The sequence below is a fragment of the Eschscholzia californica genome, unplaced genomic scaffold, assembly GCF_041429995.1.
Source record: "Eschscholzia californica isolate CP2 unplaced genomic scaffold, dmEscCali1.0.p SCAF_6, whole genome shotgun sequence".
Lineage (NCBI taxonomy): Eukaryota > Viridiplantae > Streptophyta > Magnoliopsida > Ranunculales > Papaveraceae > Eschscholzia > Eschscholzia californica.
Window position 1 is genome coordinate 22,619,965 of NW_028238483.1, and position 69,886 is coordinate 22,689,850.

Sequence of the window (69,886 nt, forward strand, 5' to 3'; positions counted from 1 at the left end):
GTCGAAAAATATATTTTTGAAATGTTAGTATAAATATATTATTTCATGTAATTAAAAAATAATAATAAATATCTACCAAATGTCCATCAATGTCCACAAATATTCACAGATGTTTACGAAAGTCGAAAAATATATTTTTGAAATGTTAGTATAAATATATTATTTCATGTGATTAAATAATAATAATAATATTAAAATAATAAATGTCTACCAAATGTCCATCAATGTCCACAAATATTCACAGATGTCTACAAAAGTCGAAAAATATATTTTTGATTAGCACAAATATAATATGCATTACACATTTTGTCAATGGACTCAAGATCTTAAAATGTCCCCAGGACATTTTGTCTATGGATCAAATGTCTTGAAATGTCTATAAAGACATTTTGTCTACAAACTCTCAATGTCTTGAAAATGTCTATGAACACATGTTGTCTATAATAACTCATCTGAAATGTCTTGAAATGTCTACGGGACATTTTGTCTATGAAAGTCTGTGAAAGTCTCGCTCCACTACCCCCCACTAAGTAGCAGTGATACTTGAAGATGATACCTGATGATGTATAAAATGTCCAGACGTTGACTAACGTCTGGAGAGTCAAGATCAGACCTAGAGTCCAACGGGTCAACCTGGCTTAAGGCAGTAGGATAACAGAATCCTTGACGATCCACTACACACTCCCCTAATTGGGAGGTCGGCTAGAGGAAACCAACCTTGCTACGCCCCCGGCATGAACAAATCAGCTCTGGTGTCTCTAAAGGATTGAGAGGCAAAAGCGCACCGCCCTACCAACTTAATCCCGAAATAACTTTAGAGATCTTAGTCGGTTACAGATCTGGAAGTGTTTAGCAAGCTTGGGCTTCAAGAGTCCTAATGGAGGAAATATCTCCTTGAAGATCTATCACCTCGGCAGGATATCTACGAAATATCCTTGAACTTAGGATATTTCTATTTATCCTAGATACAAGATAACTACGAAGGAAAACCCTAATTTGGCCTATACAAAAGCCTCATATTACATTCTTCAAGGTAAACTAAACAAGCCGAACAGACTCCACACCCGGAAGGATCGATCAATACTCATTATTTTACTGTAAAGAACAATCTGACTAGCTTGAGCGTCGGAGCAGTTTTCTTTCTTTTTGCAGGTCCCCCCAGGTTTCTAAGAGAAGGAGCGAGAATTGAAGGAATATCGATCATCTAGACGGAATATTCGATCATAACGGAGGTTGTCATGCATCAACTCCCGTTTCATGCTGATATAACGGAAGCCAATTTTTTGACATCATCAATACCCAAATAATGAGAGATGATGAGTGAGAGAATTTTTAGAGAGAAAGTGAGTTGACGTGTTTAGTTTATACGCTTTTAAATCAGTGAGAGGACGATCATCTCTTCCCCTAAATTTATGATCTACACGGAAACCACAGAGAGAGAAGAGAGTGAAAGAAAACACGGAGAAGACGAAGAAAGAAAATAGAAGACGAGTTTAATTTAGAGAGAGCAACAAGTAAGAGATCGCCGCTCTCTTCATCAACAACTTCATCTTTCATGTCCCTCTCTCTCTCTCTCTAAAACCAACTTTCTGAAGGTCATTGAAATTACTGGTCAAAAAGTTAAAAATATTAATATACTATATTTTGAGAAGAATTTGATAATTAGTGGTCAAAAAGTTAAAAATATTAATATACTAATATTTTTTAGAGACAGAAAATAAAGAATTTTGAGAAGAGTTTGATAATTAGGTTTTTCTCTATTCGATAATGAAGAAGGCAATGCCTTATATAGTACATATAGGAGATTTCAGATTACTAAGAATCTGAACCATAACAGATTAGATAAGAACAATCTAACAGAGTAGTTATCAAATCTGTTTATTTTATCTGATTACGACCAAGTACGTATAGGTACACATTGCACTCTAAAACACCATTGACTGTAGCAACATTTATCTTCAATATACCCCCCCTCAAAGTGATGTCGAGCTCAAGGCATCAATTTGCTCCGTAATGTGAGAAAGGCAGGGGCACCGAGTCCTTTAGTGAAAATATCAGCAAGTTGACACTGAGAAGGACAAAGGCGAGCTGTAAAGTTCCTTTGGCAACAAGTTCCCTGATGAAGTGATGATCAATCTCAATGTGTTTGGATCTACTGTGAAAGACTGGATTTCGAGCTAAACATTGTGCACTAATGTTGTCCGAGAAGAGGCGAAATGGCTGCACTTGAAGACCCAATTCTTGAAGTAGATAGGACAACCAAAGTAATTCAGATACAGCTGTGGACATGGATCGATATTATGCTTCTGAAGATGACTTAGAAACAGTAGGTTGTTTGCGAGAACTCCAGGAGATCAAATTGGAACCAATAAATGTGCAATACCCTGTAGTAGATCGTCGAGAGTCAGGGCAACCAGCCCAATCCGCATCACAATAAGCAACCACAGAGGTAAGAGAAGACAAAGAACTTGCTCGAAGATTGACACCTTGACCAAGAGAACCCCTAAGATAACGCAAGATTCGTTTAACTGCCTTCCAATGAAGAAGAAAAGGAGTTTGCATAAATTGGCATACATAATTTACAGCAAATGTGATATCAGGTCTTGTGAGTGTCAAGTACTGAAGAGAGCCAACCGTGCTTCTATAAATAGTGACATCGTCAAAGGGATCACCATCTTGCACTGAAAGCCTAGAACCAGAGGCTACAGGAGTGTCAATCGGTTTACAATCGAGCATATTAGTCTTCTGTAACAAATCATAAGTGTATTTATTTTGAGTGAGCACGAGAGAACACTTAGTGGCCGAAAAGACAGCTTCAATACCAAGAAAGTAATGGAGAGGACCCAAGTCTTTCATTGCAAAAACAGTTTGTAAGGCTTCAAGTAAAGAATGAAGTAAGGATTGAGATGAACCTGTCAATATGATGTCATCGACATACAAAAGAAGAATCATGGTACCCTGAGAAGAAGACCAAGTGAACATAGAATTGTCTGCCATACTCCTTTTAAAGCCATATTGCATAAGAAACCCACTAAACTTAGCAAACCATGCTCTAAGGGCCTGTTTCAGCCCATAAAGAGCTTTTTGGAGTAGACACACATGAGAAGGTTTAGACTTGTCAATGAAGCCAGGTGGTTGACACATGAAAACCTGTTCTTGAAGTTCACCATGGAGGAAAGCATTAGAGACGTCCAACTGCCTTATAGGCCATTTATTAGAAAGAGCAAGAGACAATACAGTCCTCACTGTTGCAATCTTCACAACTGGACTAAAAGTCTCAGTATAGTCAATCCCATCTTGTTGTTGAAATCCCTTCGCCACCAACCTAGCTTTATACCTCTCCACAGACCCATCAGCCCTATGTTTTAGCTTAAATACCCGTTTGCAGCCTAAAATATTCATGGAAGGATGAGCAGGCACCAATGTCCAAGTGTTATTCTTTTGTAAGGCCATAAACTCATCTTTCATGGCAGACCACCATTCAGGATGAGACATGGCTTGTTTCACAGTTTTAGGTTCATTTGAATAAGAGGCAAAGTGACAAACAAATTCAGGAAATAGTTTAGGACGAGTGGAGCCAGTTTTGTTCCATGTGGTCATGGAATGAGTAGGACGAGGTTGGGGGGCAGGGACTAAGGTAGGTGGAGAAGTTAACGGTTCAGCCTGACTAGTTAATGAAGGAATCGAGAGATGGGGAGGGGAGGAGGGACAAGAGGAAGAAGCAGACGGTGAAGGATTGGGTGAAGGTGGAGAGGTGGCAATAGGTAAAAGAAGAGTTTTGGATGGATGGGAAGGTGTGGAGGAAGAAGATGATTTTAAAGAAGCAAAAGGAAAGACAGTTTCATTGAAAATCACATGCCTATTGACATAAATGGTGTGGGTAATTGGTTCATAACATTTGTAACCATGATGGAGATTACTGTATCCTAAGAAAACGCATGAAACTGACTTTGGAGCCAACTTGTGAGGTCTGTAAGGGCCGAGATAAGGAAACATTGGCAACCAAAAACCTTGAGAGAGGAATAGTCAGGAGGTCTATTGAATAGAACCTGAAATGGGGAAACTGAAGACAGTACAGGGGTAGGCAACCTATTAATAAGAAAGGAGGCAGTAGAGAAGGCTTCTACCCAGAATTCTAAGGGGACAGAGGCATGATATAAGAGAGAAATACCAACTTCTGTAATATGTCTGTGTTTCCTTTCAGCAAGCCCATTTTGCTGAGGGGTATGAGGGCAAGAAATTCTAAGAGAAATGCCATTATCATCTAAAAATGTTTTAAAATTTCCCATCACCAATTCTCTAGCACCATCACACTGAAAGGACTTAATTGAACAAGAAAGAAGATTTTCATTAAGAGACTTAAAATGTTTGAAACAAGACACACTCTCAGACTTACATCTCATGGAATAAAACCAATGATATCTTGAAAAATCATCAACAAAGATTATATAATATCTATAACCAGCTGAAGATGTGATGGGAGATGGCCCCCAAACATCACAATGAACCAATTGAAGAGGTTGAGAAGTAACTCTGGAGCTCCTAGTGAATGGCAATCTATGACTCCTTCCGAGCTGACAAGAGGTGCAAACTTGAGGTTGCAAGGAAGAAAGAGTAATCTGCCTTGAAGAGTGAAGTTCTGAAGTAGTACGTGTTGATGGATGACCTAAAGGAAGTGCCAAATATCAGGTGGATGGCTGGAGAAGAAGGTGCAGGAGAAGGCTGAAGGATTGATGTGAATGGAGGTGGAAATAGGGTAGAGATTGTCTCTAACCTTTCCCTCAAGCAGAACCTGTCCTGTTAGAAGGGACTTCACATGATATCCCCAAGGAAGAAAAGTAAAAGAACAATTATTTTCTTTGGTGAACTGAGCAATAGACAAGAGATTCTTTTTAATTCGAGGAACACACAAAACATGGGTTAATTTAAAAGTATGATGAGAAGTTTGAATTTGGATGTTACCTTGATGACTAATAGGGACATGGGTTCCTTCTCCTACCATGACTGATCCACGGTGTTGCTGAACCTGTTGGAGAGCACTTGGATCAGAAACCATGTGATTGGAGGCTCCTGAATCTCCAATCCATTCAATTGGTCGCTGCGGAGGCATAGCTATACTGGTGAAGGCTTCTCCTGTTGGATAGTCAGTAGGAGCAGTGTAACCAGGTGTAATGTATCCAGTTGAAATGTAACCAGGTTGAATGTGTCCAGGTGGATAGTATTGGTGAGCATAAGCTGCATAAGGTGTGATAGGAGATTGGGTAGGATTAAACGATGTAAGATAAGCTTGTTGGTGTTGGGGTTGCTGGTGGTAGCCTCTATTATTAGGCCGATTTTGGTGAAAGTTGGTTGACTTTTTATACCTAAATCGACATCTATCACCAGTATGCCCAAACCTTTTGCAAATCTGACATTGTACATCTCCAATTTGGCCTGGTTCTTGTGAATTATGTGTTGGTGCTTGTCTCTGATCATATAAAGCACCTTGTTTCCCGGTGTTATATGGTACTGCTTCTTTGAACCTAGGAGAAAACTTAGCATTACTGCTACGTTTCCCACCTTGGATAAATAAAACAGCAGTAGCATTGTCCTCAACTTCTTCCTGTGCAAGCTCTTGTTCATATTGTAACAACTTTGATTTTACTTCAGAATAAGAGATATCCGTTGTTTTGTTCTTTATTAATACTGAGAGATACTTGTACTCCTTACCTACACCATTCAAGGTGTCCATAATGAGATCTTCGTCGGAAATTTTGCAGTTGATTGCAGATAAAGCATCAACTAAGACTTTGATTCGTTGAAGATACATTGAGATTGAATCATTGCCCCTCTTGATAGTCTGGATCTGTGATTTGAGGAGTGATTTCTTCGCGTGGGATTCTTGGAAGAATAAGGTCTCCAATGTTTCCCATATTGCAGCAGCAGTAGAAAGTCCTAAGACCTCTTGTCCAGCAGTCTGAGAAAGAGTTGCCTTGATGCAGCTCATGACAAAATGATCAACCTTTCTCCAACTAGCATATTCAAGGTTGATGCAAACTTCATCATCAATTTCAATAGTTTTCTGAGGTGCAGGGAGTGAACCATCAACATGATCATAAAGATCAGTAGAAATGAGGATAGATTCGAATTGATCTTTCCAAAGAAGATAGTTGGTGTTGTCAAGACGATGAGAAACATAATTGGTAATATTCGAAATTGGCGGAGATGAAAATTTTTTGTTCAGAGTTCTTGACTCTACCTCTGAGTTGGTGTTGGTTGATTCAGCCATTTGATCAACCTTGATTCTGTTGGTTAAAGAGAGTGATTTTCTTCAAAGGTTTTGTTTCTTCTATTTGCCTATGGCTCTGTTTTTGAGTTGAGAGGACTTATACTTTATATTCTTGTTTGCTAGTTACCCATTCTCCCATGTGGGACTATTCTCACAGAAAATGTTGGGAAAGAGAGAATAACAAATGATGAGAGAGATTTTAGAGAGAGAGAGAGTTTTTAGTTGGTGTAAAATAATTATAAGAAGGTTATTTCAGGAAAATCTTTAAGAGGAGGTGTAAACTAAAATTTTTGAAAAAACAAAACTTTAGTTCTAATATCGATAAAGTTGACATAAACTCTTAAAATCCTGGAGGTCCTAGGTTCGATTTCCATTTCCCAGAGGAGGTGGATTCCATTATTTATTAAACTTGGGTTACTATTTATTGAAGTATTAATAATGTAATAAGTTTATCTTGCTTTAAGTCATGTTTAGTTAGGTTTTAGGCCTCTTTCATTATCGGTTTAACTTAGGTAGTTATCGTGCTTATCGCATCTTCATGATGTATCAATACATTGTAATGACTAACATATATCGTAGTCGATTTTAAAAAAAAAATTGTTTTGATTCACATGTGTAATTCAAATAACTGATATTTAACAAGAAGTTAAACGCCCAAATGTAAAACAGAAAGTTTTGAAAATATGGACATGAAAGAGGGAGTCAAGGTAGATATTATTATGGAACCGCGTAGTCACGGCTTTCACTTGTCTTTTACGTAAAGATGTACCAAGACGTCATATTTTTCAACCTTAAGGAATCAAATTGAAAGTATACACTCTTGATCAACCGTTGAATTTTGTGATAGTCAATAGTCCAAGATCAAATTTCACATCCAACGGCTAATCCCCAAGGTTAGCTTTTAGCCGATCGGAAAGCGGTAATCGACAAGCGAAAAAAAACTTGTAGTTTCTTACTGCATCTCATTTCATCAACCAGATTTCTCTCTCGCTCTCGATCTTGTGTTGCGGAAACCCTAAAAAGGGTAAAATCATCTTTTATTGGTAAACACTAAATCCAAGAATCAGATCTATTTTGAGAAGAATTCAGAATATATGCTCTTTGTTTACTAGATCTAATAATGGAGATTGATTAAGAACTTAGTGTTAGTAGTTAAAAAGACGAAGAAATATTTGTCGGTGGTGTGGAAAAAATAAGATGGAGATGATTCCAATTCGTCTTCCATACCAGAATCTTAAAGAAGCTGAACTCGAATTGGTTGATGTAAATCATCATATTGATCTAAGTTCACCTGTATCAAATTCGGGTTCTTCCGATGTTGTTGGATCTCCTCTTTCTTCATCGAATAGAAGCAGTTTACACTCTTTGATTCTCAGTTGTATGGTTGCTGCTGGGGTTCAATTTGGATGGGCATTGCAACTTTCTCTCTTGACCCCTTACATTCAGGTTTCATTCCCCTCTCTCTAGATTTCTTTCTCTCTCTAAATTCTATTAGCAAATTAGTAGATTTATAATGGGGAACTTATAGATCAGAACAATTGGAACTTAAGGGAATCTCATATTGAATCAGATATGAAAAAAAATCGATTTTTTCAATACTTCATCCACTTAATTGAGAACTTAGTAGTGGTGAAAATTTAGGACTGAAACTAAATGGAGTTAGTTGGGTTTTAAAATTTTGATAATTAAATGTATTACTTATCTACAAATTGTTGATTTGATCCAATTTTATTGTGATTTTGGAAAATGGGTTTTTTATATTACTAAATGGAGTTAACTTGTAGTTTTGTGCTCTACTATTTCTGTGAGACTGTGAAACATTTGGAGTGCTATCTTGTTTTTTATAATACTGATATTTTTTTTTCTTTTTTTACTTCTTGCTGCAGACCCTTGGAGTAGGGCATGCTTTTTCTTCCTTCATTTGGCTTTGTGGCCCTATTACAGGCCTTGTGGTAGGTGATTTACTAACGTTTGAAAACGGAAAGAAAAACTCCCTTTTGTGTTTCAATTTGCTTTTGAAACTATTATCCTATAAATAAATATGTGCATGGGTTTTGAATTATTGCATTGACATGTATTAGCATATAAATTTCTAAAGTATGACATCTATTGTTCTATTGGTGTTAAGGTTCAACCATGCGTTGGTATATGGAGTGATAAATGCTATTCAAAATACGGAAGAAGACGACCATTTATTTTGATCGGTTCTCTCATGATCTCCATTGCTGTGAGTTTGTATATATATAATTTAGTTGATTCACTAGCTGTCATATGGTTATTTCGTTTTGACTTTATTGAGTGTTTTTATTTAGGTGAGTGTAATCGGGTTTTCTGCAGACATTGGGTATTATCTGGGAGACACGAAAGAGCATTGCAGGTGAATTTTGCTCAGACTATGGTCCTTGTGAATCTCTAAATATGCAGTGGGCTGTTTGAGTTTGACTGCTTTTTATTATATAAGTGCAGTACTTATAAAGGTACTCGAACAAGGGCAGCTATTGTCTTTATCGTTGGTTTCTGGATGCTTGATCTCGCAAATAATACAGTGCAAGTAAGTTAATTTCTGGATTAATTTCATTACACTATGTTTATTTTGAAACCAACCTAACTTTTCAATTGTTTCCAGGGCCCAGCTCGTGCTCTTCTTGCCGATCTAGCAGGTCAGATGTTTTTTGAATCCTGTAAAATCATCAAAGTGGAGTGAGGCATTATAATATATTGGTTCTTTAACTACATTACCAGTTCATGCGTCATTGCTAAAATGTGTTGTCCGTTACTGCAGGTCCTGATCAGCGCAATTCAGCTAATGCAATATTCTGCTCCTGGATGGCTGTCGGCAATATCCTAGGATTTTCTTCTGGTGCCAGTGGGCATTGGCACAAGTGAGCCACAAGTTATTAAATCAATATATGACCCTATTTTGTGTTTCTCCTGTTCTGCAGTTTTCGATCTTTCTTCTTACCTTAGGAACCATAAACAGATCATTTTTATTTAGTTTTCTAAAGATAGGAACAGGATCGCCTGACTACTCATGTTTTCTGTAGTTGGTTCCCGTTTCTGATAACCAAAGCTTGCTGTGAAGCTTGTGCAAATTTAAAAGCAGCCTTCTTAGTTGCAGTGGTAAGGTTCTTGTTAGTCTTTCTATCATATAATGCCTTTTTATTTCTTACTTTTGAATTCCTTCTTCTCTTTTACCGATCGAGTTTTATTTGAAGTTATTTATATGCAATTGTGATTCTGTGACTCTTTGGGTGGATGGTATCAGCATATTAAATGCATATGTACACCAGACCTCTTGCTATGACCTGGGAGTCTTATTCTCACTCTGTTCAAAGAGATTCTTCCTTCTTTTCGTGTTTGAACTTCCATACATTCAAGACTACTTGGACTCTTTATTTTCTCATACTGCCAGCAGTTACTTTATTGCTCTGCATAGTTTGGAGTCTGGACCTTAGTTGATGCTATGGCAAAGTTGGTAAACCGGATTGCAACTAGCATTTAATTCAGAATGTAATTGGGATGCATTTTGCTTGTTTTATAAAACGTTTGTTACATTGGCAGGTCTTTCTCACCTTCTGCACTCTTGTCACTCTCTATTTTGCTAAAGAGGTTCCACTTGAAAAGCCAGCATATTTATCGGATTCTTCTCCTTTGTTAAACGGTACTCAACAATCAGGATTGAGGAATTCAAATTCCAATCATGATGATTCAGGAGACAGTACTGTGGTTGGTGAAAATATGGATCAAAATTCAAAGCATCCTGAGTCGAAGGTTGAAGAGAATCAAATTGAAACTTTTACTAATAGCCCGGGAGCAGTCTTGGTTAATCTGTTAACAAGCATGAGGCACTTGCCACCAGCAATGCATTCAGTGCTTCTTGTCATGGCTCTTACCTGGGTAAGTACTTCCGTATTTATCAACTACGAATTTAGTTTCACCAACTAAAATATTTCGAAACTTATTGTGTCATTGAGAGGTTGTTTTGAACTCTTGTTTCCCTCTTACGTTTTCGTACTAAATATCGGTTCTACATGCAGCTGTCATGGTTTCCATTTTTTCTTTTTGATACGGATTGGATGGGCAGAGAAGTTTTCCACGGGGATCCTAGTGGAAGTAAAACTGAGATTCAAGCATATGATCATGGTGTTAGAGAAGGTGCATTTGGTTTGCTATTGAATTCTGTAAGACTCATAATCGATCAAATTACATGTGCAGTTTTAATTATATAAGATATTAAATGGATCACTATTTAGGTGAAAATACAGCTCAAACTGTACTAGTGGATCTGCACTTATACTTATATTTCGATTCATAGGTTGTTCTTGGCATCAGTTCTATCCTTATTGAACCGATGTGTCGGCGACTGGGTTCAAGAATAGTATGGGCTATAAGTAATTTTCTTGTGTTCGCCTGCATGGCGGCCACTGCGATCATTAGTTTATTTTCAGCCATAGAATATTCTGGAAGGATAGAGCATGTCCCTGGAGGGAATAAGGCAATCAGGACAGCTTCATTGGTTGTATTTGCACTTCTGGGGTTTCCTCTTTCTGTAAGTAATATCGTTTGGTGTTTTTTGTTCATTCAATTTTTTCTCCAGAATGTTTGTATCCACCCTCTGTCTGATTCCAATTGCAGATTACATACAGCGTTCCTTTCTCTGTTACAGCAGAATTGACTGCTGATACAGGAGGTGGCCAAGGTTTGATTGGAATCCCTTTTTAATACTTTCCTCTATTTCATACTACTTTCAAAGAATCCAGTTGTCAAGTTAAGCATTTTGCGGTTCTCAAAAGTCAAATCTACTCTGCAGGACTGGCTATTGGTGTACTAAATCTTGCAATCGTTGTCCCTCAGGTATTATTGGTTTCCTTTGGTTGATCACTTCCCTATTATGTTGTTCTTAAGTTGCATACCTCTATTCGTCAACAAGGATGCAAATGCTTATTCCTGAGAGATGCAAGATAAGATGTCTTATTGACTTAAACTAATGCGTGGACATAATATCACAACTTTTCTTTATCAAAAAATTCCGGAAACATAAATGAAACCGAAAAAACTACTACTGTTACTATGTTTCATATAGTAGGAGAGACATTATCAAGTCAAGTATCAATTATAACCTAAAACTGCAACCACTAGCAATGCACATTATACTCCTGAGTCGAGCAACAACAAGAAAGACAAGGGATATACTTAATGTTTCACATCATATTAAATAAATTTTGAATTTTCCTATATTTCCCTAGCCCTCGCCTCTAGACTCTCTAAGCAAACATGCAGATGAATGAGTAATAGAAAATTGAAGTCCCTTAGGCTAAATTAGAGTCCTTCACAGACTTCCTCTGTATCTAGAAGGCTCTATTTCTGTAATCACAACTTTCACACTGCGAGGAGCAAATTGTTCCTTTTGTCTTGTATTCCTTTTAAATTTTTTATACATCCGTTCTCAGTTTCAAAAAAAAAAATGAGTTATAGAAAATCCATATACTTTGTCAAGCCTGATTTTGAAGTTCTAAGCTATTAGAATGTTACCAATATACCTGCAGATGGTTGTATCCCTTGGATCCGGCCCTTGGGATGCTCTCTTTGGAGGAGGCAATGTACCGGCTTTTGTTATGGCATCAGTTGCTGCTCTTGCTGCAGCTATTCTTGCAGTTTTGAAGCTTCCAAAGCTCGCGAGCAATTCCTACAGGTCAATTGGCATGCATATGGGCTGACCCATCTCAACCTCTACATCTGCATATTGAACATCCAGGCTCGTTCACTTCAGGAAGCAATGGTACTTATTAGGCCGATGTCATATTCAAATTCATTCTTTTTTGTTATCTTATATTTTCCATCTATAATGTATGTTATCCGATAGCCACCCATCAGTTATAGTTCATTTCACACCGAATACATAATTACAGAGATTTCAGCGCTCCGTTTGTTCCTAGATATGGTTCAACCATTCATTTTTATTCCTTGATCTTGTAACAACGCCTTGGCGCTTCTAATACTTTCCAGAGAGTTTTTTGGAGATGTAGAGAAAGAGTGATTCACGGTTTGTTCCATCCTTTTATTGTCGATCTAGATATCCTATCTTCATTGTGGTCAGGAATTCAGAATTAGGATCCCCAAGAATTTCTTTTAACCAAACATGAGGGCGGATCCACGGTAACCAGAGTGACGACCATGGAATCGACATCGTCAACAGCTTCTTTTTGTAGTATCATTGTGAAAATAATTGTTATATATGATTAGTTACTGAAATATTGATTGTAACTCCATTTTTGGCGATTTGGTGTATCTCCTTGTAAAATGATAAATATTCGTCTTTTTCAATGCTATAATGCCATTAGTCTTATTTCTCAACATCCATTGTCCAATACTTATTCTATTCCAGAATCTCCAAATAATGTTAGTTCATGGTTGCAACCTCCTTAGTTCTGATTCACTTTTCAACTTTCGCCAAGTTGTGAGTATCTGTATTTCCTCATGTCTGTCATTGAGCGATATACGCTATATCCGCGATATATAAGGTACATCAGACAGAAATGTATGGGATATGTTTGCGTATCAGTGAAGGGGTGAAGAAGACATGGACGATTTATCACGATATCAACTACATAGTCAGTGACGTACAATTAGCCTTTGAGGGTTGATTACTTTGTCACAGTTTGTTAAGTTTCTGCTAAATTCAGGATATATTTTGTCATGCTTAGTTCTTGGCTTCAATTATGCAACTGTTTGAGTTCTTGTATCTGTAGAATTATCTGTTCAGGAAATGCTAAAGGTGGAAGAAGATACAAGAAAAGGGAATATCAGTCGACAAAGAACAAGAACAAGTAAGAGAACTAACCAGTATATTTATCGTTTCAATGTTTATCTTTAACAACAAATTGGGCAACGAATTATACCATTTTCATTACAATAAGGACACAGTTGAAACCCACCATTTCCTATTCCTTCTGAATCATCTTCACAATATATCTTACAACTCCCTGAGCAACTCTCACAAGGCACAAATCTAATATCTCCACACATATCACAAATCCCATCTTCCCCAACTTCACAACCTTCTAGAACTTTCTCGAGGTTTCCATCCTCGTGCATTTGTCTCACCTCTTCGGTGCCACCGATATATAATCCTTTCACAAAGACCCTCGGCAACTTTCCACGAAACCCATCTCCTAGTAACTCGATTAACTCCTCCCTGAATCCATGATGCATTGATACATCTCTTTCATCGATTCGAACTCCTGAATCCTTCAAAACCATTCTCACATAACAGCAATCCTCGTAAGTTTTTCTAACTCCTCTTAGACTTGTAAAGTATAGAACCACATTGTCGTGCCCAAATGGTGGGCATTCTGCTTCTGCAACTTCAATGGTTACCTTCTTGGTGGTTTCCATGGGTGGTTCCTTTATGAATAACATGTTATCATTATTACATGGAGATGTTGTTCCGGATGACCGCAATTGGGATGGAGTAGTTGTTCCTGATGATCGGAGTTTAGACGGTGTAGTTGTTCCCGATGAGCGGAGTTTAAACGAAGTCCTTGGAGAAAGTTCTTCCAGTGCTTTTCTGAAAGTAGAGATGATTTCTGGATCAAAATCATAGATTATCGAATTCGCAGAGTAAGTACTTGATTCATTTGTAGATAAGTCGAGCCATAATGGTTTAGGAGATTCAATGTCATTTTCTTGGTATCTTGGATCAGATAGATCAAGAGATTTGGAATTAAAAGCAGTATGAAAAGAGAAGCAATTTTCTAGTACCAGATTATCTTCATCTAACCCATCCATTAATTCCCATGTATTGATATTCTCTGGTTCACCTGGTGGTGTTCTTGTGGGTGTTTTTGGGACGATTTTGCCGATGTTTTTGTAGGTTATGGTGTTTGAATACTTCTCTTCTAGCTTAAGTTCATCTAAGAAATCACTGCCATTGTTGTTATTTTTGCTAGAATCATCAAGCTTGCAGTTTTCCATCTGATCATGATTATTAGATTCGGTATTCTTCTGGTTTTGGTTTTGATTTTGTGGGTTAAGTTTGAGAGAATTCATTGCAGGAGAAGCAAGGGAAACAAGATGGTGATTTTTGCTTTTGATTTGGACTGGTTGATGAACATCCATTGTTGAAGAAGAGGTACTGGTGTGAGGAGAGGTAGGTCTTCTGCAATGTCGACATCTAGATCGTTTCGAATTCGCGCAACCCATCTAAGATAATTAGGTAAAGATGAAGTTGAATTGGAATTTGATTGAGAAATTGAGATACTCAAATGTTAAAGTACAAAAAATAATAGCTGAGAATCAGCAGCTACCCATTGATCTGAAACAGAAAACTTGAGATTCAGAAATTCACCAACATGGGGAGAGAGTTTCCAAATATTGCAGAGATTTTGTTTCAATTTGAATTGAATCCTCTGGTAGAGAGGAGGTTGAGAAAGAAGGAAGAAAATTGAAACAAGATAGAAATTGAAGGGTCATTAGCCATGAAAATGCAGCTATATTATTGATTCAAGGTATTGTTCTAGGTTAATCTGGATTTTGAGCAACGGAGCTCAAAGTTAGAGAGAGAAAGAGAGAGAGAGAGGATGCGAAGGGAAGGGATTATAAATAGGTTGGCTGACTTCCTCAGGTTTGTAGTTATATAGAGAGACGGTTATAAATTTGTCGTTTTCCCCAAGATTATTATTACTTCTTGGCTATCCTACCAAATTTCAATGGACGTCCCAATTCCATTCTTCTCTTAAAAAAAGAAAAGTGTCCCTTCCTTACTTCTAGACTCTATTGTTTATCCTTAGGGAGCCATATCATAATTTTAAACAAGTCAAAATTTCTTTATATATTCTAATTTCAAAATTTCTAATTTTAAAAAAAAAAAAAAATCGTATCCTCCAGCACGTGATAGAAAAACCATTAGTTAAGTTCACGATTACGTAATAATAATTGGAGAACTATTTTTTTTTTGAAGCCAAGGGGAAACATTTCCATTCATAAGTGATTAAAATCGCGATTTTACATAGACGATAATTCTTGTTTCTCTCTTCTGAAAACTTCACGAGAGTTGCATGCCTTTAAGTGCAAAGTGCCTCATGAAGAGAAAGAAATTGGACTAGACATAGACACATTGATCTTAAAGATCGAGAATAAAAGACCCTAAAGGTCGACAAAAAGATCCTAAAGATTGTGAAAAGAGACCTTAAAGGTCTGACAAATACTAAAATAATAATAAAAGAACCACTGCTGCTTTCACCAGAAAATCGTCGTCGTCACCGGAAAACTGTCTCCGTCATCAGAGAACCGCCTTCATCACCGAAAAAACTGTCGTCGTCCAATTACCTAAGTATAATGAAAAACTATATAATCTTCCTCTTCATCCTCTCGCCGGACCACCACCACTGCCTCGAGCCCTCCATAATAATACACCACCATGTCTAAACCACCATAACCCACACAAAGATCAAGTAACCCACCACCACCACCATTAAAACCCTCTTTGTTCCAATATCCCATACTAAAACCACCACTACCACCAGAGAAATACGACTCCACCACCATCGCCATCAAAATACTGACATCTCCTTCACTTCTTCACACTAACTCGACAAATTGACGAGTCAATTCCTTCTTCTTGGTTCTTCGCGAAATTGATTCTTTGTTATCTTAACAATCCGATTGAATTTGATACGTGCAGATCTTTTTATTCACAACAAATACGCTGAAGTAGAATTCCCAAATGAAGTGATTTGTGAAACAATTCTTCACTTCGCAACATACTTAATATTTAACCAATATCAAGGATTACAAAAAACCCAACTTTGAATCTTTTTTCCTTGAAATGGAACGGATCCCTTTAAATTACCCGAGGAATCATCGGAGAAAGTGGTTGAATCTTTTCCAGGGTCTTCGATCAATACACATGAAGAGGTTTTGTGAGAAAATTTGGCATGAGGGAATTAGGTTAAAGATTTAAATTAGGTTGCCAGATTGAAATTTTGTTGGATCACATGAGGAGCAAAAACCACAAGTTGATTGGGAGAGAAAATAATAGAAAACAGAAAAGAGGGAAGTAAAAAAAGAGGAAAATAATTGACACGATAATTTAATGTGGTTCGACATGATAATAATGAACTACATTCAGGGAGAATAAATTTATTTATCAATAATCACCACATACTACTCAAAATAATAATAATAATAATCACCACAAATAATTGTGATTGTGGGATTGATCGGTTACATTGGTCAGACATAACTCGATGACAATAGATCCTAAATACATGAAACTAAATATCTTTGGATCTTCATATATCTTCAAATATTTTGAATTCTTCTTAGTTGCTAGATCTCGTCTTCTCGATCACGTACATTCACGTGTTACACATGTATCTTTTCTTTGACGTGAATGTACATGAGTTGGATGATCTCATCTTGCCTAAGCTAGCTTACTAGTTTTTTTCTAATATATCTGCCCGAGCAAATTTAGCGTACAACGACAAAAAGTTCATGATGTCGTCATCTGGATCCCGAGCCACAGTTTTCTAATATATCTGCCCAAGCGAATTTAGCGTACAACGACGAAAAATACATGTTGTTGTCATCTGGATCCTGGACCATTAGGGTTCGTAGTATTATACTTCTTTTTTTTAATTTGTACCCATAAATATAATTTTAAAAAATGATCAAGGACCTCATCAACAAAGCCTAATCTTGATTGTCTCAATAAAAGCAACCAGCTCCACGCCCTAATCCATTATTAGAAGGTAGAATGAAAGAGGAAAAAAACGTTTAAAGAAGACAGTGTAAAGAGTTTGGTGTTGAAATGGGAACAAAAATGGAGACAAAAAGAAAGAGAAATAGTTTTGTCCGATGAATCTGTCGTGTTTGTTAGCAAATGAAAGCAGTTGAAGATTTAGTCCATGACAGAACATGATTCATCAAATCTTAGTATGTTCTAACTTCTAACCAATGAGAGGTTAGGAGAGCCAAACTCACTTTTGCAAATTTCGAAGTTGGAGGAGTCAATTATAAATTCTTTTTCATTTATGATTATTAACAAATTAGTATTTGTTTTTGTTGAGAAAACAAATTAGTACTTCCTCTAGTTATATAACAAACTAGTGTATATTCCGTGCCCTAGGGCACGGACACTTGAGAGAGATTTTAATTAGTTATTATTTTATTGAGAGAGAGATTTTAATTAGTTATTATTTTTTTGTATTATTTTTTCTTAAATTAGTTATTATTTTATTGAGAGAGAGAGAGAGAGAGAGATTTTTATTTCTTTTTTTAACCCTTGAAATTTATTTTGTTTCTTTTTTTATTACATTAGAATTTTTATTTCTAAGAAGGAAACGATTGTTGTTTTTTAAATAGGTAACTTTATTTTTAGGGTATATCCCGTGCCCTAGGGCACGGACACTTGTATCAATCAAATGTTACAAAATTTATTGTTATATTTTCTTGTGAGAGAGAGATTTTTTATTAGCTATTATTTTTTTGTATTATTTTTTTTGTTTCTTTTCTCTTAAATTAGTTATTATTTTATTGAAAGGGAGAGAGAGATTTTAATTATTTTTTTTTAAACCCTTGAAATTTATTTTGTTTCTTTTTTTCTTAAATTAGTTATTTTATTTCTAAGAAGGAAAGGATTACTGTTTTTTAAATAGGTAAATTTATTTCTACGAAGGACTATATCTTAAATTTTGAGAAGGGCTTCTAGACAATATCCTTTATTAAAAAAGGATGTTTGTCCCAGTCATCGTTTTGCCTTCTGTTTTATTATATAGATTGTTGATTAATAATAAGATAAGTTAATTTGTTCCAAAACTCTATAGATTTATGGATATTGGATCCGTTTCTATTTCTGAATATAACAAAAGAGATGAAAAATAGTTTGGGATATTATGTAATTACTTGGTATCCTAACCGAAATATATGATTCAAGTAGACGAATTGAAAAAGAGATAGTGAAATTAAAATATTTCATTTTTAAGTTCTATTTATGTCATTTTATAAAAAAAAAATGTTCTATTCATGTCAAAGGGTAATATAAATGTTCTACCATGTTCCATCAACACGCTAAAAGGCTTAAACGATTCCTCTCATGACGGAAGGTAAAGACCAAATGAATTGGTCACTCACTGAAAGTGACAATTTCTCTATTAAATCTATGTACGAGCATCTTTGTCTTATCCACTACCTGCACAACCAAACACTTATAACTGAAACTTCATATGGAAGATTCCTACCATCCCGAAGATACAACTGTTTATATGGAAAATATGTACTAAGGCTCTCCCGGTGAGAGCCAGAATAGGGAAATATATTGATCAAAATATTAATTGTGCGACCTGTAACAGAGAGAAAACTATAGAACATGTTCTCTTACATTGTCCCCTGGCAAAAAATGTGTGGTTCTACTTTAATATTATCTCGGAAAACATTACTTCTCTGGCCGAATGGATTTTCTCTTGGCAAGATAGTTCACAAAACTGCACCACCTCTAATAACATTCATTATGTTACTATTCCATAGAATATATGGAAAACTAGATGTCACCACTGCTTCCAACATTCTATCAATTCGGTTAGCCAATCGTGTCTTTCCCAAAAACCATCCTTGATCATGGAAAAATAAACAAAAGACAAATGAAAAATGGACTCCACCAAAGAATTTCTTTACCAAAATTAACGTAGATGCATCCTTCTTGGATATCCACTCAGTAGCAGGAACAGGAATGATAGTTCATAACGCCGAGGCAAAATTTATATATGCAAATGCAGCTATTACTAGAGCACGAAACAGTGAAGAGAGTGAGGTGTTAGCTATTCTAAATGGCCTTCGTTGGGCGGAGGAAAAAAAATCATAGAAAGGTGTGCATAGAGAGTGATAATATCAACATCATAAAGAACCTCCAGAACAAGAGGCATCCTGTCCGATGGCAATCGAAGATTCATATAAGGAAAATCATGGAAATTAAAAGCAAACTTGACATAGTTCTTTTCAGGCATACGAGAAGGCAAGCCAACTCTCAGGCAGATAAATTAGGAAAATGGTCCTGCAAGAAGAATAGAACCAAAAGCTGGTATAATGTACCGTATCTGTTAGTTGACTCTTATTGTAATAACATTTTAATTACTTAATGTATTGAATAGTTTCAACAAAAAAAAAAAACGATATATCCTGCATGAGTAGGGCATTTAAACATTAGAATTTTTTTTTTGAAACTATTCATTTAACATTAAGTCACGTAGCATTACAATACATATTAGACAAAAAGTAAGGAACATATTTTCATAGTTTTAGGGGGGGGGGGGGGGGGGGGTAGTGGATTGGGACTTTCAGAGACTTTCATAGACAAAATGTTCCGTAGACATTTCAAGACATTTCAAAACATTTCGGATGACTTTTTATAGACAACATGTCTTCATAGACATTTTCAAGACATTGAGTTTGTAGACAAAATGTCTTTATAGACATTTGATCCATAGACAAAATGTCCTGGGGATAGACATTTATTATTTTAATATTATTATTATTGTTTAATCACATGAAAATAATATATGTATACTAACATTTCAAATATATTTTTTTTTCGACTTTCGTAGACATCTGTGAATATTTGTGGACATTTGGTAGACATTTATTATTTTAATATTATTATTATTGTTTAATCACATGAAATAATATATTTATACTAACATTTCAAATATATATTTTTTTCGACTTTCGTAGACATCTGTGAATATTTGTGAACATTGGTGGACATTTAGTAGACATTTATTATTTTAATATTATTATTAATGTTTAATCACATGAAATAATATATTTATACTAAACATTTCAAATATATATTTTTCGACTTTCGTAGACATCTGTGAATATTTGTGGACATTTGGTAGACATTTATTATTTTAATATTATCATTATTGTTTAATCACATGAAATAATATATTTAATGCTATTGTTTAATCACAAAAAATATATACTAACATTTCAAATATATATTTTTTTCGACTTTCGTAGACATCTGTGAATATTTGTGGACATTTGTGGACATTTGGTAGACATTTATTATTTTAATATTATTATTATTGTTTAATCACATGAAATAATATATTTATACTAACATTTCAAATATATATTTTTCGACTTTCTTAAACATCTGTGAATATTTGTGGATATTAGTGGACATTTGGCAGACATTTATTATTTTAATATTATTATTGTTGTTTGATCACATGAAATAATATATTTATACCAACATTTCAAATATATATTTTTCGACTTTCGTAAACATCTGTGAATATTTGTGGATATTGGTGGACATTTGGTAGACATTTATTATTTTAATATTATTATTAATGTTTGATCACATGATGGACTTCAAATGTCTCTTGTTTTTTGAAAGGCATTTTGGCTTCCAAAATTGTCCCAAATCCTTCACAAAATCCATCAAACTATGAAGTCCACCAAAGTCTGGGACATTTTGGAAGACAATCGAATGCCTCGGACTTTCATAGACTATCAAATGTCTGGATTTGAATGCCTAAGACTTTCGTGGACTTTCAAATGTCTGGATTTGAATGCCTCAGACTTTCGTGGACTCTCAAATGTCTGGATTTGAATGCCTCGGACTTTCGCGGACTCTCAAATGTCCGCGAAAGTCTCAATCCAATACCCCCCCCCCCCCCCCCCCCCCCCCTTAAACTATTTTTCCTCCTTGTCAATTTCGTCAGTTTGTCTGTCTGAGTGTGTTGATTGCGACTGGTGTAGTTGAATTTGACGCTGCTTCATCTATTTCTTATTTCCTTGATTTTCCGCATATGGACCATCAATTATCACTGGATTTTGTGTCTCGGATTTTTCAGATGTTTCAAACATTAGATTTTGGTTTATAAAAATGTGTTCCCATCACAATCTTTTATTTACTTTATCTACCTTTTTATTTACGGTAAAGGCTTTTATGCATAATTGATATTTTATTTTATGTCACACTCCTTAGAGCTGAATAAAGTTATATTTCTAGCCGTGAGATCCATAAGTCTCTTTAAAATCCCATGAACCACTATAAATAATGAAATGGAGCAGAAAGAACAATTGTAAACGTATCAAGAACGAGGTGCTAGAAGTTCAGAGCATTGTGTAATTTCCGGATTTTTTCAACAAACAAAAATAAATAAAAAATGAACCACTATAAATAAATTAAAGTTAAGAACGTCTCAAAAAAATATTTTGGAACGTTGGAGCAAGCAAATGTTGAAGAAAAAGAAATTCATTATCACTATTTGGACGGCTTTGAACTTGAGTGCATTTCGTAGTATTGGCTGATTTATGTGAAACCACGTGATACCCACGTGGAGTGTTCCTCTTTACTTAAGTCCAGTATTTATAGGACTATGCACTCATAGATTCAAATATCTTTTCTCATCTTACCCCTCCAGTTGAGTAAAAAACTTAAAATTGTCCCCTATGTTATACAACACTTTTCAGAAAATGAGAAGTCATATTGTTTCTACCATACACCCATGACCCATTTAACTCTTTATGCAACCAAAACTTAATTTCTCCCTGCTTAAACTTTCTCGAAACAGGAAATTGGGACTCTAAAATAACGATAGGGGTTGTGACTCCCAAATTTAAGAGTTATTCTTTTTTCATTTTTAATGGTGAAATTCTAAATCAGAACTCCCAACTTAAACTTAAACGCGTGTGATGTAGGCTTCCAAAATTTTAATTCTACGTTTCAACTCCAAATTATTAGTTCTGAATTCAGAATTCAATATAATCCAAAAAAATAATTTTAAAAAGATAAACGAAAAAAAATAAAAGTTATAAAAAGAATTAGACAAGAACTTAAAAAGAATGATTCGAAATATGACAGAAAGATAAAAAAAGAATAATTTAAAAATTTAAAGAAAATATAAGTATATATAGTAGCTGAGGCCCTAAAAAGGTCATCAACGACTATAACAGGGTCTGGGATCCCCTCCCCTCGACTCCCAACTCATCGACTCTCTATTTGGAGCAACCCGGCTAGGGTGGGCCTCCCAAAATTTGGATAGGGAACTCCAACCCCTCCATTGGGGTTGCTCTAGTAACTTGATTCAATGTCGTATATGTGTGTTCAAATTGATCAAATTTTATTTATAGAAACTAAACAAAATTGTCCTCGTAGAGTGTTCTGGCTTGTAACTTGAATCTCAATAGATATAATTAAGTTGCTAGTATGAGCACCCAAAGTGAAGTTCAGTTCGACATCATATTGGTAAATACATTAATAATCAGTATAACTAACTGTCCATCGTGTAATGATACTGAGACCACGGATCATACATTGCTACATTGTTCAATTGTAGAAATGTTTGGTTCCATTTTTGATATTATTACCACGAACATAACGTCAATCATAGAATGGATTCAACCTTGGCAAAACCTTCATTGTATTGATAGTTATACTAACCAGGCTCACCAATCTACCCTTCTTTGGTACATATGGAAAGCTCGTCGCGACCTACGTTTTGAACACACTATCACCTCATCATCACAAGTAATTCAACAAATATTGCCATTTTCGATTATTTGCTTCAGCCTCACTAAGCTTCTAAACGTGAATTACCAATATCTAGCCATTGGACACCCTCATGACGGATGCCTCATTTACTAACACGCCAAACCAATTGGTATAGGCCTAATTGTTCATGATTTTCAAGTAAAATTTATTGTTGCAAAAACTCCAGAAATCCCTAGAGGTCCCAGGTTCGAACCCCAGAGAAGGTGAAATCTTTAGTTATTTGAATTGGGGTTATTAGGGTGTATTATATAATGTTAGTTGGGTTTTAGGCCATGTCTTGTTGGGCTATAGGCCCGATTCTGTTAGTGTTTGAATGGGCGGTTATCGAGCTTATCACATCTATGATGTATCAAGTGCCAAATGTAACGACATACGTAGATCGTAGTCGACTTCCAAAAAAAAAGAACAATTCAATGGGCAAATGAACACAATTATAAAATATGTCAAAGTGGAAAGTGATAACCAAGTAATCATCGGATATCTACAAAGCTATCACATCGAACAACACAGCAAGTTCTTCCTTGTATGCAGATGATCAAGACATTTTTGCCATCTTTTCTCAACATCAAGTTTGAGCACATAAGGCGTAACTATAATATCCCAACAAATTCTCTAACTAAATGGACAAAGAAACACAAATGTAATCGTACATAGTTTTATATTCCTCTATATATCATTTGTATAATCATCATACTCTTATTTATTAATATTACGTCTATATTTCGACAACAACAAACAAAATTGCCCTTATTATTTTAAATTTTCTTTAAGAATCATGGTCAGAAAATTTATTACGAATATAAGCTAATCCACTAACTGTTCTTTTGATTTGTAATTTTCTGAATTAGTTTCTATGACGGTTGGTTTAAGAAAAACTAGTATTAAATGACACTATTCAACCATAGTAGATTTTTTTTTTTCTGTAGGTTTTAGTTTTTGAATCTCTTCTCATTTTAGAGTACGTAAAGGCAACTGGCATTGTAACCTCCTTCAAAAAAAAAAAATTCCTTCAACATAAACTTTATATTTGATCTCATATTTATTACTAGTAATCTAATATAACATTTAATAAATTAAAATTTAAACAATTGTATACTATTTGATCTTTCCCTCAAGGCTGAAAGGGGTTGTTTGGAATATTGAACTAATAAAAAAGTATGCTTGTCTAGAATAAATTTATTATGGAAAAGATAGTAGAATCAGGCAAAAGATTTAGAGCAAGACAAAGGGGATAAAAAGATGTTTCTGTACCAAACCATGTACAACTTCAAGTTCCGACGGGAGTACGGACTTCAAATGAAAGGAGGAGAGTCAACTATTGGATATATATGGTAATGTATTGTGTATCCATATTTGGAGACAAAATAATACATCGTTCCTAAGAGGACAACAAGTGGGTAAATTTTGTCACAATAAAAGTCTAATAATGGATGTTATGACATATTGAAAAATTAGGGTAGTGGTTAAAAAAAATTGCAATAAAATAATTGTACGGAAACTACCTACCGAAGTCATTTAGGTTGATAAAAAAGGTCGATGTTTTGGAGAAATAAATAAAAAGTTCGGAGTATAAAATATCAAAGGGTGGAAAATTAAGAATGTTCTCCCAAACACACCCTCTATTTTATCTTGCCGGTATAGTCGCCAGCCGACGAACTCGCCGGAGACTCATTTTTTTTTGCTCTCTCTCCCCCTCTCTCTCTCTCTTTATCTTCCTTATCTCTTCTCTCTCTTTACTTTCTCTCTCTGTTTACTCTCTCCCTCTTCTCACTATCTCCGGCGAAGGGGAGGAACCCTTTCGCCAGACGTCTTGTTTGAATTTCAAACCAGACGGAACCAAATTTGGTTTCGTCTGGAAATCAGAGCTCCGACGAAGGGGCTCCTCCCCTTCGCCGTAGATAGAGAGGAAAACAAAAGTGTTGCTAGAGATGGAGGTGTCGCTGGAATTTGGGGTGAAGGTCACCGGAAGTCGGAAAGGAAGAAGAGTGAAGAAGAAGCTGAAAAATATAAGGGTCTAGTATTTGGAGGAAACAAAAAGTTACACATTTTTTTGTTTCCATCCAAAACCTTGCACCCCAAAATATTTCTTTATTTCCCTGTAACACCGGCTATAAAAAATTGACAGCGTTGCGGGTTGTAAGTCAAATGACTTCAGTGATTGTCTTACCGACGGAAAACCACGAACTGGTATTACTTTTGCAAACAATAAAAATTCTCATATCAACAAGAACAAATCTATAACATAAACATCAAAATCATCCATAACTATCAAAGTCATCCATAACCATTCGTACTCATTCATAAATGTCAAAAAAATTGAAAACCCTAAAAAAGATGGAACGGTTGAAGATTGAAGTTTAGGGTTTCGTAGTCACCTAGTGTATCAAGCAGAATCTCCGACGTCTAGTAGGTCTAACACTAGATACCAGGATCACATGCAAGAATTAAATATGAGCTAGAGCGGAATAAAGTCTTTACCTGAATCGTTTTCCCTCGAACTAAACACAACGTTGTATCCGGAAGATTAGAGCTCCAAATTGCAGCTTATCTACTTGAAATACCTGAGCAAGTTACTTGATCTCCCGCCTTTAGAGTCACCTAGGACCTTATTAAGAGGCTGAGATGAAGAACTCTTCTTCTTTGACTAGATAGATAGGTTGAGAATTTTTTTCTCTAAAATCTCTCTTTCTACTTGATGTTGCAGAGATAGATTTTCTCTAGAGAAAATTTCACATTCTATTAATTGCCCTTATATAGAACTCTAAAGTTAGAATCCCATTCAAATTAGGATTCAATAAGAACTCCAGAAAAGATAAGACTCAGAATCTCATTCTGAGTGGTATTCCCAGATTGTAGTTCTACCCCATCTGGACACCCTTGAGTGGCAGGCCAGGGCAGCCCCTTTAGTGGGTTGGGCCTAGCCGCCCACATCATATATCCGCCCATAGCATGGCCGACCCCTCTCTTTTTGATCTGGGCCTCTCTTTCGGGCTCGATTCTTCCTATCTTTGTCCGGGTCCTGTCCGAACCATTTGGACCAATCAAATTGGGTCTAATCCATCCTTTTGCCTTGTTCTCTCTAGTCGACTCTCTCTTATCAAGCCACCACTCTTTAGTGTAACCCGTTATAAGATTCGGTCGAAGTTAGCCACAAATCACGGAAGTGATCTGGCGATCGTAGTTGGCTTCTAGCTAAGCATTACGATCCCTATTCGACCAAACTAGATGATCTTCTGGACAAAGTCATCATCTTTCTATTCGACAAATTGAGCGCATTGTCATCTTGATCGAAGGACATCTTCTTCAAACCAGAAGAATATCTCTTTCATGAAGTAGAACTTCAAAGACTTTCGACCTTTGATTTTTGTTTGAATGATTTTAGAAGGAGAGACAAACACACAAATTTCACTTCTGAATAATTACGACATTTTGGTTAAGAGACTTCCGACCAAAATGTATGTGTTTAGGAAAAGTGAGTGTACGAGGGTAACACGGGTGAGGCCGTGAGTGTCAAAACCGTAAGTGTATGTAAATTTTCATGGGGCCGTGGGTGTCAAAATGGTAAGTGTATGTAGATTTTCATGTCCCCTCACCACCTTGCCTGTCATTAATATTCTTCTTCGCCTTATTGTGTGTGGGCTTAACAATCGAATTGGTTCACTTACATGGACCAAGTCAAAGTAGGGGGTGGGTTTGTAATAATGGTGGGCCTAGATTTTCTGAGCTTTGTAGATTTTCTGGGCTTTGTAGGGATTCTATAGGCGCTCCTGGTGAGGGGATAAAAATGTAATTTGGTCTCAACATGGGGCCAAATAGGAATTAACTGAAAATTATTTTCTTTGATTGTAAACCAAAAATCCCATACAGGTAAAAACCCATACAGGTAATTTCTTCAAATCAAAAGTTAGGGTTTAGTGTCAAAGAAGAAATGGCATTGGTTTTGGCCCTAGGGAGTCTTCATCATCATAGGGCACCTCATCTTCATGCAAAATTCAAACCTATGCTTTTGTCCTGAGAAGACCAAACCCAATTATTTGCACTGGAAATCTATGTATCAAAGTAAGTTCTTTATTTTTGAAATGTTTTCTTGTAGTTATTATTTGATCTTGCATTGAAATTCTGATTTCTTGATACCTCTATTTGATTAAATAATAGTAATGTACCCATAAATTTATTGGGTGTATTTTGTAATGACTGAAAATGAACTGACAAAGTAGGTGAAATGATGAAAATCATGTAAATTCTATCTGATATTTGTTCTTACTGATTTCTTCTTGCTATATCCTGTTGATTGAGGGTTTCCTACAGGAGCTCAAAATTTGATTTTTAAGGTTTTATTGTAAGAACTCTAGTTATTGACACTAGTTTCGAATATTTTCACTAGCCCTTATAGACTGTAAACCTCTTGTTTATGTCGGAGCTCTCCTTATCTAAACCTTTTCCATGTGCCCAAAAACCCGAACACCAGGAAGCCACCCCTTGACGCATAACTCACATCACGACAATTGAGATCGGAATCAGCATACAGAGATGATCCAAACCTCTTTATCTCCAAAACTATTGTACACCCTTTTTATGAATATGGTGATCTGCAGCCACTCTTTGCCCTTCTGCATTCATTTTGAGTATACATATAAGAAACATCAATGCCCGTTATTCTCTGAAATTTTGTTGTCATAACCGATGCTTGTTATAGCTTTCGTAAGCGCCTTGTTTTCTCGAGTTACTTTGTATTTGGCTCAACTGAAAGAAATGCATTACTGTGTGTTTAGGTTAAGTTTTAATCCTTGTATGTAAACAGGAAGTTCAGGATTACTTAGCAAGTCTCTGCCCTGATACAACACATCACTCGAGGAGAACATGCATGATGAAGATGTATCTTATTGTTGGATCAGGGCACACTAACCATCGGTCATCCTATACTTGGATTATGGCATGCTTACCAGGTTAATTTTTTTTTTCCAAACTCTACCTAAAAATTTTCTTTTAGTGTACTATTTCAGCGTTCCTGAATATATGCATTTACCTATTTTTTGATAAGGTTGCATATTCAAATTCTTAGAATCAAATTGATTTACAAACAATTTTTATGAGTTTAAACATAAATATAACACTAACAAGGATCTTATTCTTTGAAATTTCAAATTTGGAATCTAGAGATGTTCTTATAAAGTCATTTGTCTTTTATTTTTTGTCCTTTCCTTTTTGTATTATTTTTTCTGCCATTTTGATCATAAAATCAACGCGATAAGGGACTAGTCTCTCACGTTTAAGGCCTACAGACTTGTAATTAAACGCTAGAATCACTAGATCTTCTACATGTTACTGCAACAACATCACTTATGGTGCTAATCCAAGCTTCATCTTAATGGTCTTTGTGCTATGTACTTAGTTTGTGAACTCATTGATGGAGAGATGACAGTTTACGGGATTTGATTTCGAGAAGACAACCACCACTCTCTGCCGAACAAATCAAACTTTTGAGTATCTGCGAACTCTTTTATTCGAACTACGACTTTTCAGAATCCTCTCACTATATGTTGTCTGTGATCCTAATATCCATTCTATGTCACGAAATGGACAATACTGGCTCTGCCGAAAACTGAAGATCAGTCCAATTTTATTTTGAACTAGTCTTAGTTGTTGGCAAATTGGGAAAAACATCATTGAAGGGAGGTCCAAAATTGATTTTTTCAGACCAAAATGTATTATGACTGTTCATAATGTATTGTGAAAGATGATAATGCATTATGCAAAATCCTCTTTGTTCTTTAACTCGAATTCAAAATCGTTTCTCTTTCTAATTCTAAACTAATTTTTTTGTTTCTCGTCATAATGCGTTATGAACAGAAATAATACGTTATGAACAAGCACAAGACAATGTAGTTGTTTATAACACTTTATGAGCAGAAAATAAATTTGGACTAGTGTATCATAATAAATCTGTTTTCTTCCATTTCAGTTTAACAAGCTTTCAAGGCTTCGATTGACGAGCAAATCATCATCTAATTAAGCTTCATTTGTATCTCTCTGAAACAATAACTGTTACATGTATCAAACATCTTTCGTTTGACGAATTCGTTTGTACATTATATTTATAGCATTACATAGACAATCTTCCGAAGGCTTTTTGATGTATAGTTTCAAAGTTTTTTATTTCTCTCCTTATCCAAGCGATCATATTTGTTTTTATGCTTTTTTTTTTGGTTTTTCCTCTTTAGAAATCTCGTACTTTTCCTAACACATTATGAACTACCATACTACCTTAATAATCATTTTCCCCGTGCGCCATGTAGAAAAGATGGAGCAGTATTTCAGTCATTTCTGCCATTTTGGACATCCGGTCTATTTTTCCCGAGCTAAGATCTCCTGCCCATTTTCTTCCCATAGGATGGATTTATAGCCAAAACTCTGTTATTGATATTGTTTAAACAACTGTTGCACGGGTTATGGGTTTTAAGTTAAACATTTCATTATGCAGTCTTTAGATTCTAGCTAAGAAGTTGGAGTTGACTTATTTACTCAAGTAACTCTTGGATCAGAATGAGATTAGGGTAGACCAAGCCGGTCCCGTGCCAACTCTTCGGGTCCAAGATTTCCCACTTGAGAGATTTAAGCAGTTGGGGACGAGACTGGTTTAGGAATCAGGTAGCCAGCTATTTGACCCTTAAGCAGTTGGGGACGAGACTGGTTTAGGAATCAGGTAGCCAGCTATTTGACCCCCAATAACGTAATTGGCTTAGGATCGTTTCAGGATCAACCAGTATATATGTTTATACATAGACACATGAATATTATGAAAAGTAGCTGCAAATCTAGAATAGCATTTGTTGTATAACAAGAATTCACGTGGCTCAACCTCACTCTGTTTACCTTTTCGAGATGTCTTTTGCTTAAATGGGAAAGTTCTTGATATGGCCGATCAACTCGTCCTACCACCAATTTCGACCCCATCGACAATTTACTCAGGTGGATCAGGCGATCCCTATTGCATAATGAGAGAGAGATCTCGAGAAAGAGTAGGTCGCGAGAGGAATAATGTCTTCTTCTTGGCAAAAGAAACCCTGATAAGGAGCTGTTGTGACAACATCTGTAAATGTAGCAATTTACTATATCTTGTTTTGCGCTATAATATGTGTATATATATACATGTGGTAAATCAATCCCACATCGGTGGTGAGATGGAGTGTGGTGCTCCTCTTAAGAGGTTAAGCACCCCCTCCCCAGTGAGGCTTTTTAAAACCGTGAGACCCAGAAGTGTCAAATAGGACAATATCACTAGCAGCCAGAAGGATGATCCAAATCGTCCTATAACACGTTATCAACACGATTCGCTCCACTATGATGTGGTCTTGGGAGGGTGTGTAAATCAATCCCACATCGGTGGTGAGATGGAGCGTGGTGCTCCTCTTAAGAGGTCAAATACCCTTCCCTAGTGAGGCCTTTTAAAACCGTGAGGCTTTGAAGTGTCAAAGCGAACAATATCAATGTAGTTGAGGGGTATTCGATCTTAAGCAAATTTCTACTCAGGGACCAGGGCTCTGGGGGGTAGCCTACCCCGTCCTTAACTACTTGGGTTTCTAACCGTAAATGTATTTTAATTCTTAATAAATGATAATGTGAATTAGATTATCAGATATAGTAAGTAATTACTTGCTACTATATACTCGAATTAGGATATCGTAACGATTAATTACAATTAATTATCGCCAATTGCGGTAAATAATAACACTTAGTTTCATAAGAATTGCCGCCGTTCGGTTTTGTGAATCGCCTATATATTCTCTGTTATTGTTCATGATTTCTTATCAGCTCTCTGGTATCACTCTTCCTTTATTTATTTTGATCATTCTGCCGCGATGTCCGCAACTCAATCTCCTATGAGCTGTTCCTTGAATCAGGTTCATAATGTTGTTACCATTGTTTTAACATTACTGCAGGTAGCTTTAGTTGACCAGCCGGTCACGAGCGGAGCTGAAAATCTTTGCTTCATACTTCTAATCGAATTATTTCTATGTGAGAGCAGACTTCCAATTCTCTGTTCACTTCCTTCGAAATTTCTATCTACTCCAAATGTTTCTCAGGTACCTTTTCAAGTTTGCGTTCTTTTGGTGTTTCGAAGCAATGAAATTGATGAAATTCATGACGCTATAGAGCCTGGTATTGCTGATATTGATGATGACGATGACGATGATGATGATGATGATTTTGAAGAGTATACAGCTACAGATCCATCAGCGATTGAGGCATTGCGGACAGAATTATTCAGCGGATCAGATGAACCTATAACATGTATGATTTGTTATCAACTGTTAGGTGTTACAGATGAAGTTACATATATGCCTTGTGGTGATGTCTTTCATCATGATTGTATTACCGATTGGCTGATCGGTATTAATACATGCCCCATCTGTGAGTTTGAAATGCCAGTGAGGGTTACTAAGTAATGTACTGTTGGGTCGTAACAAAAAAAAAGAAGTAATGTACTGTTGGGATTTTGAATCTCTTTAATTAAATAAAAATCAGAGTTCTTATATTTATGTTTTTTCCCTTGTCTGTAATTCGTAATTTTCTTGTCTCGTTTCTCTAATTATTTTTGTTATTAAAAGCTCAGCCTATTGATTGGATCATGAAGGACAAGTTATACTGGCTCAAAATAATTATTTTGTTTCGTTTTCGATTATGCAGCAGATAAATGTCTTCTGGTGTTATGGTACTTCTATCAAAATTGAGAAAAATTTTTGTGGGGTTTATGTGGAAAGGGATTGCCTTTAGCCATAATGGGAGGGCCTTTAGGAATCTTTTTACTATTTTTATAGGGGTCCACAGAGATAATCATTTACTATTCATGTAAAATTTTATTAATCTTTTCAAAAATTGAATTATCTTTCTGAAGGAGATAATTCATTAATTGTTACTATTTTAAAAAGTCAATTTCAAATTCAATTCTGCCATCAAAGGAAAATTTTAAGCAAAATTTCAAACTTAAAAAGGAAAAAGTTTAATCATTATGATTGGAAATTGAATGTCATATTTGACATGTAGTAGTATTTATTATTTGAAAGGGCTGCCACCTAGCAAAACAGTTTCATACCATTTTTAATGATGGGTATTAATTAACATGTGATCCCAGTCATAAATTTTTTTCCACTTTTATTAATCAAAATAAACTCTTAATAAAGACAAAAAGAAGGTGAAGAAAAAGTGAATGAAAGAAGAAGAGAGAAAGAGAATGAAGGAGAGAGAAAAAAAGGAGTAAGATGAAGAAAGAAGAGGTGAGACAAGAAAAAAAATTAATTAATTTATCTCCGGTGACGGATCGCCGACAAAGTTTCGTTCTACCGTCGCCGACGACCTCCGACGACGACAGTGAGATAAAAGAAAAATATGATAAAAGGAATAGAAGGAAGGGTAAATAAAGAAATAACTAATACAACTGCTAAAATTGAATGTGATTAACGAAGAGAAAAATTCAAAAAAGGTAATATTAAAAGTTGACCATCTTTACGAGGTCATTTTAATGAGTTGGTCATATTCAGTGGACCAAAATAAAACTAACCTTTTTTAGAATGCCATATGCTAAAAAGTAAGTTGATTCACGTGCAGGACGTTACAACTTTTTTCCATATCACTGCCACGCTATGGTCAAAGACTCAAAGGCAACTGAAATGGTGATTTTTATTTTTAGCAGAGATAAATCTCAGAATTACACAACGAAATCATAAGTATAGATACTTTACTTGAGTTAGAGGCAGTGGCGTATCAAAAATTTATCTTTAGGGGGGTCTAAAGTTTATTCCAGAATACAACAATACAAACTTAAGTAAATAATAAAAGAAAATTATTGATATAGTTATTGGATTGACACTAAATTATTCAAAAACTTACTCCAATATTTTAGTCTTTAGATAGATTTCATAGTTTTATAATTCTTAAATTTATAATAGATCTTTACAAGTTTTTTTTAATTATCTCATTTATCAATCTCCATAAATAAATCATTTTCTATCTATACGAGCATACTATCACTCAACCACTCACTTTATGAAATAGTCTTTGTAAAGTTAGAAAATTTGGTAAAATATCCAAAAAAAAACCCTAAAAAATAACAGTAAAATAGTGTCGTGAGAATCGAACCTGCAACTATTTGCTTAATCCTGATTCAAAAACCAATTAGCCCGAAATCATTTAATTTAGTGTCTGGGTGTCACTACAACAGACAACCTTGTATTTGTCCAGTTTTTTTCACACAAATAAGAGAAAAACGAGAAGAAAGAAGGACTCGAACTCGCGAGATCAATGTCTACGATGCAAAGCTCTACCCATTGAGCTAACAAGAGCATATATCATAATTCAGAAGCACGTCTGCTTGTACCTTTTCAATTTTTTTTGTTGAATTTTGTTTAAAATATCATGTACTTATTTATCGAAGTTGAGGGGAGGCTATAAATCCCTCTAGTCCCTACAAAGATCAACTACTGCTTAGAGAAGACCCTTTCAGCAAACAAAACAATACAAAAAGCTTAGTGTCAATACGTGCATACAAATCATAAGTTTTAAATTTGGACCCTTTCAGAAAAGTGTTTTTTTATTAAAAAAGATAACCGAACAACGAAAAAAGAAAAAGATGGAACAAAAATTTCCTTAACAAAACAAACATTAGAAAATATGAAAACATTTCTGGAGTAAATATTTCTTAGGGTAAATATTACTCAGAGTAAATATTTCTCTATTTTTTTTTCCTTTCCCCAAGTTGTTATCAAACACAACCTTAGAGAAAAATCTTTCAACAAAAAAAACAATACAAAGTCCCTACTCAGTGTCATACGTGCATAGAAATCATAAGTTTTGAATTTGGACTTTAGGGTGTGTTTGATACGTGTTTTTCCCAGAGAAAGTAGAAAAACTTTCTATAAAATTTATATTTTCCATGTATTTGGTAGCCGTTTAGGGGGAAAGGAAAAAGCTTGTCACGTAACTTAATTTCCCCACTTTTCCCTAAATCAGGGGGAATTTGTTACCCACCTAATACCAGGGTAAAACTTTCTCCGGTCAAAACTAATACTTCTCTTCTACCCTTTACTGTTGCTTTCTCTCTCACAATTATATCCCTCTCACAGTCTCCATACTCCTTTTGCTTTTCTCTCTCTCAGACATAGGTTGGTTTTTTGTTGTTGAAACAACACATAGGTAGGTTATCACAAGGGTAGAGAGAGAAAGAGAGAAAAACGATTTTTTTATCTTCCAAGTGTGGAGTTGAAGCTTCATATTCATGATTTTATCCCTCTTTCTTTCTCTAAAAAAATCTGGATTACAACCATGACTTAAAACAACTATCTTTACTTATTCAACTTGATTGAGATTTGGATCCCAAGTTTCACAGGAAAAGATATATATATATATATATATATATATAGGTAGTGATGAATTGAACTCTTTGAGTTATATGTAGTGATGCATTGCAAAAAGTGAAAAATTTCGTTGAAGGAATTGATAAACTATAAACAAATGGAGGTTGTTGACGAGCAGAGTATTGAATATGAATCGTGACAATGGCGCTAGTGGGTGTCTTTTCTGGTTTTTGAGGAAAGAAATCAAGTTAGAGAAAAATGAGGGATGAATTAAGTTATAGATTTAGACCTACAATGTGTATTGGTAGATCCATTGACATGTGCACCTGGTTCATGTGCTCTATCCACCAAATTGGTGCTTGAGCTCAGACATTTGTCCTCCTCACAACTACAATTTGTTAATGCAAATTATTGTTATAAGATGGTATAACTCATTTCTACTTTGTTAGAAAAGTTCCATAATATCACCCGTTATAAGATTTGTATTGGATTATATTGGCAATGGTTTTGACAGTATCACCGATCTTGAAGGTGTCGCTACTTGAATGCCTCCAACAATAGTTTAGGATATGAAAACTAGAAATTTGTGAATATACACTTTGAGAAAGAAAAACGTTTTGTTTTAAAAATAGAAAACCAAGCAATGGAAAAAGAAAAAAGCAGAAATTTAATTATTTTTCCTTATCACAACAAACAAAAGAAAATATGAAAATATTTGCGGAGTAAATGTTTCTCGGGGTAAATATTACTCTGAGTAAATATTTCTCTATTTTTTTTTTCCCCCAAGTTGTTATCAAACACAACCTTCGAAAAAAATCTAAATGATCAAGAAATTACAAGTACATATACTTTACTCAGAGAAGACCCTTTTAACGAAAAAACACCAAAGTCCACACTCAGGTTGTGTTTGTTTTTTTTCTTTGTCTGAATCTGAATTGGTTGAATCTGAATTAGCTGAACCGAATTGGCTGAATCTGAATTGACTAACTTAATTTACAATTTGGATGTTTGTTTTTTCAATCTGAATGGTTGTGTCTGAATTTTATATTTGACACTTATATCCTTATTGGTTTAAAAAGACCCAAACTTGAAACCCTAATTCATTTCTCTTCTTCTTTCCATCTGCCGCCTCTTCTCCTTCAATCCACACAAAAACATCATCTGTTTACTCTTTCTCTCTCTACAACCTCTTAACCTACCCAAATACCTTAGAATCAACTGGATTTTACGAGACTTTAAATAGCAATGGATTCGTTTGGGTTTTCGGAAGAACCATAGTTAGTCTTGGTCCTGATTCTGTGAAGCATTTGTTGGAGGAATCGAAAACCCTTTCCGATCTACACACACAGAGGCTAGACGGAGGAGAAGATTACCTTCTATGTGGAAAATCCCTCAAAATCAGAGGCGAATACGTTTGAAAATCGCCTTGATTCAGATGAGACTATGAATCTAGGATTTCATCATATTAGAGGAAACGGAGGAGCCTATTGATTGTTCTTCGAAAAGGGTCTACAACAACTGGTCTGTTGGTATTATAAAAGCTATGGTGTTCTAGAGAGAGAAAGGGTATTTTTCAAGCTTTACTGTGACGAGGAGTTGGTTCAGGAGATCTTCCTCCATTACTTCATACATGTTTGATTTCTTATGGGATCAGGGTTTAATTTTTCTTTATAATTGATTTTCTGGATCCATTCTCTAGTGAATCTAGGGTTTATTTTATGAATCAAAGATCAAATTTTTTTGGCGAAGAAGTTAAATAAATTCTTGTTATTTGTCATTTGTGGTGGTGGCGGAGATCGCCGGTAATGGTGGTGGTGGCGGAGATCGCCGATAATGGTGGTGGTGGCGGAGATCGCCGGTGGTGGAGGATAGCCACTGGTGATGAGGGTGGGGACAAACTTTCAAAACACTTAACAATGGGCATAAATGTCTTTTACACATTTTCAGACAATTTCATTCTATTTCAGACTTGTTTTGAAGTCTGAAAAAAGTAGACATTTTTTTCAGACAATTCAGATGTTTAAGAATTCAGCCCAACATTTCAGATTTCACTAATAAAAAAACAAACATCTGAAATCTGAATTGGGTTGCAATTCAGATTTCAGATCTGAAAATCTAGAAAAACAAACAACACCTCAGTGTCAGTACATCCATACAAATCATAAGTTAAAATTTGGACTTTAGAAAAAGATCTAAATGATCAAGAAATTACAAGTATAGATACTTTACAAAAATGGGGACAGCAACTATACAAATTTGGAAAATAATTCACAAAGAGCAACAAGGGGTGTGTTAATGGAAGATGAAGTAAGACTAAATGTGGATGGATCATACAAAAATGAAGAAGGGGCATCAGCTGTGGTTATGAGAAACTATAACAATTCATTCATAGCTGCTGAAACGGAGTACTATATTGCAGGAAGTGCGCTTGAGGCGGAAGCAAAAGCGGTTTTAATGGGACTGAGGTTAGCTAAGGACCATTCACACAGAAGAGTGGTGATAGAAGGAGATTCGAAATCGATTATAACAGCTTGTGAATCGAAGAATACTAGTATTCCTTGGCAAATTCCAAATATAATCAATAATATACATGATGAAGTACAACTGTTTGATGAGGTGAGATTTTATGCCATCCCTAGAGAACACAATGAGATTGCTCATTATCTAGCAAAAGAGGCTTTCATGCTTAAACTATGTAAACAGTGGGAGGAATTCAACCCCCCACAATGCATTGTAAGAGTGTTAGAATTGGAGCTATTCCAATGTAGCTGAATATTTGAATGAATAAATAAGGCCAACGCCAAAATTTTATCAAAAAAAAAGATACTTTACTTAGAATAGACCCTTCCAACAAAAAAAATTCTTAGGATGGACATATGGTATATTTTTCCAAAAACAAGAGCCCAAAATCACCTTACGTGGCGCAACCTATCAGGTTGGCTCAATCATTTAGGATGCCTCAAATAACTTAAACCCTTCACATCTTAAACATGATTCAAATTATTAACCCTTAAGCCACAATTTAAATCATATGATAACATTATCTAGTATATAATCATTATTTCGAAAGTGACATACAAAATCTAAAACATCAAACCCTTAATTACGTTGGGCCTCAACCATTGAACATTTATACCCTCATTTATATTAGAAATTGTTAGATATGTCAACTTCTAACAACTTAACTGCAAGACTATTATCGACATTTACTTGATACCCAAGAATCATGGGAGAAGACCGCGGCAGGAGGAAAAATTAGTGTGGAGGAAATCGAAGCCACCCCTCATCTATTACAATAAAACAACTCAGTCGGCTATGAGAGGGATAAGTCTGACTATCTATTTTTGTTGAGAGTTCAATTAAGATCACGTCTGGCATTTCAAATAAATTCTCTTTCATGTATATCGACTCAAAAAGAAACCTATTAGCGTAAACCGACTAAAATTAGTTAGGATATCCCTAAAATAACTACTACCCACGTTATTAAATGTCATCTACCGACGTTAGTCAAGAAAGAACTGTTGCGTCCTACAGACGCAGAGAAAACCTAGTTATATCTTCCATCAGTTAAAATAATGAGAACAAGATCTTGGAAGTGGTTGCAAAAATTGCATATCTTCTCTCCACCATCCCATTATTTTCTCCCAGCCATCCCCTATATCTTTTAGCTTTTTTACTTTTCCTTCCAAAACCGAGTTTTTTTTTTATATTGCAGATAAATAGAATGTTAGAAGTAAATTTTTCATCAGTCATATTATAGTTTTTTAGTTCATCATTGTGTTTAAAATTTATTTTTTATTTCATGAAGGCGTTAGCCAAGAGAGAAACCCTAGTTATTATGATCTAATGTTATTAATATGTAATAGACTTAAATATATAATATTTTTTCTTGATCGGATATTTTGAATATAAATAGTGCACTATTTGTATATGATATCTGAAAAATAATCGATATGATTTTTATATATTTGAAATACAAAAATGCATATCGGATTAAAATATTCGGCTATCTATTTTTTTTCTTTTTGAGAAATCGACTACAATCTACGTTAGTCTTTACAAGGCATTGATACATCGAGACGATGTGATAAACACGATAACTACCGAAATACTACTGGACTAAAGCCCGACGAATTGAATGGCCTATAGCTTGACGAATTAAATGACCTAAAGCCTACATAAACTACTTTATTTATACCCAAGTTCAGTATTCCTGGAGTTGCACTTCCATAGGATCGAACCTGGGACCTCTACATTGCAGAGTATATGTACTGACCAACTAGGTTACCAGTATGGTTGGCGAACCATACCAACCATTGTCATGGCGAGTCCACCCGACTACGTACAACCCGCCCGTGTCGTTTGGTGTGGCATGTAAGGCAACACCTATTGTTGGGAGAGCAACCCGTGACCCGCGTGTATCCCCCGGTATGAGATACCTTCATGTGTCCCTGGATCGTGCAAACCCAACCCATAAAGTCGTGCATTCAGAGTAAGGTCCCGTCTCCCGACCCGAAATACCCTAATATGAATACTAACGGTGACCCGCCCAATTTGCCCATGAAAAAGCTGGGGCATTTTTAATTAGAGTCACATTTCCTCTTTTTATAGCTTTCCAATTTCCTCTTTCAATCTCTTTCTCTCCAAACGGTTGAGAAATTGAAACTGTCTTTAGGACCCACAAAACCTGATCCTAACTAGGGTTGATAAGCAGTCAATGGGCAACCCAATGTAAGTATTTACCCGACCTAATTAACCCGAATATTTTATATGTTTGTTCAGGTTCTGCCCGACCAACCTAATTTAACTAAGAGCTTGTGGCGAATGGCTGAATGGGTCCGCCCGTTTCTAACGCCCATTACGGCGTAGTGGTGTTAGCTTATGTGTCAGACCAACTTACCAAATTAATGCTGGAAATTAAAAGACTTTAATTTCCGAATGATAAAGGAAAATTACTTTTGCACACACAAAGAAGAATTAAGTAATTGAACTGAATTTAATTACTTAACTTGACTCGAAGAAATAACAAAAACTGGTCTATTTATAGACCAAAACTTTAATCACTAACTAAGACCACTACTAACATCATCCCCACTAACTTATCCATGAACTCTACTAACTTATTCATTAACCCCCACTAACTTGTACATTAATCCCACTAAAATTAACTCTTTAATTACTTAAATAAAATTAATTAATTTTGAGTTGATATAAAATTAACACCCTCCCTTAAACTCAAACGGTACAATGTCCATTATGATCTTCAACTTGAAAAATGAATCAACCTTCAATAACTTGGTGAAAATGTCAGCCATTTGTTCTTCTGATTTGCAAGTCTTCACATCAATTTTATTGTCCTTCACAAGATCACGAATGTAATGATATTTTATATCAATGTGTTTACTTCTTCTATGAAATACTGAATTTTTTGTTAAGGAAATAGTCGATTTATTGTCACGAAATATAATTGTAGGACATTCTTGCTACTGATTCAATTCATCGAGTAGATGTCGTAACTAAATAATTTGACTGACACATGAGGTTGCAACTACATATTCAGCTTCTACAGTTGAAAGTGCAACCATCTGTTATTTATTTGATGACCAAGAAAATACACTTGAACCAAATTGAAATACAAAATCAGAAGTGTTTTTCCTGTCATTAATATCACATGCCCAATAATATCGGTAAAATAACCAGATTAAAATTGTCAGTAGGTGAATACAAAATTTCATGAGTTTGGGCACCTTTGATGTACCTTAAAATTCTTTTTGTTGCCTGCAAATGTATCTGACTACTTATGAACCCCACTCCAAACACAATATCAGGTTAGAAGTCAAATAACGAAGACTACCAACTAGACTTTTAATAAAGTTGGATTCACAAATTCACCCTTACCGTTAAGTCTAAACACTGTCTTGATTCAATTGGAGTCTTAATTCCATTACAATTTTTCATTGTGATCTGGTTCAAGATATCTGTAGCATATTTTTTCTGTCATACGAAAAAATTTTGTACTGTTTGCAAGACTGAGAAACTATGACATTAGCTCTAAATCTATCATCTCAAATTTGTTAGTCATTGTCTACTTGAATTCTTCAAACATTTTTGTATCACTCTTTCTGAATATCAAATCATATACATACAAACATACAATATGAGAATTAAATTTGATATACACAGTAGGCTCATAAGGACATTTTCCGAAACCACAATCTAAGAAATATGTAACAATACGAGTGTACCAAGCCATCGATGCCTGTTTCAATCAGTAAAAAGCCTTTTTCAACCTTAATACTTTGTCTTCTCGATTCCTCTTAACATAACTAGGATTTCTTTCCTACAAGAAGAAAAATTAACACCAAGTATCATTTTTCTCAATTGAATGAATTTCGTCATCCATAATCGCCCACATTTTTTAATGCTTCTTCAAAAGTAATATGATCACAATCTGCAAAATTTGAAAAGTCTTCGTTAGAATCATCATTATCATTGTTACAACACAACCATTAAACTTTGATGGCATAACTCGAGTACGAGATGAATTTGGAAGCAACTTTAAATTTGAGGTATCATGAGTATGAGGAAAAATTGGTGCAATCTTAATTAATAATTGAGAATGGGAAGCTATTGTCTCATTATCAATATTGAGATTAAACACTTTATATCCCTTACTTACTGTAACCCTTCCACATTTGGTTTAAAACCACTGCATGCCAAAGAAGAATTAATAAGATATTTAACTGAATTGAATTTTATTACTTAACTTGATTTGATGAAATTAACTACAAAGACCGATCTATTTATAGACCAAAACTTCAAACACTAACTAAGACCACTACTCCAAACTCAAAATTACTAGATACCACCGGATAATGATAGAATTAAAACAAACTTTGATGTAGCACTTGTTGGTGAGAAAGCTGCTCTAGCAGCGGGTTGTAGAAGACGAAATGAGAAATTCATAATGGCTATGACTTCACTTACTTGGGCGTCATCAGCACTGGAAGCCGAGGCAAAAGCGGCGAAGTTGACGATAACATTAGCATCTTCTATTCATGAATACGACTATATACCGGAGGGAGATGCATTATCGATTATGAAAGTATGCTTGGAAAACCCGAATGACGGTCCTTGGGAAATTAGATCAGTATTGGCAGAGATCAAAAGAAAAACTCTAATCATTAGAAATTGTTCGTTTTTATTTTGCCCGAGAACGGCAAACCAAGTCGCTTGTTAGCGAAACATGTTTTTAATTTAAACTTATTTAAAATTGAAGAGATCACTAGACTCCTAGTTGCATTGTAAGTCAATTGGTGGCAGATTTGGCCAATATTACTTTGAGTTTGATAGCGAATAAATAAAGGCAATTTCCTACTTTCACAAGAAAAAAAAAAAAACTAAGATAACTACTAACTTCATCCCCACTAATTTATCCACTAATTTCATTAACTTATCTATTAACTCCACCAACTAGTTTGCTGACCTCACTAAAATTAACTTTAATTACTTAAATATAATAAATCAAGTTTATATAAAAATTAACCAACCGCGAACAAGGCCGCCACTCCGTTTCTTTTTTGAGCAAATTATTACAGAATGAATAACCCTCCCCCAATTATACTTCTGAATGGCGGGAATGTCAACCTAATCTCTCTCTCTCTCTAGACTTTCTTCTCCAACCCATTCCGTCTCCTGGAAACTTAGCCAGTTAATCAAAGAAATACTATTAAACAATGAAGTCAAACAGATTCTTTCCTCAAAGACGACTTTTACTTCATTTCTGCATTTATTCGAACCTTCCTTCATCTTATCCTCTTCTCATTCTTCTTCATTATCTTTGTTTCTCTCTTTCTCTAAGAAGATTTAAACTAGGGTTTTTTTCCCTAAATTATGCTTCCTACTGCATCTCCTTAAATTGTTTTACCAAAGATTGGATTTTAGTATATCAAATTGGTCCCCTTCTATCTTCAACTGTTTGAAATTGGTTCTCAATTGTTTTGGAAATGACTTCTTCTTTTACGTCACTTGGGATGATTTCGAGAATGAAGAAATGGGTTGGATTTCCGAATCATTCGGAAGTTTCAGAGTCAATAGATTCGACATTAGGGTTGGAAAGAGCTAGTGAACTACTAATTCCAGAAGATGTTCGTGGACGAGTAGTATCATATGATGTATTTATCTCACACAGAGGATCAGATGCTAAGAAGGAAGCAGCTGATATCCATGAAGAAATGAAAAGACTTGGGGTCAATAGCTTTTTTGACACTGATGGGATTTTCAAAGGGGAAAATCTCAGTGGTGTAATTGTTGAAGCAATCAATTCTTCAACTGTTTTGCTTGTTATATTTAGCAAAGGATTTGCAGAGTCAGCTTGGTGCTTGGAAGAGGTGAGGTTAATGATGGAGAAGATGAAGAAGATGGGAAATGAGGCTGTTTTGATTCCTGTGTTTTTCGGTGTTGAACCAGAGGATTTGAAGGATGTAAGACGTGGGCCATTTTCGATGGCGTTTAAGAAGCATAAGAAGGATAAAGAATTCAGTTCAGTTGATATAAAGAAATGGGAGGAGACACTACAAGAAGTTTCATCAATTCCTGGTCCAAGATTGAGTGATTTCAATGGGTTAGTAGTAGCCTTACTAATTTCTAGTTGGCCTGTCTTAGTATCCTCTTTATTTGCTCCTTATTTTAGTTCTGCTACCATCTGAGTTTGAGCAGTTATCGATATTGTTCTCGCTTTTTCGACCAACCCCAAAGCCAAACAGGTATAGGGCAGTTAACAATAAGCTTTTGCTTCCCCGACCAATCCACATACCACATGAGTACATGTTTTATTCAAGACTCCTCGATCCAACCCGAGTGACCTTTGCACTTACTACACCAGAGCTCACACCTAAATCCCAAGCTCCGAACGATGTGGGACTATCACAATTGGACTGATGACTGTTGGGTTTCTATTGAAATAGCAAATCTAACTTTAAATTTCTAACAATTGGTCTGTCATTAGAGGTTTGAATGGGAACCTTTAGAGGCTTCTTACGGGGATCCCAAACATTGGAGGGTATAGTTACAATTTTCATTCAAGTGGAGAATTTTATTAACAATATTGAAAGTTTGAAACTAATACTAGAAGAATACATTCTAGGAAGTGCCTGGGGTACTTTTGGATATTTCTAGTGTCGAGAAGTGATGTAATGCTAACGATAGTTCACCAGAACATCAATACTCCTGAATAGGCGGTAGAGATGTGAAGTTCATTTATCTAATACAATCATTTTACTAATAGTTTCGTGCACTATAATGTTATGAAAAATTTAACAAATTATATTTTGTTGTTCGTGCAGTAGAAAAGACAACCTTTTTAAGACCGTGGTTCAGGTTGTAGTTAAAAGAGTACGGAATGTGGAGATGGAGATTGCTAAATATCCAGTTGCTGTTATAGAAAAGGTTCAGGAATTAGATGATCTGGTTGACTACGCCAAGTCTGTCGAGGATACCCCTTGTATCCTAGGCATTGTTGGTATGGCAGGGATAGGGAAAACTGCAGTAGCAAAGGGGTATTTTAATGCCTCGCGGTCTTCTTTTACGTCTGTTTGTTTTGTTGATGGAGTTAAAGAGAAAGTAAAGAGCTCTGGTCTTGTGAGCATACAAAATATGCTATTAAAAGAACTGCTTTTGCTTGATGTTGAAGTTCGTAATGTCAATGAAGGAATCAAACTTCTCAAGAAGCGTCTCCAAGGGGTGAAGGTACTATTAGTTCTAGATGATGTAAGTGATTCTACGCAGTTGGAGGCTCTAATCGTTAACGACGTTTTAAGCCCTGGTAGTGTTGTTCTGGTTACTACTACTGATAGTGGGTTACTGAGAGAATTTGACAATGTCTGGTACTATGAAGTGAAGAAGCTGGATAAATGCCAGAGCAAGGAGCTTCTTCTTATGCACTCGATGACGAAAAAAGAGTCAACCTATCCTGAGCTTGAAACTTTCATTGAAAAATATCTTGAGCTTTGTGATGGATTACCACTTTCGCTAGAATTAGTTGGGCGATTACTGGCAGGTGTTACAAATAAATTTCACTGGAAGAACACTTTATCAAAAGTTTCTGATATTTTACCCATGGAACTTAGAAGGAAATTTGAGTCATTCTTTGAAAACTTTAACCAGGTAGAGAAGGAGGTGGCTCTTGATATTGCTTGTTTCTTTCATGATGAAGATTGTGACCTCGCTCTGAGCTTCTGGGATGCCTCAGGCATACAAGGCGAGAAGGTCTTCAATGAGCTTGTATCTAAACATGCAGTGGATTACAATCTAAACAAATTTTCAATTCATCCACAACTGAAATTATACATTACCCAAGCTCTTGATGAAGTTAACAGAACAGATCGAAGAAATATTACACATTTATGGAGGCCTAGAGATGTTCAGAAAGCATTGGTTCAAAATCTTGTGAGTTGTGCATTTTAAGATATTATTATTATATATCGTGCTTTCATGTGGACTTTGCACTATATTATTTGTTGCTAGTTAATAGTAGAGTCGTCATTTCATGAAATATACTGGTAACTGGTTATACAGGGTTTCACAAATTTGGAATACTTAAGTTTGGTGGTTAAAGGATCAGAAAGATCATCATTGCCTGATGTAAATGGTGTCCGTAGATCGGACATAACATGGAAGGAATATGAAGATGACACTCTTGGTCCATGGCCCACTGAATGCTTTTCAAAAATGAGTAAGTTGAAACTGCTTATGCTGGAAGATGCATGTGTTGTCGGAGCACTCAGCAGATTACCGGAAAGCATTATTTGGCTTAGGTGGCGATTCTACCCCCATAACTGTCTTCCTTTAGAACTGCCTATCAGCAAGCTCTGGGTTCTTCAGTTAGAGGGAGGGAAGTTATCTTCTCTGTGGGTTTCAGATGAACTCACTGAGGTTGGTTTCTCCGGCATTTCCTCTCGATAATACTTCTTTGGTGTTTAATTAATATTATCTTTTATGGTTTCAGATTCCTCTGCAACTAAGACATCTCCATCTCCAAGGATGCGTTAATCTTGGATCACTCCCAGCATCAATTGGAGTACTAAACTACCTGGAAGTACTTGACTTGAAGGGTTGTAAAGCTCTTACTTTTCTTCCTGATGAGATTTGCAATGCTCAATCTATGACGTATTTAGACTTGTCTGGTTGCAGTTTTCTGGAATACCTTCCTTTAAATATTGGGAATTTGAAGAATTTGTTTTTCTTGGGTTTGAATGGGTGTCTTAAACTGGTATCTTTACCTAATTCCTTTTCAGAGTTAGTCAATCTTATTTCCTTAGATCTACGTGGCTGCAAAAATTTGACGAGGATCCCGTACTCCTCTAAAACTCTTTCAGAACTGCAAAACTTATATCTTTCTGGGTGTGGAATATTAGAGCCCCAACTTTCTCCGGTTGCAGAAGAAGCTCTTGATCTTCTGAATGCTATTGTTGAAGCCAATAATTTACGTACGCTTGAGTTATCTATCAACGGTTACACAAATCTCCTTGGTAATTACGGGCAACTCTCGTTATTGACATCGCTGTACATTGAGGGTCCTGATCTGCTGGAGCTTCCATGGTCTCTTGGGGATCTTTCATCCTTAACCCATTTTACTCTTACTAGTTGTTTTGCTCTTAAGAACTTAGTTTGCTCAGTTGCGAAACTCAAGGGACTGAAAGATCTGAAAATATATCACTGTGGATTAGTGGAATTGCCCGAGGAAATTGGACAGCTATGTAATTTAGAAATCTTGTGCATACATTACTGTAAGAAACTTTCCGAGCTACCCTCTAGCTTGACTGATCTATCAGCACTATTACAACTTGAACTAGTAGGAAACCTCAGTCTTTCCGTATCCCATGAAAGATTTTCAAGCTTGTCTTTACTCCGAAACCTTGTACTTGATGGCTGTAATGTCTCAGATGAGTGTTTATCAAGGATATCCGAGTACTGTGCATCCTTGACGTGCCTAAAACTTCAAGATCTTCCTATCTCAGAGATAAAGATAGCAGAAGGTGTATTTCCCAATTTGGTTTCTCTTTCTATAGTTTCCTGTAACAGTTTATTTGCAGTTGAAGTGTTCCCGAAGCTTCATGTGCTTGAAGTAGTACGTTGCCTTCGGTTACAGCTTGTCTCGATTCCTACCGGGATGGTCATGTGGTTAAGAGAGCTCAGATTAAATCATTGCCCAGAGCTCTCTCTTGTTCAATGTATTGAAATGCTCCAAAATCTGAAAAAGATTGATACAGTGGGATGTACAAACTTGCATTATATACAAGGCTTGGAGCTTGTCAGATCACTGCAAGAGATGCACATATTTATAACGTATTGGGGTTTTTGTTATCATGGAGATGAATGGTTGCAGAAACTGCAGGTAATCTTTGATCTCTCTCTTCTCTTTCTCTCTCGCTCTCCATTTGATCTAACTACAGGTACTCTTTCCTGATGTCTGAAACATCTACTTGTCTGTTTTTCTTAGATGTACATATATGCACCGGCTATGCATTTTGCAACCAAGACCGTGCTGAACAAGGATGATTTGTTTGAGAATTTTCATAAAATGGATAAGGTCTCTAGTGTTTCTCTTACGTTCCGATTGCCAGAATCAACAGTTTCTTGTGCATGGGTCATGGTTGCGTTCCTATCACGTGATACATATCAAGATTATGCAGATACCTTTAGGATTCTCAATGAAATGAAAACAAATAATAATCCAGATGCGGAAACTTATTCACTCCCTCAGCGAGAAACACATATAAATGTGACACTCTGCGATGATACAAGACCAATTAGTAATATCCATGAATATCGAGCTGTCGAGGTGGGTGAATCCATACATTTTAGTATATTTACGGGTGACTTTTGGCTATGTGAGCAGCTGAAAAGTGGTAGAACAATCAACATTTCTAGTGAGTCATCATATGAAGAGCTACAGTCAGGTTGGGTTCGGATATTATCCGTCGAAGAAGAGTCTAATATAGAAGCCATCCAAAGCGAGTTCTTCGAAAAACTAAGAAAAGAAAAAGAGAGAAGTCTAAGTATCGTAGCAGAAACTGAAGCTTATTACCTCTCAAAGATCTTGGAACTGAGAAGAGAAGCCTCTTCAAAACCTCCCGAGGTTACTGAGATGTCACAAGAGCAAGTCAGAGATATTTTCGATCTAAAAATTGGCACTTGGTCTGTTAAAGATATGAAAGACTTTCAAGCTCTGGATATTGCAAATTGCAGAATAGTACGTGCACAGTCTTTAAAATCGCTTACGATTCAGGTATTCTCATTCATAACAAAACATCAAATATTCAAACTTAGTACTTCAATTTTGCAAATGTTTTTCAGTGTTGAAAAACTGAACTTAGATTAAATAGATAATTCCCATAAGAAACATATCTGGATTTTACTGAATTGTGCAGGCTGAATATCTTGCTCCTACATATGAAAGGGAGCAAACTCTCTTCCTTCAAGATTACAGGGAAAACCTTTCTCCTCTTCATTTGGAGATAAGCAAGGCATGTTGGAGTGTCGTCAACAATGTCGTTCCATATTCACAAGCCACCTCTGTTCAAGTGACAATCGCCGAGGACTTTGACAACTTTCCAGGTTTGATAGTTCACAATTATGACCATTTCTTTAAAACCCATGAACAGGAAGCCATTCAAGAAAACTCCCCCATTGTTCTGCAAGTAGTGATGGACCATTGCAATGATATGGAACATCTTGAACAAATTGAGGAAGAGAATTTGTTAAGGAATGATATGCATCAACATATACAGTTCTTTGCGGATGATGAAAATGGAGTTGGTATCTTCATTCCCGATTTATCAGACACCGATGATTCTTATGATGACGATGATAGTGATGAGTAAGTATATTATGTGATATGTTCGTTAGTAGAAGTTCAGAATAGTTGTTACTGTCCAAGTTGTAGTGGCTTGAGATATTGGATGACAATCATGGAGTAAGTCTTAGTGGACAATTGTTATTAAGGAAAGCAAAATGTTGGTAAACAGTGTGCTCCTTGTTGTTCGGTCAGGAGGAAAGGTGGGTCTATACTCTATAGCTCCCCCAAATTGCTCTTGGCCCACCCTCACTCTTGGTGAACCCCACGGACTGGGCAGTCGGAGGCCCACGGGAAGTGTCAAAAGAGGGCCGCACCCTGGAGGAAATCGTATGGTGTTCTCTCTCTCTCTCTCTCTCACGATCTACCAAAGCAAAGTTTCAAATGTTAATAGAATTTTACACCATAATGTCATAACTGAGTTTTATTTTTCTCTCTACATATCAAACACATCACATGCCTAAATATTTATAATCTATTAGAGCAAAGATTCAGGTTTTAATAGAATTATAGGCCACAATAACCAAAAGAAAGCTGGAAGTAGAAATTGAGTTTGCTATTCTTCTGTCTCCTTGAGAGGATCATCTTGAAACCAAAAGTTTATGCAAAACTACCTCCTCCATTCTGCTTGCACAACCTTGTCTGAAAGAGGAAGAGGAAAAGAGTGTCAATTAACAACAGCCAAGATTTGTCGAAAACAATAAATTACTCTTCTTTTGAGAAATCGAGTAAGATCTATGTTAGTCGTTACAAGGCATTGATACATCATGAAGATGTGATAAGCACGATAACGGCCTAAGTCAAACCTAGAAATGAAAGAGGCTAAAGCCCGACAACATCGAAGAGGCCTAAATGACTCTTCTTAGTAAAGACTAAATCGACGGTGATTCTTCAAAAGCCCAACTATGTCGACTAGTACCAATTTGTCGCTTTTCATTCAGGAGCGGGTTGCAAAAATCACAAAGATTATAGAAAGTGGATGAAAGTATCTGGTCAGATGAACTTTTGAGTCAAACTCGGAGTACAACTTTAGGAGAAAGAAGCATCATTTGGCTATGCAATATTAGAATAATGCTCAAGAAAGGCACTGTGAAATATAACCAGCCATGGAAAAAAGAGAAAAGAAAAGTGAAAATAAATTCAAAGATTGGTAAAAGCTTACCCTTTCCGTCTCTAGAAGACAGCAACGATCTATCATTCTTAGTTACACCTTTGCCATTCGTTTGGGCAACTCTTTGTGTGCGTGGTAGTATGTTTAGTTTTGCACTGGTAGGTGATGGCAGAGAATGTCTCCTGGAGAAACCATTATTTTCAGCACCATCCTGGACAAACCTTGGGGAGTCTTGCCCTCGCAGTTTCGCCTTTGCAGATTCAGTTGCTGCCATATAGCTTGGTTGTCTCGGAATCCTTTCTAACCTGTTTTCCAAATTCTCCTGCTTTGCCGGCAGAGAAGCCCTTCTTTTGCTGGTTTTCTGTTCTTCCTTCTGAATTAACTCGGTCTTAGTCAGAGGCACATTTCGGTCTTCTTCAGTGATACCCAGAGGTGGTAACTCAACTGGAGCATGACCTTTGTGAAGAACATTAACTGCCCCATCAGCTGGTGAATGTTCTATAGAGGGCTCATTATCAGTTGGTTTAAACCCTTCTGTTGCATGTTCAGTATTCTCGGTACATTTTTCTGTTCTCTCTTCCAGAATATCATGAGTTAGGGAACTTGATTCCTCTCTCATAATATGCATCTGCTTCACAGACTCAACCAGAATGTCCGGTTGTTCAGTTGCTGCCACAGTTGAGACCTTTTGAATCTTTTCGTTTGGCTCGTCAATGGGCTTGGTCCGCACATTTTTCTTTGGGGTCTCAGTCTCAACTTCTAGCTGATCAGTAGGTTCCCCTGTCGAATTAGAAATCTTTCTCAAATTTCGCTTAACCTTTTCAAGCTCACTTTGTGGATGATCTTCCACTGGGTCTACATGATGAGCTGAAGCTTTCCTAAAGTTCCGCTTAGGTTTTTCAGATACAGAAGTGGAAAGAGTAGAACCATTATCAACATTTGCCTCAGGGTTCTTGCGGACAACATGTTTTGACCGGCTTGGACCAGTTGCTACATTTTGGAAGATACCTGGTTTCGTCTTGGATTTCAAACCAGATTCCTTCTTTGGTTGCAAAAATGGTTCCCAGAAACGAGTGGAAGTCCAGCGTTCAAGCCAGACCGCTGCTCCATTTGGGTCGTCTTGACCATACTGAAGTCGTAGGTAAATCGATTTGGATGAAGAACCAATAAACTGAAAGGAATAAACAATTTCAATTGACAGATCTGACATACCAACTGAAGAAAATTCAACAATATAATGCATGAAACTGTTAAAGTAGACAAAGTTTATGTCCTCGACATCATAGTAACCTTAAATAAAGAGGAAAATTCTAGGTCGGAATGGAGTATCCCTGCCTGAAGCATACAATCAGATATTTATGCCTCAAACTGGTAACACTTGAATCGTTCGTCCCATTAAGAAAAAGCATTAATGTAGCTAATCATATCTTTTTTTGGTGTTCTTTTACCCTAATCTGTGTTTTATGCAGGACTTAAGCAACATTTGTGATGTAGACGCAGCGGAATTAAAATAAGAACAATAAAATAAACGAAGAACTGTAAAGAAAACGATAAATAAACTAAAACTTAATTAACTTCAATGGTTTTTCTCTTCAATCTGAATAATAAAATAGACTAGACTTCCTTTTATAGGATAACAAACTTTCCTAGATAGACTCAAACTAAGATTCCTAAAATAACAAAATACTCAAAATATAGAAACTTCAAAATAAAGAAATATCAAATTAAAGTAACTTCCTAATCCTATACCAACTAGGACTACTATTATGGCCGAATAGGATGTGGGCACGCGTGGACGTGGGCCCACATGTTATGCGCCTGCATCAGCACCCTGTTCCCCAGAAGGTTCGTCCCGAATCTTTTCAATGAAGAAAACCTTTTGATGCACCCGCATATGATGAACTTCGCCATACCTATCCCTAATTCCCACTTTTCAAGAAATTTGCTGAAAATCCGTAGAAGACAAATCTGGACCATACCACCAACTATAAGCTGAATCATATATTGCCAAGATACTCGCAAAAACAATGCCAACGTATAAACGTCCAATAAATTTAGACATCGCCCGACGTCCTTTAAATCGATGAAAGAACCCACATATACTACCTTAGCTGATATATGACAAAATTGCAGTTTTGTAGCGGAAATATTTCGTGTAGCACTAGAATTAGAAGATGGAGGTGATGGTGAATATGACGAATTTTGCATTGAATATGGTGTAGGAAAAATTTTATGATTCGAAACAAGGATGTCTTCTCCCGGAATTGCATATGCATCAAATAATTCGTCCGAACATGGTTTCTTCACATCACGAATAGAAGTTAGGTTTGATGAAGAAAATTTACTTCTTTCTTCTTCCTCGGTCATTGAGAGAATTTTGTTCCTTTTTCCTTGAACTTCTCCTTCAATATCATTGATCTTAATGACTGAAGTAACTTCGGAGAACTGTCTTCTCAATTCAATTTTTGTTTCTACACATGACAAACATTCATCGAGAGGAAGAAAACCATACCTGAGGATGCTTTTCAACGTCGTCCAATCGTCTATGATTTGTTTTCCTTCGTCAATGAGTCTCCATTGCATTGCATTGAATTGTTCATAAATTCTTTCGGACATATGTTGTTCAACCAAAAAAACTTTATCATTGTCATGAACTTCTTGATTTCTGAACCAATCTTCCATGCGTTGAATCCAGAAATTTATATGGAATTGACCTTCGAAGAGTGGAATTTTAGAAACTTGATGAATTTTTCTTTCATCCTTCCGATCCATATAAAATTGAATTGTATCTCTAATTGGATCCCAACATAAACGTGGAAAATTTTTCCAACATTCAAGAGGAGATGTATCCATAGATATTTTTTTTTTTGAGAAATAAAAAAAATTCCAGAATTTTGATGGCTCTGAAGAAAAACCATTGAAGTTAATTAAGTTTTAGTTTATTTATCTTTTTCTTTACAGTTCTTCGTTTATTTCATTGTTCTTATTTTAATTCCGCTGCGTCTACATCAGCTGGTATTCAGAGCTTTAAAAATCTGGGAACAAAAGATGAAATTTTTTTCATGGATACATCTCTCCTTGAGTGTTGGAAAATTTTTCCACGTTTAGATTGGGATCCCTTTCGAGATTCAAAACAATTTTATGTTGATCGAAAATATGAAGAAAAAGTTAATACCGTTTCTAAAATTCCTCTATTTGACGGTCAATATCATATAAATTTTTGGATTCAACATATGGAAGATTGGTTCATAAACCAAGATATCCATGATGAAGATAAGGTTTTTCTCATTGAACAACAAATGTCCGAAAGAATCTATGAACAATTCAATGCAATGCAATGGAGACTCATTAATCAAGGGAAAAAATTCGTCGACGATTGGACTACATTGAAAAACATCTTTAGGTATGTTTTTCTTCCTTTAGATGAATATTTTTCATATGTGGAGACAAAGATTGAATCCAGTAGACAGTTCTCGAATGTTATTTCGGTCACCGTGTTCGATGGTATTGAAGAAGAAGTTCTTGACAAAAAGAATAAAATTTTCTTCATGACGGACGAAAAAGAAGAACAAAGTGAATTATCCTCTTTTAGCTTGAAAAGGTCAGTTCATTCTAGTTTAGATTTGATTAAGCCATATTCGAGTTTGGTTTATAAGCAACACGAAGATGAACGTGGGAAGATCGTTCAAGTGAAGAAATTCAAGGTTGATTTTTCCATAAAGTATTATGTGGTGTTTGTGGTCTTCTTCATCAAATTAAAAGATGACGGGAGATGTTGCAATTTGTTGGAAGTTTCTTCCCTACAGTTATTTTTGCAAGATTCTTTGCACTATGAGATTGAAGCTAGTGATTTCGTCCAAGTGGGTGTTCTTCAACCCCAATGCACTATTCGCTCGAAGTGGGAATTAAGGATTGCATTGTTGAGTCTCACTTGAGGGCAAGTTCGTTCTCGGTCGGGGAGTATGATGGAGACCATCAAGATGGGCCTCACGGCCGAACTAGTTAGAGGGCCTCATGGCCGAGCCCATAAGGGTTAGAGTTTAGGAGTTTCCATGTTTTAGTATTTCCTACTAAGTCTAGGTTTAGAAGTTTCTATATTTGAGTATCTTTGATATTTAGGAATCCTAATTTGAGTCTATCTAGAAGTCTCTAAGTTCCTATAAAAGGAAGTCAGGTCTGTCCTTGTTATATATTCAGATCAGAGAATATTATCAATCGAGTTTATTATTAATCAGGTTTATTATTTTGTTCTTTACTTTATCAGTTTATTTACGTATTTTATCAGTTTATTTACGTATTTTGTCATTGTTATAATGGTGGATTCCATTACTTTTACGCTTCCGCAACAATCTACATCAATTTGTCAATTCTTAAACTAGTTTGCTAAGATCAGCCAGTCAGTTTCATTTTTTACTACATAAAAACAATCAAACAGTAGGTTCTCCCTCTGCCTGTCTAAGCATTAACATGGATGTCAGTTCAATCTGTAGTAATACATAAGATCAAGTCAGGCAGTATTCGATTACGATATATTGAAGCAATACATAAGGCCCGTTTTACCTTAGCAACAAAAGCATTTAGTTGTGGTTTCTCTCTTTCAGTCAAAGTATTTGCTCCAGTAGAATCCAATCGTTTAGCATCCTGGACGAACCGAAGCTTAACTCTTTGACCACGAACCGAAGCTTGTAGTTTTACAACTCCCAGCAAACAGCGCACAGTGGAAAGTGCTTGTCTCCTCACCAGATGACCACGGATAAGTGCTTGGAGCCTTATGATGCCTCTAAGGGCACGAAATGCCCTGCGAGCCTTTTAGTAAAACAATAATTGTATCAGTTTATTTATTAAAATGCAAATTACATGCAAAAGATACTTCAAGATTATTGGCCCTCATTTTGCAACGAGATAAGCAATTTTTGAATGAAACTGTAACTTGTTCTTGGAAAACAATAAGGGCAATATTTATCGTTATATCATTTCACAGTGTTCGGGAAAATGGGATCACAATAACTATAACAGCTGATACCATAATATATATCACCCGTCAGGAATTCAGAAGTAATAATGAAAACAAATTATGGTATCAATGGTTAGTTCTAGATCACTCAACCACCTAGAACTGGAACCAATTACAGAGCTTAGTCCAGTACCATGTAAAGCGGAATCGGAAAGATCAAGGTTCTCCATTACTATAGTACGAAACACGTCAGATGGGAACTTGAGCAGGGTCAACTATTTACCAGATACCAATACCCATTTTCATGTCATTTTAGGAGAGTATGGAAGAGAAAACTGAATAATCTACTTACCAAATAGCCCCTAAAAGCAGCTTGAGCCTTTGTAACAGCTTCTTCTAGCCTGGTTCTTTCATTATCGTTTAGTTCCCCAAATGGTGTTAGATCTTGATCCTCAGTATCTTGTTTTTGGTTCAATACAACCACTTGCTCACATGGTAAGTTGGATCCTGTCCCTTTTTCTAAATTCGTACTGTTTCCGTTCCTCTGAACGGTACCATTTGCCTCTTCTGGAATTTTGGGAGGAGGTCCGACCAAATCAGCAGGTGATGCCTTAAGAGCAATCCGGGTGTCAGCATTCTTTACATGAGAAATGGAATATCAATTAGAAATACAAAATTCGAATATGTCGTGGAATAACAAAACGGGCCATGGCTACTGATGTCAAGTACATGACTACTGCCAATTGGATGTGCAACAGCGAAATGGACCATGCCTACGAGGGCTGGCGTTGCCCTGCCAAGCCGGGGCCCATTTGTCGGTGGCGGGTTGGCACGGCCTGTTAGTAAACTCTAGTGGACTGCAGTTACCATGTGACCTTGTATCATAAGCAGGATAATTTCTTAAGCGGTTTACTATACAAAAAACTTCATATCGATCAACAAATTTCCTCATGAAAGAGCAAAACTTACCAAACCATCTTTTCCTTTTGATTTGGATGATTTCTTCCCAAGAAGTACATTCTTGATCCACTTTCCTGGAGATTTACCCATTTTTGTCCAGATCTTAAAACCACGAGATTAAATAGTCAATTGCTGCAAGGAGAGTAAAATTCAGCATAAACCAGTAAATGAAAAGAAAATATGAACTAATCTTCTTAAAAAGAGCACCAAATTTGTCAAATTTCTAATCTAAAAACATTTATCTATTTATTTGCTCTTATCTAGTTAGAATCTTCAAAGAATAGCAACAACAAGAAAGAAAAAAAAAAACACACATTTGTCCAAACCCATCCCAACAACCAGAAAGATTTGACCTCTAATTGTCATTAATTACCTAACATTAGTTGTTTTTTAGTTGATTGATGAACCACAAAAGAACATCTACCAAATTTTAAGCATACATTCAAACAATACATTATAGTCACGAAAAAATGCTAAGGAACAAGAAGAGTCATGCACACGCAGCAATCCTATGTGGCTTGCCGTGATGCACTCTTCAATTATCGGAAGCGCGAATTACGGCAAGCCACATAAGATTTCTGCCCAGAGCCTGCCTGGTTTTTCTTGTTCCCCAACATTACTCTCTAGTTACATTTTCGATCAATTTAGTAAAAGAAGCTCACTACCAAATTCAAACAAATATATTATAGTCAAGTTCTCTATCTTCTTTGTACAAGAAATAAACCAAAACAAACACAGTAACAAGTTAAGAAAAATATCAACCCATCAAGAAAAAGAAAGTAGCTAGTTAGTTAGTACACTGAAAACCCTAATCCTGAAAACAGAAAACCATGACTTATTAGCTCAATTTACTCATAATTCTCTGATAAAAAAAAACAATTGAATAAGAGATCAGAACACCAAAATGCAACACAAATAGGCTACAAATAAGCAAAAAAGAACTAATCAAAAGTAACCCATTTAATTACAGATCTGAAACTTACCAGAAAAATGTACTTGAGGAGAAGCTTCGATTCTCTGATTTCTTACAGTGAGGTTGAGAGATCTGTAAAATAATTGAAAAAAATGTTAGAGAAACAGAATATTAAATATTTTTATAGAGAAAGAAAAAGAGACAGTTGGGGGTTCTTCAATTTGGATGGAAATTGAAGCCTCAAAGGAAAGAAATAGTACTAAAGAGTGAGCTGTGAACATGGAAAAGAAGTTACAAGGGTCCTACTACCACTGTACCACACTCACCATTACTGAACTAGGACCTCCTTTTCCACTCTCTCTCTCTCTCTACTCTTTTAATTCTACTTGGAAGGAGAAGCTTAATTAGTGGTTAATTGTTAGTTAATTTGGTTGGAATCAGTTTTATCTATAATTATATAATTTGGTTGTACAAATAGACTTTTCATAATAATTTAGATTTGTCATCCTGTGGTTCGAGAAATTAAAGGCAAATAATTTGTTTATCATTTGAATCTAACTCAATCGAGTATGGCTTATCTGAATTCAACTCCCCGAAGAATAACTTGTTTTGGTTGATTGAGCAACCGACATTTGAAGTTATTTTAGGCGATGCTTATGTCTGACTAAAATGAATTCAAAATTTGTACGGTTCCATGTTGTGAGGATCGAGACGTGAGAAAAAAAAATTGTGAAATCATGCTCGACCATTGTAAAGAGGGAGACGTGAGAAAATCGTACTCGACCCGTTTCAGATCCCTAACCGATTTCATATATGAATTCAATAAAAAAGCAAAACCAACTTTATTACCAAGTACCAAGTAAAGACTCGTGAGAATAGTCCATAAGGAAGAAGTGTGATCTAGTAACCAATAACATAGCGTCTAGGTCCTCTCCACTCATAAGAAATTGGTTTGTGTTAGATGATCATAAACTTAATATAGCATTAGAGCTAGGCCTATACGTAATAAGTTTAAAAGCCACACGTGCTCCACACCACCCGAAAAAAAAATTACATGTAAGGCTTAAAGAATGTCACACGTGAGGTGTCGCGTGAGAATGTTCCCACATGGAAACAGGGTGATCTAGTAACCAATAAAATAATGTTTATGTCCTCTCCACTCTTACCCAATTAGTTCTGAGTTGGATGACTACAAACTTAAAAAAGTCTTCTTATTCGAAAAAATCACAACAAACTCATGCTAAGAGTTATCATTTATTCATGGAGTGCTGCACCCTAGATGGCGAGAGTCCAGTAGCCGAAAGCATCAAAAGTTTGCACAAACATGAGTCCAAGCTTTTAAGGATTTTTTGGCAAGGGAGATCTACTTAAAAACGCTTTGAAGATCGTTAGAGCTTGGGAGGGAGATGTAAAAGCAACTACATGAGCTCCACCCCTAACGGTTGCAAATGTCAAATCCGTTACGTTGTTTCCGCTTTTCAGTGTACCAAATGACTGAGCCCATCCTCCAATCTGCAACATAAATTGTGAAAATAAAAATTGGGTTGGTGTTAGATTAGGTCATTTAGAGTAAGCTATATATACCTGTTTGTTATCATACCAAGGAGCATATTTTGTGAGGGGAGTGAGCTTTAAATCTTGAGCAAGCATATTAGCTATGATCCTTGTTTGTGTCAATGGAATTTTTGCATCTTGATCACCACTGCGATGCATAGTTCAAAAGACACATCAGTTTGTGAAACGATATTGTTAATGTAGTCGACATCAATCGAGAGAGTTTCTGGAACTTGGACTACATAATATGAGTTGAATCATTGCAGGAAAAATTAAGGTTTTTAAGCGGGTTGGATAAACATTATCCATGAATAAAACTACGTGGACTTGGGCCTAAGCGGCAAAACAATTGGGGCCTGAGTCCTCAGATAACTTGTCTAAATTTTAATTTATAAATGCAAAGAATAAGAGAGAAAAGGACCAACCTGTAAAACAAAAATGGAATTCCATCTCTCATAAGGTCTGAAACAAGGGGTATGAGGTTCATGTCATTGTTATCACTTTGATATTCAAGAGGCCTGCATTTACATATATATTGATGAATTGATAAGAAATATGCGTCTACAGTCTACTATATATCAGAGGAGACGAGTGATAACATAGAGAGTAAATTATACAGAGTTGATGGGGTTACCGTCCAAAAATACCACCTAAGTCACTGTATCGTAAAGACAAGAGGCAAAATGATAACTTCACCTGTGTAAATTTACCATTTTGCCCCTTGTCTTTTTCTAATACGGTCGCTTAGGCGGTACTTTTCTTCTCTCTGAAATCGGTCTGGATTTTCGGTGGCACTGATCACCTCTCATGTGATAGATGTACATGTATATATGAGCAAACTATCTAAACATATTTCTTCTTATGTATAAGAAAGAGAGGGAGAAAAAAAAAATACCCAGAGCACAAGCCCCAAATGTAGGGAAGGTTGGAAGTGTTGGCATGAAGTGCCTTCTGAACTTCAGGTCTGTTAAGGTAGAGGGGTATCCTCCCTACAAGACAAGGATCTGCCACAATTCCACTCCTTTCAAGCTGTATCCACATTTATAAATTAAGATTATATTTTCATCAAATATCCAATTTGGTATAAATCTCAATCTTGGTGCATAATGGGGGCATACCATTGCATCATATGTGGTTGATTTGACATCTTGGGGGTTAAGACTGGAAGTCAAGCAGTCATGAAGTAATAAGTGATCTGGAATGACTTTACCCATCTCTTCTGCAACTATTCTGAAAACATCTTTGCATTCCTTGGTGACATTACCATGAAAACTCTCCCTAAGAAACCTTGTGTCATTGCAGACTGTCTTTAATAATTCTAGGGTTGCATCTGATATTGCTCCATGAGACCATAAGAAGGTTGAAGCATCTACACTAATGTATATGTCTAGAAGTGGATTCCCAATCTATAATTTCATTCAAATGGAAAACAAAATCAAGCTTTTAATATGAAAGTGTAGATGATCTTTTAAATTAATCCAATATTTGAGCAACATAAGAATCGTCGCTATTAACGTTTTGACTCAATGGAATTCATGTTGAAGCAACAAAGAATGTAATTTTGGTTGCAAGAAAAATATTATGATGAATATATATGTAGTTAAAAACTTTCATTATAACAACAACTTTCTTTTTGCACACTAAATCAAAAGTCATTGAGCCAGTGAGATTGTACGAAAGAATGAAGTTGAGAAAATTACAGAAATGCCCTTTAGGTTGATTGGTTTGATGTCATTTTTCATGTTGTACCTCAGTATTAGTTCTGCCAATTGTGGAATGTAATGTCCTGCCATAATAAAAATGGTACAAAAATAGTAAGAACTAAAAGTAGACTTCTCAAAATTTCTTTGAAAAAATGAGACTTCCCAAAATTAAAAATCTCAAATAATCAATCAGTGTATAATAGTTAGGCCACCGTTCTGGGGAAATCAAAATAGTTTAAAGGGTGAAAGTTGTTTAAGAGAATATGAAAATTTTTGGAAATTTTTCGGGGAAACAAATTTTGAGGAGAAACAACACATTTCGTTTTCCTCTTCTTCTTCTTCATCATCTTCAACTCCGACCACCATCTCCGACCACCAACTCCGGCCACCACCTCCGACCACCACCTCCGACCACAACCACCACCATTTTCTCTTTCTGTTTCTTCCTCCTCTATTTACTCTCTCTCTTATAGTTTGTCCTTCTCAATCTCACAATCTCTTTCTTTCTCTCTCCCTCTCCATCTCCCCCTCTTTCTCTTTCCGTCTATCTCTCTCATACACAGTTTCGGCGGAGGAAAACTTTTCCTTCGCCGGAACAAGACCTCAAAGAGGATTTCGCTAAACCCTCCTCGCGGGTTTCGTGGGTCAGTTGACCACGAAACATTTCGTGGTCGACCGACCACAACTTTTCGTGGACAATCGGCCCAAGAATTCTGGAACTGCGAGAAAGAGAGCTTAAGGAGAATGAGAATAAGATCGATTATTAGGGTTTGGTGATGGGAGAAACCGAGATACAATGAGAGAGAAGGAACTATAGTGAGAGAGAGGCAGTGAGATCGATAAAGAGAGAGGGAGAAAGAGAGAGGGGGAGAGAGAGAGAGAAAGAAAGATGCAAATGATGATGGTGGTGGCCGGATTTTGATGATGATGGTGGTGGTCGGATTTTGGTGATGGTGGTAGTGGCCGGATTTTGGTGATGATGGTGGTGGCCGGATTTTGGCGATGATGGTGGTGGCCGAATTTTCGTGATGATGGTGGTGGCCGGATTCCGGCGACCCTAGCCGGAATGATCAAAAAATTTGTTTTCCCCTAACAATCAGAAAATATACTGGTCAACTTTACTTGACCAGTTTTTGACAAAGTCTTCACACCCGAAAATTATTTTAATTTCCCCAAAGTAGTGGCCAATGGTTATCATATTAACTTCTTATCTTCGTCTCTTTTGATGATAAAGAAGGGAAAGATAAAGATGGAAAAGTAAGAGGGTTAATAGTATTTTTTTTCTTTGCATCAAACCTCTTACAAGGGAATTTTAACAAAATTTATTTATCTATTTAGGACACAGGTAATACCTGCATAGCTGGATCCGGTAAGGAACACCTCTGAATTCTTGTATTTGGGGAATTTTTCCAACCAATTAACAACAAATTTCAAATTATCCTCAGCTGTCAAATTGATAATTCCATAATTAATTAAAATTTGAGAATCAAATATTGACAAGATCTGCTGCAAAAAAGAAAAACTATTGACAAGGTAAAAGAAAGTTCACATCAAACGTGTATACATGTATGAGTGTCGTAAACTATTGACAAGGTAAAAAAAAATCACATTAAACGTGTATTTATCTCTACCTGTACGGGTATCATTCCAGCCTTTGTAATCTGAGCTCGTATTTGAATATGAAAATCCAACACCGATTGGGGATTCAACATATAACATGTTTGATTCTGTCCAAAAACTCATTACTTAATATAATTAGTATATAAATACTTGTTATAAAAGAACATTTGATTATTCTAGTAACCTAGTTTGTTAGTTACCCAAGTTCCACGAGTACTCATTCTTGATTAGGTTCCCTTTCTTGTCGGGCTTAAACGGCCCATTTTCGAGAAACGCCCCAGCACCGAGAGACGAACAACCAGGACCTACAAGCAATTTAATTATTTCAATTCTTCTTTCATCCTTCATATCTCTTCAGAGATTGATTATTGACCAAGACGAGGGAGTAAACTCAAAAAACTTATTTTTTTTGTACAATTTTTTATCCAAGTTACCTAATCCAATCAGCTTTTAACCTCTTTAGAGATTGATTATTGACCTTGCTACCTTAAGATAACTTAAAACAATTGAGACCTGAAGATGCCAATCGAAATCTTCCTTTATGCACTGACGAAAATACGATTATATGAGCACTTGCCCCATAGACAACTCCATAGGTTTGTTTCTTCAAGTTAGATATGAAATCTAACTCAAAGTCTCAATTGACTCGACTCGAGTCTAATGAATGATTGACTCATCTAAATAGCTCTTTTGAGTTGATTTTGAGTCTATTTGAGTCGGTCAGTTTCATATAGGCCGGGAGAAACATAAACACCATCTAAATCAACGGAGTTTGTATTCCGTTGAGAAAAGAGAAACAGAAAGAGAAGAGTATATGTAAGAAACCTCCATCAAACCACAAAGTGAGGGGACGAGAAAGTGGATCGACTGAATCAGCTTCAACAAAATAATAAAACAGAGCTCTACCATGTGAAGAATCTGTAACTATGTAACCTGAATATTGTTTGAATCCAACATTCTCAGGTTGACCTGGCAGAGCTTTAATAAGCTCACTTGAACCATTCCTCAAAAGCAAGAGAAAGAAGAAGAAAAACAAGAACAAGAACCAATTGGATTTGAATAAAGCCATTTTCAGTTTGTCAAAGTGTTTGTTCCCTGTTATTACTGGATGTGTTTCCCAACTAAACCAGGGATTTTGTTCCCTTTTATACATTTCATTGGCCTATATACATGGATTTCACAAGTGTAATAAGAGAGCAAGTCAAAGTGGCAAGTTTCAACACAAAAAAAAAGTCAGAAGTGGAAAAGAAAAATAATTTTATAAATATTTGAAAGAACATTTGATTGCAGATGCTTTTTCTCTTCATAATTTGGATAAATGAAAAAATGAAAAGAGATGAGTTTGGATAAATGAAAAAAATGGGGGAGTCAATAGTTTAAATCTCATTTTTAGATAAAAGAACGATTATGAATAGAGAATTAAGAAAGAAATAGATGAAAATTAGTACCTTCTGTGACTATAGATTGCCTCTCGTAATTGTAAATTGTAACACTCCCCTTACAGTAAAAACAAGGAAAATATTATTTAGCTTGATAAAAAAGATACCTGAATGGTCTGAAATAAGCAAATTGCTGACGTCATATGCAAAATTTAGTGGCTCTTCTAGAGCACTTTTTGTCGGGTCAAGTAACAATAATGTAAAAACAACTCAAAAGTTCTCGTTGACAATATTATATCAGTTTGGCGTCTTAGATCGTTGGAGAACCCGCGCTTGACTCTTACAGATTCATCATCGACAATTAGCTTTTGATTCCATTCTATTCATCTTTTGTTTAACGCATTGCAATCATGTTGCTCGTGAATTGGTAGCTTATACGCTCCAAACAAACTTGACATGCATTTGGAACTCAGATAACATCCTGATTCAAATTTCCGATTGTATTGATTCAAATTTAACTTAAAAGAAATATAGTTTCTTTGTCAAAAAAAATGGTGGTGAGAGGAGAGAAAAAGTAGTGGTGGTCCGAAGTCATTGTTGTCGTGAAGAGAAAAAGTAGTAGTAAAGACTTCACCGAAAAATTAGAGTTCTCCTTCATAAAATATATGTATCCAAAAGAGAAACCATAAACTCTTGTAGTGTGCCAAACTACACTTGTGTCACGGTCTATAGGGGTAGTTTATATTGCCTTTAGAAATCCTAATAAATTGTCAATGATAGTTATGAACATATTATGAGCATATTCCATCATTTGATGTATCATGGTCATGAATGTGTTCTCAACAAAAAAAAAAGGTCATGAATGTGATATGATGTAATATGTTATTCCACACAAAGAAATTTTATTTTTGTTGAAAGTAACACAAAGAAAAGTTGATGCCTTAAAACTCACATTTTGGATAAAATATACTCCAACATGGCAACATATTTTTAAAGATGAAAATGTTTCTTTGGTGAATAAATTGAATAGGTTTGAACTGTTCAAATTAGAATGATCTAATGCTAAATGAGAAAATGACTATTTGGGGTGAGAATAATATTAGAATAACTAAAAAAACCTATATTGTTTTCTATTAACTAAAAGGTTTCAAAATATTATGATTAATGAGGCATAAAGTGTAAAATAATATGCCTAATTGCTTTTTTTTTTTTTTTTTTTTTTTTTTGAATCCAAGGGAAACATATCCATTAATAGTGATAAAATCACAATGATACAAGGATAATAATTGTTATTTCTCTCTGTCGGATACGTCATGCTATTTACATACCTGTAAATGCAAATGCCTCCTAAAGGGGAAGAAATTGGACTAGACACAGACACTATTGGGATCCTAAAGATCCGAGAAAAGAGACCCTAAAGATCTGACAAAAGGATCCTAAAGATCCGACAAAATAACTGAAAAAAACTAAAATAACCATCGCCGGTAAAAGCCTTCAATGCCGCCGGAAAACCGCCACCGACATCGAAAAACCGCCGCTCCCTTGTCTTCACCGTTGTTGTCGAAAGATCATCAATGTCGCCTCCATTGTCGCCGGAAACTGTCTATGTCGCCGCCATTGTCGCCACCATCACACCACCACAAAAATCACACCACCACCACGCCACCAACACGAAACACCACCAGATCTTGCCGTAAAAACGAATCTCTCCACCACCACCACCCACCATCTTCATTAAAACACCACCACAAAACTAACCCACAACCCTCTTCTCCACCACCACCCACCCCCACCATAAAAAACACCACCACCACCCACCATCTTCATTAAAACACCACCACAAAACTTACCCGCAACCCTCTTCTCAACCACCACCCACCCCATAAAAACACTCCCACCATTTCTTCACCACCATCCCACCATTAAACCAATCGCTCCACCAACAGATCCGAAACTGACGCCACCATTAACCTAACCTACACAACCAGATTTTGGCAAGAACCTCTCACCACTGCAAAGATTTACAGTAAAAGAGAGAAAGAGAGAGAGAGGAAAACATAAATTAGGGTTTTTTATGGTCCCTAAATACCATTAATGGAGGGAAAACAAAACTACACAGAAAGGAAAACGGATTCCGGCAAAGGGATGACCCTTTGCCGGAAGGAAAAAAACTAAGAACACAACCGGTTGAAGAGAGAGAGAAGAGGGAGAGAGAAGTTCCTGTGGACCAACAGAAGTGGTAGGGACACTGACCAAACTGAAAATATAATATGCCTAATTGCTATTAAGGTCATTTTCTGTTTTTTACATTACTAAAATGCCCTTATCTATTTAAAGTAGTTTCTCTCTCAATGTACCTAAATTTTTTAGGTTTTTCTTTTCTTCTTCTTCGAGAAAATGAGGGATTTAGAGAGAGAGAGATGATGAAGTTCGATTTTCAGAGATAGAACACGACACAAAGGCATCATCATCTTCGTTCTGATCCTCTTCTTCGTCGTCACCATCTTCCTCCAGATCCTCTCCGCCATCATTATCTTCCTCTTAGACAGACCTTCTTCTTCTCCGATGCTTCAACGAATCTTCTTCTTCTGTGATTTCTGCTTTCCTGCAAAGAGTTGTGCTAAAGAAAATGAATCCATGATTCTCTCTCTAAACAACACATTAGACAACCCATGAATTCTAAAGTTGAAACCTCTCTCTAACTCTTTCTCTCTCTAGATTTTCTCCCCATTATTGTTATTATAGTACTAGTACTAGTAGTTGATTCTTTCTGTTCGTCTCTTATCTCTTTGATTTGTTAGAAAAGGTCCCGTTTTTCTTCATAATAAAGTACAGGCTTGCTAATCCCATTAGGGTTTCATTTCCAAGCAGTTCATGGGAACAGCAGAAACCATGCCATTCAAGAGGTATTTTCATCTTACCTAATACTTATAGCTTAGAATCAGACTAGGTTAAATGTTTCAACTTGATTTCATTGAGAACAATTAGCTCCATCTGTCTTTTTTTTTTTCTATTCAAACACTGTATTATGATTTTCATGTCAGGATTGAACCTTTCTGCTGGTTCTACTACTCTCTTAAGTGGAGATTATGGAAGCCTATTACACACAATCCCATTATTACCCAGACGACATATCGTGTCAAATAGATATCAGATGGTTCCCAGGGCATCCAAGGACATCCCGACAAGTTTCCGATTTCCTCTTATGATGAAAAAACCGAGATGGTGGTGTAGAATGTTAGCTTGTCTCCCATACCTAATGCCTCTTCATGAAACATGGATGTATGCAGAAACAACAGTCAATCTTCACCCATGTTAAGAAGACTTTGAATTCATTACTTACCCATTTCTTGGTGCACTTGGGATATTGCAGCTTTGGTTCTTAATGACTTTGAATTCATTACTTACCCATTTTTAGAAGACTTTAAAACATGGATGTTGATTTACAAATTCAAGCAAAATGATCCGAAGAGAGTTTGATAAATGTTCCGAGAATGAAACCGGAACTTGTGGTCCAATAAGTGAATTCGTTTCTCAGTGGATTCGTTTCAGTAGTTGTCTCGGTAAAGCATGAGATTTGAGATGAAATATATGATAGTTTAGGAATCTTGACTTTATTTTGAGTTATAATCAAACTATAGCTATTAAATAATATATCCTTCTCTCGAAGCAACACCTCATTTGACTACTTATCACCTTTCCTTGCACATTGGAACTTAGTGGAATTCACATCTAATGGCAGACCACAAGGGTATACTATTCTTGTAGCCAAAAAGGTTAAACAGGCAGCTACGGATATATCCAAAGTTTACAAGTACAAGTACCAGTTCAAGAAGAACAAGAAGTGTTTGATGAAAAGATAATTATAATGGATGAATGAAAGAATTCATTTGTGTTGTTTTCGATTCAATTTCTTAAGAGACATGGACTTAATTTACGAATATATGATGATCTCAATTTCATCTTGAAGTATTAAAGGTTTGATCTTAAAGTAGAAAACAATAAGAATTGTGAAGGTTTGATCTTAAAGTCGACCAAACAATTTCTTCATGAGTTTTATACGATGAATGATGAAATCAATTCCAAACTCATTATTTTAGTTTATATAATCGAGTTTGCAAAATATGCAACTCAAAATTATATTCTGCAAAGCTTGCAAATCATGTTTGCAGTTTACATTATGCAAACACGAGAACAGATTGTTGCAAACACGTTTGCATAACAGATTGTTGCAAACATGTTTGCAGAAAAACGTAAAGGAAAAACACGTCGTTTTTTTCTGGCCTTTTTTTTTGAAGAAAAAATATTGAAAGTGGATGTTGTTAGAAAGCTAATGTAAAATCATTTCTAAATATATAATTTTTATAGAAATCCGACATCTCAAACAAAAGTTATATCGATTTAAAATTTAAAGAAAAATAAAGGAATTTAGTTACACAAAATGACAAAAAAAGGTATTTTAGTATTTGCACACTTTTTGACCTGAATAATAATTTTCAAATGTTTTGTGTTTTTCTACTCATTTTTAATATTATTTTGACCTTTGTAGAAATTACCTCATGCTAAATTAAGAATTAGTTGTGGACTAAGTGCTGGGAAAAACGGGTCGAGTCGACGCAGTGAAAATATAAGTTTTCCCCCCTTTGTGTTAGTTACGAGGATAATATAGAAGAATAGTGGGAGCAATAAACAAAGAACTGAAAGTAAATAAGAGAATGATTTTTAACGTGGAAAACCTCCTCAATATGAGAAGTAAAAAACCACGGGACTTGTAGTCCAAACAAATCAACTATAATAAGCAAAGTAGTTAGTTACAGACTACGTCCACCCGAGACTCGGACTCCAAAAAAGAATCAATGTCAAACAGGATGAAACACGAAGAAACCCTCACAAGAAAGAACAAAACAGCCCAGAAACATGCAGTCCAAAATGACCCTTAATTCACTAAGATTTCGGCCACCAAATCTCAATCACACCGTACAAATACTACTCCCTCCGTCCCAAATTAAGAGTTCACTATTCCTTTTTTGGATGTCCCAAATTAAGAGTCTCATTCCTTATTTATCATATAAAATCCCTTACTTTTCCATGAATACCCTTTTTTGATATTTTCAATATATGGTCAATATATGGTGCATTAGTTATGCTAATTAAGATATTTGACATTTTCCAATACAAAAGTTGGGTTTTCTTTGTAATCTTTCAATTACTTCAAGAAAAGTTAATTACTTTAAGAAAAGTTACATGTATTTCTAGAATAGAAATTATAATCCTTGAATTACTTCAAGAAAACTTGTCAAATAACTAAGGGTAAATCTGGAAGAAGGATAAATATGAAAATAAGTTGGATTACCAATATGGGACTCTTAATTTGGGACGGAGGGAGTATATGAACAGTTCAACAAAAAAAAAATACTATATGAACAAGTCAGGAATACCTCTGCAAAATTTTAGCTCAATCGCAGAAGATGTCATCGTCGGATTTTCCGAACAACGAAGACTGCGTGGTGAGACAGATCAGCCCCGCTCTTCTTGGCAGACCTCTTTCTCTCCCCTGTTCTCTTATACGTTTTTAATTATGCTCACAACTTCTAATTAAGATTAAGGAAGTATTTATAAACTTCCCCTTGACCCTAATTCCACCGTCATAAGTAACCGACCCAAAGAAACTCGACTCGGATCCGGATTTGTTTCCTAAACCAAACCCAACTAGATTTCCCCACTAGGAGGACCCAACACTAAGAACAATTACATAATCATAAAACAAACTTAGCAATGAAGGTTTTGGTTTGGTATTCTTTGAATTTTGTGAATATTTAATATTTGAGTTAAGCTTGAGAAACTCTTCGTCTCTCAATATCCTTCTTGGACTATTAGTTTACACCTAAATTGTACAATCTACCCCATTGATTAAGTTAGTGTTAGAAAGGGTAGTTATACATATATTAATTCAGTATTTCATCTTTATGAACTAATTATTAAAGTAGTTCATATTATTAGGAGTTGTGTAAACCAGGCCTTAGAGCATCTCCTATGCAACACTCAACAAAAACTCAATAAATCCAATGTGTCAAGTGTGAGTTGAGTTTCTCTTTCCTAGGTTGCACTATTGAGATACTCAATTCAAAATTCATCTCCAATGCAACACTAAAAAAACTCAACATTTACTTTAGATTTACTTTTAGTTCTTATTTTAATATATAAAATGTTGATGTGGACTAATTGAGATACAACAATAAATGTTGAGATACTTATTTATTGTTGCCACATCATATTGAGACTCTAGTTGAGTGTTGCATTGGAGAGTGTTTTTTGTCAAAAACTAAAGTAGTCTTATGTGTCAAATTGAGTTTTGTAAGTTGAGTGTTGCATTGGAGATGCTCTTCTGAAATTTCTATGGATTAAAAATGACGTTTTAGTCTCTCCGCCTTTTCTACATGAAACACGAGCAAAATGACATAATTGAAAGTAATGTATTGTGAACAAATATTTAGACAATATGATAGTTCATAATGTGTTATGGAAAATACGAGATTTCTAAAGAAAAAAAAAAGGAAAACCGTAAAAACAAATTTGATTGTTTCGATTAGGATAGAAACAAAATTTAATAGAACTATATATCGAAAAAACCTTCAAAGGGTGGTTTATGTAATAGTACTGTAAAATGTATGATGAATTCCTTAAACGAAAAACATAATTGGTTTTGATACATGTAACAATTATGTTCTAAAGAGCGAAACTGGTAAACAAACTTAATCAGATGATGATATACAGGATTTGTTTCTCGATTCGATCTTTCTCTTGATAAAAATGGGATTAATCATGAACTGGTGATAAAGTCTTAAACCTAATTGGTAATCAAACCATTGAAAGAGTACATAGTGTAGAAAGAACAACGATTCTGTATTCGAGTTAAAGAAAAAAAAAGATTTTCTCATAATGCATTACGAACGCTCATATTACATTATGAACGTTCATAACACATTATTAATGCTCATAAAAAAAAGGTTTAAAATAAGGAAGTTCATAATACATTATGAGTGCTCTGAAAAAGAAGGTTTGAGATAACATAGTTCATAGTACATTAAGAAGAATTATAATGCATTACGAGAATTTACAGGATTTCACAAGGGGAGGGGTATTTTGATCAATTTTGGACCTCCCGTCAATTAAATTTTTCTCTTACCAATTTTGTCTAAAACTTAGATTATTCCAAATAAATTTTGCACTACTCGCTTATTTTTACAGAATCAAGACTAATTGTCTATTCCGTGACGCATAATGAATTTTAAGACCCTTATTTCATGTACTGGTGTAAGAGATATATAAGAGGTAGGAGAGAGTAGAAGTAAACTTTTATTTAGACTGTACAATAAATAAATAAATAAACAAACACAAACTAAATATAAATAAAAAGAAAGTGGACTTCAAACTTTGGTTTAAGGCTAGATTATCTAAAATATAAAAATAAAGAAAGGGAGAAAAACATAGAGAGGAAATTGGACTTCAAAGTTCAAACATAGATTTGAATATAAAATAAATATTAATAAGTAAAGAAAAGAAAAATCACAAAGAAAATTGTAGAGGAAAAGTAAAAGTTCAAACTTGGATAGAACTTTGAATATGTGAAACATAATAGTCATTGAATGATCTC

General features: G+C 35.7%; 5 protein-coding genes, 2 long non-coding RNA genes and 1 pseudogene across 14 annotated transcripts; 5 read left to right on the forward strand and 3 right to left on the reverse strand.

Moving 5' to 3' along the window:
• The first annotated feature begins 6,492 nt into the window (after positions 1-6,492).
• On the forward strand, positions 6,493-14,981 carry SUT2 (sucrose transporter 2). Of its 4 annotated transcripts, XR_015227366.1 has the most exons (17): positions 6,931-7,714; positions 8,155-8,220; positions 8,397-8,495; positions 8,581-8,645; positions 8,735-8,819; positions 8,895-8,928; positions 9,051-9,150; positions 9,313-9,388; positions 9,830-10,165; positions 10,306-10,449; positions 10,584-10,817; positions 10,904-10,967; positions 11,079-11,122; positions 11,815-12,047; positions 13,018-13,095; positions 13,708-13,888; positions 14,323-14,981. XR_015227366.1 is itself a non-coding variant. In XM_086646529.1 (14 exons), exons 1-14 carry the CDS (start codon positions 7,466-7,468, stop codon positions 11,983-11,985), a joined length of 1,767 nt encoding a protein of 588 aa, XP_086502655.1. In that variant the 5' UTR covers positions 6,493-7,465; the 3' UTR covers positions 11,986-12,622. The 4 variants fall into 4 exon arrangements, 1 of the variants encoding a protein (XP_086502655.1); XR_015227365.1 differs by lacking the exon at positions 13,708-13,888; XR_015227364.1 differs by lacking the exons at positions 13,018-13,095; positions 13,708-13,888.
• Positions 13,139-14,470, reverse strand: LOC147532535 (uncharacterized protein At5g39865 pseudogene; annotated as a pseudogene).
• An 11,716-nt stretch (positions 14,982-26,697) lies between the features above and the next one.
• LOC147532536 (uncharacterized) lies at positions 26,698-28,991 on the forward strand. The gene is made up of 3 exons (XR_015228252.1): positions 26,698-26,891; positions 27,634-27,778; positions 28,795-28,991. It is a non-coding gene; the product is annotated as an uncharacterized LOC147532536 (long non-coding RNA).
• Positions 28,992-29,535: 544 nt separating this feature from the next.
• On the forward strand, positions 29,536-31,368 carry LOC147532537 (uncharacterized). Its single transcript, XR_015228253.1, has 2 exons — positions 29,536-30,916; positions 30,987-31,368. It is a non-coding gene; the product is annotated as an uncharacterized LOC147532537 (long non-coding RNA).
• A 5,110-nt stretch (positions 31,369-36,478) lies between these two features.
• On the forward strand, positions 36,479-36,955 carry LOC147532538 (uncharacterized). Its single transcript, XM_086649967.1, has one exon. The coding sequence runs from the start codon at positions 36,479-36,481 to the stop codon at positions 36,953-36,955; it is 477 nt and encodes a 158-aa protein (XP_086506093.1).
• A 4,771-nt stretch (positions 36,956-41,726) lies between these two features.
• LOC147532539 (uncharacterized) lies at positions 41,727-48,526 on the forward strand. Its single transcript, XM_086646284.1, has 6 exons — positions 41,727-42,806; positions 43,528-44,629; positions 44,759-45,115; positions 45,189-46,577; positions 46,683-47,471; positions 47,614-48,526. The coding sequence occupies exons 1-6, from the start codon at positions 42,190-42,192 to the stop codon at positions 48,064-48,066; spliced, it is 4,707 nt and encodes a 1,568-aa protein (XP_086502410.1). The 5' UTR covers positions 41,727-42,189; the 3' UTR covers positions 48,067-48,526.
• Positions 48,407-56,603, reverse strand: LOC147532540 (protein IQ-DOMAIN 31-like). Of its 5 annotated transcripts, none has more exons than XM_086646286.1 (7): positions 56,237-56,603; positions 56,047-56,108; positions 55,073-55,195; positions 54,456-54,740; positions 53,710-53,955; positions 49,201-50,320; positions 48,407-48,680 (listed from the first exon to the last, which is right to left on the reverse strand). In XM_086646286.1, exons 3-7 carry the CDS (start codon positions 55,151-55,153, stop codon positions 48,649-48,651), a joined length of 1,764 nt encoding a protein of 587 aa, XP_086502412.1. In that variant the 5' UTR covers positions 55,154-55,195; positions 56,047-56,108; positions 56,237-56,603; the 3' UTR covers positions 48,407-48,648. The 5 variants fall into 5 exon arrangements, with proteins under 5 accessions (XP_086502412.1, XP_086502413.1, XP_086502414.1 ...); XM_086646287.1 differs by having other exon boundaries at positions 56,303-56,427; XM_086646288.1 differs by having other exon boundaries at positions 54,456-54,713; positions 56,237-56,400.
• Positions 56,604-57,176: 573 nt separating this feature from the next.
• Positions 57,177-62,058, reverse strand: LOC147532541 (serine carboxypeptidase-like 46). Its single transcript, XM_086646291.1, has 10 exons — positions 61,679-62,058; positions 61,054-61,158; positions 60,865-60,960; positions 60,586-60,678; positions 59,231-59,316; positions 58,649-58,936; positions 58,426-58,559; positions 57,956-58,048; positions 57,561-57,678; positions 57,177-57,488 (listed from the first exon to the last, which is right to left on the reverse strand). Exons 1-10 carry the CDS (start codon positions 62,004-62,006, stop codon positions 57,315-57,317), a joined length of 1,515 nt encoding a protein of 504 aa, XP_086502417.1. The 5' UTR covers positions 62,007-62,058; the 3' UTR covers positions 57,177-57,314.
• Between the last annotated feature and the right edge of the window lie 7,828 nt (positions 62,059-69,886).

What these genes read in the sequence shown, in the direction of transcription:
- LOC147532541 (XM_086646291.1), bottom strand. Translation starts at nt 62,006, where the DNA reads ATGTATAAAAGGGAACAAAATCCCTGGTTTAGTTGGGAAACACATCCA. An exon ending in TACCGGATCCAGCTATGCAG is followed by an intron (nt 59,317 to 60,585) that starts GTATTACCTGTG and finishes TTATTATGGCAG; the next exon opens with GACATTACATTCCACAATTG. An exon ending in TCAACCTAAAGGGCATTTCT is followed by an intron (nt 58,937 to 59,230) that starts GTAATTTTCTCA and finishes ATGAAATTATAG; the next exon opens with ATTGGGAATCCACTTCTAGA.
- LOC147532538 (XM_086649967.1), top strand. Translation starts at nt 36,479, where the DNA reads ATGGAAGATGAAGTAAGACTAAATGTGGATGGATCATACAAAAATGAA.
- LOC147532539 (XM_086646284.1), top strand. Translation starts at nt 42,190, where the DNA reads ATGACTTCTTCTTTTACGTCACTTGGGATGATTTCGAGAATGAAGAAA. An exon ending in TTTCAGATGAACTCACTGAG is followed by an intron (nt 45,116 to 45,188) that starts GTTGGTTTCTCC and finishes TTATGGTTTCAG; the next exon opens with ATTCCTCTGCAACTAAGACA. An exon ending in TAAAATCGCTTACGATTCAG is followed by an intron (nt 47,472 to 47,613) that starts GTATTCTCATTC and finishes TGAATTGTGCAG; the next exon opens with GCTGAATATCTTGCTCCTAC.
- SUT2 (XM_086646529.1), top strand. Translation starts at nt 7,466, where the DNA reads ATGGAGATGATTCCAATTCGTCTTCCATACCAGAATCTTAAAGAAGCT. An exon ending in TCTTGACCCCTTACATTCAG is followed by an intron (nt 7,715 to 8,154) that starts GTTTCATTCCCC and finishes TTCTTGCTGCAG; the next exon opens with ACCCTTGGAGTAGGGCATGC. An exon ending in TCGCAAATAATACAGTGCAA is followed by an intron (nt 8,820 to 8,894) that starts GTAAGTTAATTT and finishes AATTGTTTCCAG; the next exon opens with GGCCCAGCTCGTGCTCTTCT.
- LOC147532540 (XM_086646286.1), bottom strand. Translation starts at nt 55,153, where the DNA reads ATGGGTAAATCTCCAGGAAAGTGGATCAAGAATGTACTTCTTGGGAAG. An exon ending in CAAAAGGAAAAGATGGTTTG is followed by an intron (nt 54,741 to 55,072) that starts GTAAGTTTTGCT and finishes TCTCATGTAAAG; the next exon opens with AATGCTGACACCCGGATTGC. An exon ending in TAAATGCTTTTGTTGCTAAG is followed by an intron (nt 50,321 to 53,709) that starts GTAAAACGGGCC and finishes TATTCCTTTCAG; the next exon opens with TTTATTGGTTCTTCATCCAA.